This window comes from Nicotiana tabacum, chromosome 15, assembly GCF_000715075.1.
Source record: "Nicotiana tabacum cultivar K326 chromosome 15, ASM71507v2, whole genome shotgun sequence".
In the NCBI taxonomy this organism is placed as follows: domain Eukaryota; kingdom Viridiplantae; phylum Streptophyta; class Magnoliopsida; order Solanales; family Solanaceae; genus Nicotiana; species Nicotiana tabacum.
Window position 1 is genome coordinate 131,383,239 of NC_134094.1, and position 71,416 is coordinate 131,454,654.

Consider the following 71,416-nt stretch of genomic DNA (forward strand, 5'->3'; position numbering starts at 1 on the left):
ACATGGAATTTTCTTAATTATTGTGTATTAGAAATATTAATCGATATACGATATTTTATGAGATTGTTAGCTATTAGTGTCTTTTATTTGAATATGACAATTGATAAGTTGAAAAAAAAAAAGAAAAAAAAAACTGTCATTATAATCTCAAAATCTATACTATATTAAAAGCACGAAAGCCCTTAGTCAAAGATCGTTCGCCTTTTTTACCCTTTAAATAATTAATTTCACACTAGACAAAATAGTCATTTTATTATTTTTCTAAATTTTAAAACTTTAAAATCAATTAGAATTTTGCATATTAAATATTTCCTTATTTAAACTTTTACGTAATTAGTCCTAATATTTAGTAGTTATGACTCAAGTATACTATAAACATTAAGAATCAAAACAAAATATTTCCTTTTCTAAGGTAAAGACAACTTAAGGTTTAGCATAGGTTGAAAGTTGCTTCGTTAACCAAAGAACGATATCATTATTTATGTCCAAATTTTAATAAGAAAACATGCTTAACTTTAGACAAACACTATTCTAAATGAACTAGCTTTAGGATACGCGCAATGCGCGTGAATCCGGTCTCAATGAGTATAATTTTTTTTTAATAATATTAAATTATAAAATAAAAGTGTACGTTCCTAGAGATGATCATGAATATCGATGTGTATAACTATCTCAATAATTAAAGAAACTATCTTAGAAGTCCTTAACATCAATAATTCAACTTAAAATTTGTTCCAAGTTTATAATTTCAGAATTTCAGTTTCACGGGCAAGAACCTTGGAAATCTAAATAATCTTGAAGTATACAACTTACAACATATAAGCATGTGACTAATAATCTACGAACTTTAAATAACACAAAATCAAAGTGCAGTAATAAACAAAAAAATGCATTAAAAATAAATAAATAAATAAAGTAAGTAAGCTAGTAAGATATTCTACAATTGAAAGGTAGCTAATAAACCCACTCATATTTAGCTAAATGTATCATGGATTAAAAATCAAAGAATAATCTCATAAATTATCTTGTTAATTTTGCGCCCTTTATTGATTTCTGCTCAACATTTTTCATAATTATAATAGTGTATTTAAATTTTTTAAAAGTTAAAAGTATAATATTGAATAATATTATTAGTGCAATAGCCTTATATATTTTTAAAAAGTGAATTATCTATGCTATTGTCCAAGAACTCGTACCTCTTCTTTCTTAAATATTTTACTTCTTCTTTTATTTTTATTTTTTATCATTTATATATAGTTTACGTGTAAGATTTATACAAAGTTTGAAATGAAAAAATAAATAAATTTTAACTTTCTTCATGGTTCAAATAAGAAACAAATTAATAAGTAATTCTTAATTAATTTTAAGCTCTAAAATTTTAAAAATAATAATTAAATAACTATTAAATGAAGTGTTTCTTATAATAAATTGAGGGACTTCGGAATATTTATATTTGTGTGATTAAGATCAAGTTTGAAATGAAAAGAAAAGGCATTAATTTTAAATTTTAGTCTTTTATTGAAGGTAAATATTATTTCCTAAATAGTATTCTATTTGGTTTAAGAAACTCACGTTTTCTTGTTAATAAATATGTTATGATGGCCAAAGGCTAAAAATTAGGATTCTTACTTAAGGAAATATTTAATAACCAAAATTTAGGTAATTTAAATACCCTAAATATTAGGAAAGTAACTTAAATTATAATTATGTCCAATGTGAAATTTATTTTTAGAGGGTAAAAAAGGCGAACGACATTTCGCTAAGAGCCTTCGTGCTTTTTATATAGTATAGATTGCCGTTATTCCTTTTTTCAGCTATTCGAACAAATGATAATTTCTGTATATTAAAAGCACGAATGCCCTTAGCGAAATGTCGTTCGCCTTTTTTGCCCTCTAAAAATAGATTTAACATTAAATAAAATTATAATTTTAATATTTAGGACTTTAATTTAAAATCAACTAAAATATTATTTATTAAATATTTCCTTATTTTAATTATATAAACAATCTTAATATTTAAGACTTTAAAATCATATAGAATCTTTTCCTTCCTTTTAGGTAAAATAAATTTCTTCCTTCCTAGACTTTGTTTTTTAAGTTTTCTTTAACGAGATAGAAGTGACAGGATGCTAGACTATTGCAACATGATTGAATTATGAAGAATTTTTTTATGATGATAAGATTTTTAATTATGAAGTTTGCCTTACTAGAATTATTGTAAAAGACGAAAAGGTATATGCTTTTGAATTCTATTTTTCCACGCGTACTATTTATTTTCTTTTACGGATAGTATTTTTTATTATATGTTTGCACAAGAAACAAGTTCAAGTAAATATAGCTAAATAAATTATAATTCAACCATTGAATTCGTACATAACATATGCCAACTTGATATGATTACCGGAATTAATTTCTTTTTTTTAAAAAAAAAACTTATAGAAATGCCTACAAAAGGACACATAACAATTTCATGTCAAGTTCAAAATATAATTTTAGAGATGATGAACAAATTATTATAATAATTTTATCGTTAATTTCTTTATATCAAGTATATTCTGCTAATTGGTCCCACATAATAGAAGTGAATTGAATAGCTTTAGTAATTGGAGGCAAGACATGAAATCACGATAAGGCATCTGATATCTGTGTTATTAAGCTAGCTAAATTAGATTAGCATTCCTAATTTTTATGAATTTATATATTTTTTAATTATTTATAACTCAAATATATAATTTAATAATATTTACATAATTTTTTTAAGTTGTGTAAATATAAGATACACGTACTATTACCTCTTTTAATTAGAGTTCACATTGAATAAAATAGTTATTTTATTATGAGCCCTAAAAATTGAAGTACTACTACTATTTTTTTTTCTTGGACGAAATGAACTACTATTATTTATTCTTCTTTTTTATCTTTGGATCCAGTACTATTGATTATTCTAAATGTGAAGCTAGACGAGGAATAAGAGTTATAATAAGCCAATATATGATAAATATAAGAGAATTAATTTTTATTTATTAATAATCAAGAGCCTTCTAATTGGTAGAAAGACTGAATTCAGTAGTGATAAGAAATATTTATCTTAACAACAAAAATTCCAAACAAACAAATTGCTCAATATTAGAAATTACATTATTGGTAAATAATGATGGACGACTACAACTACTAATTTATTAGTATTGAAATTGCACTAATCAACAAACTCACAAAGTTTACTAGCAAAATAATCTAGTTTCAATGGTTTAAATTTGGTTGGTGAAATTTTATTTTCTAATATTTGAAGGCACTAAATTTTATTTGACATAAAAGGGAAAAGCAAAAAAAGAATTAGCTCTTTTTTTGCTTCGTGTTTTAGACCACTAAGCATGTCATTATTATAAAGGATAGTTGCCTAACTCACAAAGTTAAAACCCTAAATCAAAATTATTCAAAGTTCAAGTCGAAAAATAAATTGCTATGGATGAGATAATATTTATATAATTTTTTAAGATTTATTAATTTTAATAGAATAATATAAATCTTTTGTAGACATCCAATATGAATCCTAAATATTACAGAGTACTAATAATTTTATGTTTGGTATTTTTCTTAAATATATCAAGGATTTGAAATTTTACACTCTAATACAATGCTTAAAAATAATTAAATTTTTGAATTTATTACAATGACATGTTGGTCTATCTTTTATCCGTTAAAAATAATTTTGATATTAAAAAAAATTGTAATTTAATTATCTTTTTAATATTTAAGACTTAAAAATTAACTATTTTTTAAAGTGAAATGTCAGATCAATTTTTTGTTATCCTTTGAACATAAAAGTTTTATTTTATAGAAATATTGTTATAGTTAAACGCTAAAAACTTGGAATGAGCTAAATATTAAGAATTTTAATCTAGAAAAGTTATTTCCTCAAATTTTGAGAAAAGGTAATTAATGTTTTAATTGATTTAAGAAAATAACTCTTTGAATCAACTAATTTGTTAAAGAATAAAATTCAATTCTTTTACGAATTCATCATATAAGTAATTGCAAAACTTTTAGTGTATGTAAATTTATTTCCATAAGAAGAACATTGAATATGAAAGAGATAAAAAATTCGAGCAACATTAATTACAATATAGTATTGAGAGTTGGTTACACACACAAAACGCGTACTCTAAGACTAGGAGTATAAAATAACATAAGTAAACTAATTAACATGGAATCACAAAGAAAACCCAGTGCTTGGCAAAGTTTACAAGAATAAAAATTAATTAAACTAGAGTTCCCCACCCCCCCCCCCCCCCCCCCCCCCCCCCACACACACACACACCCCAAAAAAACTAAAAGCATTAACAAATAGTCATCTCTTAATGTATACCTACGTCAAGTAAATTATAATTTTAACCCTGTTACTAATATTGACATTAGTCTATCAATTTAAATCTTGTCATTCAGTGTTATTTATTTCCACTTGCTAATTACACTCATTGTCAACACACATTGTTTTCTTCTTTAAAGGGGAAAACTTGTCAATGAGAATATGTAAATTATCCTCAAAACAATAATTGAATGCATTAAATGCCCAGATAGTTGTTTCTAACACTTCACTACTGGCTAAAGTCACAAAGTCTGAACTCGTGACACTGTAGCTTGAAAATGACATTGATCATTGGGTTATCTTTGCAAAGCTGAAGTTTGAGCTGCATTCAAATTTAAAACTTCTAAATTTTAAATAGTTCGAAAATTCTGGATACTTTTTAAATAGGGATACTACAGCCGGCTACTTGTGTCATTTCTACTAGCCATGACCCTTGTAAAGAAATATTTTTCCGGGATCTTTACGGAATAGCCGGTCATGTTTATTATTTACCTTTTTCAGTTATGATGGGATTGCATCAGGGGTCGGCACTCGGTCCTTTTTTGTTTGCTCTGGTGATGGACGTACTGACGCGCCTCATCCAAGGGGAGGTGTCGTAGTGCATGTTATTTGCAAATGATATTGTATTGATTGACGAGACGCGAGACGGTGTGAACGCACAATTAGAGGTATGGAGTCAGACCCTGGAATCTAAAGGTTTCAAGTTGAGCATGATCGAGACAGAATACTTGGAGTGTAAGTTCAGTGGCGAGACTCAAGGAGGGGAAGGGGAGATGAGGCTGGACTCGCAGGTAATCCCTTGAAGAAGGAGTTTTAAGTACATTGGGACTATTATTCAGGGGAATGGGGAGATTGATGAAGATGTCACACATCATATTGGGGCGGGATGGATGAAATGGAGACTCGCTTCAGGTGTTTTGTGTGACAAGAAGGTGCCACCGAAACTTAAGGGTAAGTTCTACAGAGTGGTGGTCAGACCAATAATGTTGTATGGGGCTTAGTGTTGGCCAATCAAGATCGATCATGTCCAGAAGATGAAGGTAGCAGAGATGAGGATGTTGAGATGGATGTGCAGGCACACCAGGTTAGATAGAATCATAAATGAGGTTATTCGTGACAAGGTGGGTGTGACCCCTATTGAGGACAAGATGCGGGAAGCGCGTCTCAGATGGTTTGGTCATGTGAGGAGGAGGAGCACAGACGCACCGGCTAGGAGGTGTGAGAGGTTGACATTGAAGGGCATACGATGAGGTTGGGGTGGGCCAAAGAAGAGGTAGGGAGAGGTGATTAGGCAAGATATAGCACAACTTCAGCTGACCGAGGACATGACCCTTGATAAGAAGGTATGGAGATCGAGAATTAGGGTAGTAGAGTAGGTAGTCTAGAGTGTTCATAACAATAGTATTGGTACGCAGTCTCACTTTCTGTTGGTACTAGGTTTTTATGCCTGGCCGTTGTTTTCTTTCATTGTTGATCACCTTACTGTCTTGTTATTTTTATTCTGCTTTTATGTGGCTTTTTGATAGTGTTCCTTCTTGTCTATATTTTCATTAATGTGGTGCTTATACTTTCCTAAGCCGATAGTCTATTGGAAACAACCTCTATATCCTCACAAGGTATGGGTAAGATTTGTGTACACACTACCCTTCCCATACCCTACGGTGTGGGATAATACTGGGTATGTTCTTCTTGTTGTAGTCATAGACATATATTATACATTAATTGTACACGATTATACACATATTAAATATAAATTATACATATATTATACTTGCGCCGTCTATTTTTAGTTTAAGCGATTGAGTGAATGGCTAGCTGGGTTAATTCTATTTTTTTAAAAGAGATTTTTTCTTTTCTATACATTATATGAAACCTTATTACCAAAATTGTCCCAATTTTGGAAATTACCTGCCCTAAATAAGGTTTGCTTAGAAGTTATATACAATCCATTAGTGTTTTAAATTAGGGGATTAAGTTACACCTTTTTTCTTTTTTCTCTCCTCTTATCTTTCCCTATTTTAAAAATCCCTTTACTTATTAATGAGATTCTTTTCAATTGATACGGTCCAAAGATTTACTTTTTTAAGAGTATTTAGAGCTCTTTTGGACATAAGAAGTTTTTCACTATTTTCGAATTTACTTTTTTTCTAAATTAGTATTTGACCATAAAAATTTTAATTTTCACTTAAAAATAAATTTTGAAATTTTTCAAAAATTTTAAAAACTCCCAAAAGTTATTTTTCAAAATTTTTACTCGATTACTCACAAAACTTAAAAAACAACCCAAAAATATCTTCACGTCCAAACACAATTCTAATTTTCAAATACAATTTTCACTTAAAAATTTTTTTCTAACTTTTTTTGAAATTTTATAATTCTTATGTCCAAACGCCCACTTAATTGATTAGAAGACTGCACATCCAATTCGAGGGATAAACAGAGATTCTGGTGACAGGGATGACGATGATAATGCCATGAACTGGGATGATAATTGACGGGAGGACTGAAAATTTATCAATATTGATTGCTAAGTACTATATTACTTACAGCTTATTATTTTAGGAGTGTTAGAATTTATTGGAATACCATTGCATTTCGTATATTTTATATATGGGGTGTTATGTGTCACTGATAATTCTGTAATCGGTAGCGTTTTAATTCTTCACTGATTTGTTTTAGTCATTTCATCCATGTGGCATTGTGCGGGGGAATGACTTAAATTTTTGGTCAAAGACAAACTCGAAATTTAAGTAAAATGTTCAACGTCTTCATCTCTGTCGATGTAGCATCAACAGCAACAACAATATAAACTTGATGATGATAAATTTGTATGGTACATCACATACAAATTAAAAATAAATTTCGTACAAATTTAATACATTTACAATAACATATAAACTAAAAATAATTTTTATACACCTAATTATATAATATACAATTTATTTATAACTTATCTACAACTTTCATATATTATTTTTATCCAGTTAAATACAACTACAACATCATACAATTTAAATATAATTTTCATACAAATTTTATTCAATATGTCTTCTGTATGTATTTTGTAAAAGATTTATATTTATTTTGTATGTAGTGTGTTCTTCTTCCTTTCTAAAATTTTAATCAAAATTTTCTCTTTTAATATAATTTTGATATATATCAACAACTTTATCTAAAAAGATAGTATTTATAACTTAAATACAAATTTTATACAATAATTCATACATTATACAACTATTTTTCAACTTTCATACAACATTCAAATAAAAAAAATATATAACTATAATAAAATAAAACTTAAATACAGTTTACATAAAATTATAATACAATTTTGTAAGTAATTATACAATATAAAAGAAAATTGGTAAGTTAAAACTCTACAGTAAAACAATTGAATTCCATTAAATATATATACATCCCGAAAAGAAATGCTTGATAAAAAGTAGATAACATCAAAATGAAAAAAAGATGGAAAAAGAGACGGAGAGACGGAGAGAGAGAGAGTGCGCGCCAGGAAATGATTCCTTATTCAATTGTAAATCTGGCCCAATATATGTTCGTCGTCAGGCCCAAATCGAAAATCCATCTCACATCTCAATTATCTCCACCATCATCAGCGCAAACCCCTTGAGCAATAAGGGTTTTGGTTTCGATCGCTTTCAGCACAGTGATATCCTTCAATCTGTTTCATAATGGCAAACGGTATGTAAAATTCTTTCCTTTTGCATCTATAATGAGTATTTATACAGAATTAGTGTAGCAATTGACCTTTTCGTTGGTTAATGTAGCAGTACCGAGGTCATTTTTGCAAGTTGCAGCTAAAGAAGAAGCTGTTGCACCGCCAGTGAGAGCTGTTCAGATTGAAGGACTGGTAATTTCTCTGTTTCTGTCCACTTTACATTTTATACATTTGAATTTGATTGATTTTAACCGGTATAGATTCTTAAGCGGCATCGTACCGAGGATTAGGATTGTGTAATAGGTGTTTTTTAAGCTAAAAGTAGAAACTTTGATCAAACCTAAGGGCGTGATCAAAGAAGTGCAAGGAGAACCATGAGTTATTAGGTTCAAATTGCTACGGAAGCAAAAAAAACATTAGGTAATTTTTTCATATCTATTCAACCCTTGGTGGACAGAGTTGATTTCTTCATATCTATTCAACCCTTGGTGGACAGAGTTACCCGCTGGTGGGAGGTAATAGGTACCTAATAGAACAGTCGAAATGTGCACAAGTTTGCTCGAACACCACCGTCATAAAAAAAACTCATGATTTTTGTACAGTTATGTAATGATAGACTTGTAAGACTTGATGCTTGTTAATTAGTTGGTTCCTCACCATCTCTGATTTGACCGAGAAAACGAAGTATTGGTACTCGTCTTATAAGCTACTTCCCATATGCGAGATAATGTATTTGTAATGAAGGTTTCAAAACCTCAAGTATTGGTCGTGATTATTTATTTAAGTTGCTTATTACAAACAACACTTAGAATACTGGCGGACTTAGTGAAGAACATAACACATTGGAAGTAAATAATCCATATAAGTAATACCAACTAGTTGGTATAAGGCATAATCTTGTTGCTACAATTATATTACGTACCAGTGCTTGTACACTTACATTAGTTGGGATTGATTCATCTAAAAAGACAGATTATCAAGTATTGGAATGAAACATGTTGAAATGGAGCGGAATGGATTTGGAAGATTCATATAGTTGACCCCAACTGGTTTTGGATTGAGGCATAGTTGTTATTGCCGTTGCTTTTTTCACACTTTTATTGTTGTAAAACTGAGTAATTATCTGATGCGCGCCAGCTTTCCTTCTTTTCATTTTGAACTGGGGATTGCCATCTTTTCCTTTTTCCTTTGATCTAAAGCTAATATTAATCAGTTCTTTACCTTTTCATAAAGAAAAAGTTAATATTAATGAGTTCTGTTAATCTAGGATTGCAATATGGTTTCTGACTTACAACTGAGTTGAACAGTTGAACTCAATTAATTTATTCCATAACACACTCCAGTGAATGGCTTCTAGGAGGAACTATAATATGTTGGAAAGTTACAAACTTTTTAATTACGTGATACTCAAAGGACTAACGGCTACGGGTCATCTCATCTAGTTAAGAAAACGATGTAAGAAACACATTGGCTACTATATTCAACCAGGTCTCTTATATAGATGGTGACTTATATGAGTTCGTTGGAATGTATCTTTTATCTTTAATATACTCCCGCATCCTAAATTATTGTCCCGTTTCTGCTTCGAGAGGGTTTCCCATGATGCGTTGTATCGCACAGTTAGATACCAGATGGTCCTGGAAAGATTGGACGCTATAGTAGAATTATTGTATTCTAATGGTATAAGTATGTGTGCAACAGGTCATTCTGAAGATAATAAAGCATTGCAAGGAGTTTTCCCCAGCTTTGGTCACTGGACAACTTCTTGGATTGGATGTTGGAAGTGTTTTAGAAGTCACTAACTGTTTTCCATTTCCGGTATGCTGGATTCTAGCATTTCGTGCTTATCATTTATGCATAAATTTGTTGTGTCAGATTCATTAATGAGTAGATGCTTTCTTAACATATATTTTGTTCAGGTTCGTGAAGAAGATGAGGAGCTCGAGGCTGAGGGTGCTAATTATCAGCTTGAAATGATGAGATGCCTGAGGGAGGTTAATGTTGACAACAACACCGTTGGTTGGTACGACTACTTTCTTGTTTGACTACATCAGAGAAAAGTATGGAAGAATGAGTGAAATGATAGTTCAAATCTTGGAAGTGGTTGTTGTTTCATGCAAAGTTTGTACATCTTTCTAGAAGTACCACTGTCATTTCCTGAAGTTACAAAAAAAAAAATTCCTGAAGTTACAAGCAAGGATTCTTGCTGCAATTTGGCTTCAAGGGAAAATAATCTAGTTATAAAAGAAAATCTAATTCTTTTATGCGTAATAAGGAATTTTATTATCTGTAGCACCCAGGGGCTCCTTATGATCATTTACAAAAAAAGCTAAATCCAATTCATTTACTGCTTACTACAACCAGCTACTTCTGACTTACTCATCGTAATCGAATCCTTATAAAAAAAATTCATTTACAGCAAATGAAATGAACTGAGGAAATCTATCATCCCCTCAGCTTCCCTTACATTTTCGTTCTTAAACCAAAAGGCTAGAAAGGGATATGCATCTATGTTTTGAATTTCTAGCCTCCAAAGTTGCTTTGATTTGTTTCCTTCCAGACTATCCACCAAACAATTGTTAGTACAGTGTTTCAAAGCATCCTAGCAGCTACTTGAAGTCCTATCTTTTTCCAACTCAGCTGCAGTTCTTTTGGAGTTTTTGACACACACCGTTTTACTTCAAATAAATTAAAAAACATATACTGAATCTCAGCTGTAAGCGTGGTGTATATGATAAGTTCCTTGCATTTTCATAACCTTCCTCACAGAGGATACACCTGGTGCAGATTATCATTCCTATTGCCACTTCTATCCTTGTCATATGATTATTGGTAATATACCCGACTATGATTTTTTCTTTGGTATTTATATTCTAGGTATCAATCAACTTTATTTGGCTCTTTTCAAACTGTGGAATTGATAGAGACCTTCATGAATTACCAGGTACATTTCTCATTTATGATTCTGTCCATCTCCATCTCTCTTTTTGGATTCTGAAATTGCGTGTATTGGTAATGGAGTTACACTTGTTCTGGTTCATGTGCTGATAATACTGGGAGGTGTGTGTCTGTGTGTATGATTTACAAGAAAAACCAAAACTAACTTCATATTTGTTCGTGTCTCCTCTCATGCAATGTTTATAACTTTATATTTCTTCTGCTCAGTCAAGAAGTTTGTGGAAGTGCTGTAGATTGATGCATCATTCAAGAGTCTGCAAAAAAGAAAATGAATTTCAGGACATAAATGTGTGACTGTAGCGCCTACTCTAATCTCCTTCTGGTTCTCTTGCCTTTATCTCTCCTTTTTACTTATTGAGGGAGTTCAGTAGCATAGGAAAGTGCCATGCCACCAATGAAATTATTTGAGATTAAAGTTTCTTGATAGACCTTCCGCATATCATCATCTGAACCCAAGATGTGCAACACGAAATCTTTTACCTGTTTAATAGCTTGAATTAATTCACTACGGAAAGCCAACTCCTAGCAACAACTTGACCAGAACATCCATGGATTGTGTCAAACTGAATAACAGAATGTGTTTTACTTTCTTCCGAGCTTGCTTATGTTTTGTATTTGCTCTATGGAAAAAGATACTTAAATTTTCTCATCATTGATGCTTTGATGAATGGAATATTCTTTTCTGTAAAGAAATAAGTTTTCTTGTAGAATTTTCTTGTGTTCTTGCTCGATCAGTTGCTCTTTAATTGTCTCTCCCAATTGTTTATGTGAATAATCCCTTGTTCTTGGACTCGATGGCCTTTTGTATTTCAGGAGAATATTAAACGTTGTGTTTGCATTGTCTATGATCCATCAAGATCCGACCAAGGCGTCTTAGCATTGAAGGCCTTGAAGCTTTCCGATTCTTTCATGGAACTCTACAAGAGTAACAACTTTACTGGAGAGAAGTATGTTCATTCTTGCATTCTCCTTTTCTCCCAGGATAATATTTTTGGACATATCAAACTTAATCTATTGCTGATATTGGTTTATTTCTAGGTTGAGGGAAAAGAATCTTTCATGGGTCGACATCTTTGAAGAGATACCGGTATGCTTCTTATCCACTTTGCTTTTCTCATACTTATACTTTCATGTGTAACTATTATCCTTGTATGAGCAGATTTTTCAACAATGCGACATTATTTGCTTCTCGATGCCATTTTGCGCTTGTATCAGTTCGAAAGACTGTTGCTTCAGATGTATTTCTCATTATTAGCCCTTTTTTGCCCAGCAAGAGGATTCTTTACTTTTTTGATCGGTGTCCTGTTTTAAAGTTAAACTCAATATCTGACGTGTATTTCTTCTCCACACTCTTTGATGAGATAAATTTAAGATACTTTGAGTAATACCATGAAGTGGTACTGCCATCTTGGTTTTAGTCTGTAGCCATGGAAACTTCAGATGCGTTTTGTTCGTAGTTTCTAGTGAGAGAAAAGTTACAGGAAGAAGGCATGCTTCAGTTTTCTAACACATTTCAATTTTGCCATCTCTTTTGGACAGATTAAAGTTTCAAACTCAGCTCTCATAAGTGCCTTCATGACTGAACTTGAACCTGATACACCTGTAACTCAGGTAGCTTAGTCTTTATCTTGGCAGAATTCTCGAATGATCAGATGTAGCTTGACAAAATGTAACTGAATGGTTTTCTTTTTCCTTGCGTGTCAGTGTGATTATGAGCGCCTACAATTGTCAACCAATCCATATTTGGAAAGGAATTTGGAATTTTTGATTGAGTGCATGGATGACTTGTCAATGGAACAGCAAAAGGTTAGTCCTTTTCTTCCTTTCCCTTTCTTTGGAGTGTGTCATATGTTTAAATATTGCTAACACTACCACCTGTTTACAGTTCCAATTTTACTATCGGAACCTTTCCCGTCAACAAGCTCAGCAGCAAGCTTGGCTTCAAAAGAGGAGGTATCCTTTTTTTTCTTTAGGGACATTTTCAAATGCTTGATCACCTTCTTTACAAGAAACGTAATAGCAGATATGATAAGCCTGCAGCTGATACTAGACCTCGTAAAAGTGAAGCTGAAACATCTTATATATTACTTAAGAATTGGAGAGAATGCTCTATCATTGCTCTAATTTCATTTCTTACTAGGAGCATGGGTAAAGGGTTTTACATTGTAATTGGAAACTGCATCATTGAGGCCCTCTCTGGAACTGCTCAACTTTCGGTGGGGTTAAGTTACTTTATAAGATATTTAGTACGTCATGGTGGAACCCGTTATATATGTAGCATTGAGAATGGATAGGCACAATTTGTAGCTGGATATATCTGATACATATGTCACAGCCATATCCGAAGCATATTCGAAATGTTGCATAGAGAATATCTTATGCTTTAACTAATCTTTGGGATTCCATATCAACTCAAAAGACAAGTCTACAAAGACCTTTAGCCTGTACATATGTTGAGTATCTCAAAGTATCAGGGTTGCTGTATCAACTCAAAAGCCAAGTGTTAAAAAACTTTATCCGTGTACTCTTTTGTAAATTTTTCTCTTTTACAAATAGATTTTCTTAAGGTGCCCTTGAAGTACATGGTGTAGGAGATTGATGAAAGCACTTCACATGCCAGGTTATAGATAAAAAATACTACGTATACATGATGGCAGCCTTTTATCCTAACCTGAATCTTGGTTTGCCTTGGTTATCTGGAATCTCTATATAGCTTCTTACCTTGGTTTAAAAAGATAAGGAGGTGAGATACTGATATTTCTAGAATAGACAATTGTAGAAATCGAGGACATGACCCTCGATAGAAAGGTGTGGAGGTCGAAAATTAGGGTGGTGGGTTGATAGACGGTCTAGAGTTTGCCTTGTCTTACTAGTAGTAGTTGTACTAGTCGGGTTCCTTCCTATTCCTAGCCCCTTGTTTATATACGGTATGTCAGTATTAGCAGTGAGATTGACACTATTCTTGTTGTTTTATTTCCTTGGATCTCTGTCATTATCCGTTGTATTATTTGCTTACACTGTCTTATTACATTGTTGTTGCTATTGTTTCTCTATTGCTCCATTTTTTTTTTTTTTTAACGTTCTTGAGCCGAGGGTCTTTCGGAAACAACCTCTCTACCTTTATAGGTAGGGGTAAGGTCTGCGTACACACTACCCTCCCCAGACCCCACTTGTGGGATTCCACTGGGTTGTTGTAGACAGTTGTAGAAATATTATGGCGTAACTTCTGGATGATGTAAATATTATTTATTTATTTGGTGGTGGGGAGGGGGAAGCCATTACCAGTTGTGACAGCTCGATTGTCGAATTTGCTAATTAGAAGTTTCAGGGTTTGGATGTCTTGGCTGTGGTGTGATGATACTTGGTTAAGTCACTTTTATTTGTGTTTTTTTTCTTCTTCAAGAGGTCCTTTCAAATTGATATCTGTTCTGGATTTTGTTCTCTGCAGGGCTGAGAACATGTCACGTAAAGCTGCTGGAGAAGAGCCACTACCGGAGGAAGATCCTTCTAATCCCGTCTTTAAGCCAATCCCAGAACCCTCACGATTGGACAGCTTTCTCATAACTAATCAAATAGCAAACTACTGCAACCAGATTAATGGGTGAGTTACAGTCTAAAACGATAATCATTACATTCATGTTTGCAAGCATTGCAGATAGGGAAAGTTCAACTGAGGAAACAGAGACTTCACTTCTGAGCATTGCCAATTTACCAACCCCTTAGATATCCTAGTATTTAGCTTGGTCAACTTTTATTATTTCAAAAAGGATTTGAAATGCTTCTACTATCATCCTGAGTGAAGTATTCAGGAAGTTCCCCATCAAATAGAAAATCTAAATATCTCGATATCTTTTTTTGCATCAATAGAAAAAAATGGTGACAGAGATTTTATATTTGATTTTATTTGCTCTAGCATTTTCTTTGGGACATGGTTTTAACCTTAATTATTCAGTAAGGCCTCTTAAGGAACCGGACTTATTAAGTGTTCAAGTATTTATTTGGAGTTTTGAGTAGTACATCTGCAAAAAAGAGAATCATGACTAGTTTGTAGGGAAGGCGCAGCCTGGGTGTTGCTTAACGGTCAATAATGTAGGTTAAAACTGCCGAAAACAAAGTTTAAATCACAATAGACATAAGATGATTTCTTTTCATGTGCCTAAGCTTGGTGGACAGAGTTGCCCGAGTTACTCGGTGGAATAGTGAGTGCGCGCAAGCTGGCTCGGATACCATCATTAACCCCCCCCCCCCCCCCCAAACAACTCGCACACACACACAAGAAAAGGATTGGTTTGTGAACTGAACTTGTTTGTGAATTGCTTGCAGTGTTGCTGGACAGAGCTTCAGTAGACTTTATCTGATGAAGGCTCTTCACGAGAACTGAGGAAATCTATGGAGGAGTAGGCCAATTTTGTACTCATTTTTTGTCGTTATTTAAACATTTTTAGTTGATATGTGAAAAGAATGAATTCCTGTGTATGTGTGTCATTCTCCTGCTGCTTATTAAGTTATAACCTTCTCTCATTAGTTACTTAACTGTAGCCTACATGCTGGAGGAAATAAAAATAGGTATTATAAGATTATCATATTCTAGTCCTGATCATCAAACTTAGTACTTATCTAGTTTCTGAATATTTAACCATTTAAATTTGAAATGAACTGGATCTAGCCCGAAAAATCTATCAATCACTCATTAAGCGGAAAAGTGCTATAGACATTACATAACAAAAAGAATTAAAAAGAACTTGTAATGTGCAAATATTGCCGAAAATGTTGTAAATCACTCTCGGCATTCATACATTTTTAAAGGTAAATCTGAGGAATAACTGATGTTTATCATAGTTATTCACTACTATGATATTTACTACTAGTAATTTTCTTAAATAATATAAGTGACCAAATTGCATTGGCGTAACAGGTAAAGTTGTTGTCGTGATTAGGAGGTCACAAATTTGAGCCGTGAAAATAGTCTCTTGAAGAAATACAGAGTAATATTGCGTATAATAGACAATTGTGGTCCGGTCCTTCCCTGGACCTCGCGTATAGCGGGAGCTTAGTGCACCGGGATATTTTTTTACCGAATTATTTGTAAAAATAGCACGGGCTAGCTAGTTTTCGGATTGGTAATTGAAAAATAGCTAGCATTTGCAAAGTCATTGAAAAATAGCCACTATTTTGCTGCAACACGGACCGTTCCAACATAATATACTGGAGATTGATGCACTTGTGTATGAACTTCCAGCATATTATGCTGGAACTCCAACACGCTGAAAGTTCCAGCATAATATATTGGAGATTGGAGCACCTGTATATGAATTTTCAGCATATTATGCTGGACCGGTATATTATACTGGAGCTCCAGTATATTATGCTGGAGTTTCAATATATTATACTGGAGTTTCAGTATATTATATTGGAATATTTTTCGGATTTTGAACAGTATTTTCGTTCAGATTTATCTTTACATGAAAAGTGGCTAAATTTTAATTACTTTTAAAACCGTGACTATTTTTCAATTAACACTTGTAAATCTGACTATTTTTTAATTTCTGCCGAATTATTTAAACCGTTAATGCGTAAGACTTAAATTCCATGAATGCAATACTTTTACAACTGATCTACACAATGGATGAATATAATTGAACCTCCCCACCAACGCAACTATCTTTACGTTTAGTTTAAAATATTAAAAATGACATTAAACTAATCAAGAAAACCAGTGAGGTCTAAAACTCTATAAAGAGTTGTCGAATTTTTTCCATAGTTAGTTAACAATTAAAGGAATTTCTATCCCAAAAAAAAGAGGGGGATCTGACAATACCATACCATAATCAAAAGGTACAACGGCCCGAGCGACCAGACTTAACATAAATGTAGCCACTGGAGCCATTCTAAAAAGGGAGAAATTAGCACTACTTGGTCTAATGGGGGAAGAATGGCTGACACGTTGACTGCCTTCGATACTAGAAAAAAAACCCAAGCGGTCTAACCTAACCCCCAGGGCGGAACCCAACCGAAAGGCGCTAGACGGACTAAGGGCAAGCGAGATAAAGAAAGCAGCTGGCCCTATGTGTAAAACCTTGCCGCGGGAGATTTGCACTTTTAGTTCCTCAAATATTGAAGAATTGGAATTTTTGTTCCTTGTGAAATCTGAATAAGTATATTTGACCTTTAATTAAATGAATGTGCACTTTTAATCCCTCTTTTTTTGAATTTTAAAAGACTTTATAAGTTATGTATCATTACATCATTTGATCATACATATATTATGTTAAGTTTGAGAATTATATAATTCTAAAAGCAGTCTAAAAAAAGTACAACTCGAAGCATAAAACATCCCATATTCATGCTGGGTCCGAGGAAAGGTCACACCTAAGGGTCTTGAATGTGATGTTCACCGTTTACTCTAATGCAAGCTTTAGTGGTTGCTTTCACATCTTGAATATGTGACTTATAAGTTACCGAGAATAACTTTACTATTGATCCAAGACTTCTCTGAGGATAGTCTAAATATGACATATAAACGGACCAAAACACATATTTTAGTAAATTGAGCATTAAATACACTTGTCCGTTTGGACATAAGAAATTTTTTTCTTTTTTCCAAAAAAAATTTACTTTTTTTCGAAATCAGCGTTTGTTCATAAAATTTTTAATTTTCACTTGAAGATGCATTTTGAAAATTTTAGAAAATTTGAAAAACTCCAAAAAACTAATATTTTTCAAAATTTTTACTCATAAAATTTTAAAAATAACCAAAAATTATATTCAACTCCAAACACAACTCTAAAATTCAAATACCATTTTTATTTAAAATTTTTTTACCTCTATTTTGAAATTTTACAATTCTTATGTCCAAACCCCACTTAATCATATATGACAAGAACTAGAATTTACAAACGGCCAAAAGTGATGAAGTATTATCTCTTGCTATTATTCTGAAAATAAAAGAAATTAAAAAAAAAGTTGGAAGTGTGGGTCCCTTATTCTTGAAATTTGCGCGCGTGGGTCCCTTAATCTTGATATTTGCGCGCGTGGGTCTGTACCTCCTTATATTAACAATCTTTTACAATCATACCAAAGGTATGGCACGAACCTTCTTGGCCGACATACCATGATTTGTAAGAGCATACATCGCTATCATATAACTGCAGATATATATATACATTGGAAGTGAAAAAAGATCATTTTTTTCTTGCTTTATAATCATCTGGATATTTTTTTAGAGAGAGGTACTGGTTCTTTCACTGACCCAGAGAAGCAAATTCTTTAGGTACATTTATTTTGAACTCTCTTTTTGCTACTTTTTGTGTTTATAATCAGTCTTTTAAATCAACCCCAGATTTGATTTTAGCTGAATTTTGCCTAATTGGTGACTTGTTTTTATGGTTTTATTGGATTTAGCTTAATTTGCAAGAAAAATGTCGTTTTTTTTCTTTTGATTTGTTCTCTTTTGTTGGGATTTTGAAGTAATTCGCAAGTTAGCAATTTTTATAGTGTTTAAATGGGACCCTAGATTCATAGAATTCAATTTCTTTCTGTTGCGTTTTTCGCTGCGTACCTGATTTTGTGGGTTTATTGGATTATAGCTGAATTTTGCATAAACTTGTCATCTTTTTTTTCTTTGATTTGCCTTTTTTTTTTTCCTGGGGTTTGAATTTCTAGTAATTTCCAAGTTAGCAACTTTTATATGGTCTCTAAATGCAACTCCAGATTCATAGAATTCAATTTCTTCTTGTTGGGGTTTTGGGTGTGTGGCTTTTTTTTTTTTTTTGGAAATGTAGCTGAATTTTGCATAAAATGTCATCTTTTCTTTTCTCTATTTGTTTTTTTTTGGTGGGGGGGGGGGGGGGGATTTTCAAGTAATTTCCAAATTAGCAATTTTTATACTCTTTAAATGCAACTCCAGATTCATAAAATTCAATTTCTTCTTCTTGGGTTTATGGTGGAGGTTGTTGGAAGAGTCTGAATTGTGCCTGGTTTGGTGGGTTTATTGGATTTTAGCTGAATTTGCAGAAAAATGTCATCTTTTTCTTTTCCTTGGTTTTATTTGGGGGGGACTTTGGAGTGATTTCCAATTTAGCAATTTGGGTTCTTCCCACTTTCTTCGGCTAGAGATATGAGAATGCTGACATTTTTTTTTTTTTTTTTTTTGGTTTTTCCTGCTCCTTTAATGTCTTGTTTTAATTTGGGGCTTTTAATTTTCGTCTCTCTATATCTGAGAAAACAATGTGTTTGGTTTGCTGGACTTTTCTTGAACTCAGGGTTGAAGGGTTTTGCGGGAAAGCATGGCTTACCAAAGGGTTGACCGATTGGATTACATGAGTCTTGATGAAGAGATGGCAGATTCAATGGATGAATTCGAAGAGGTTTTCTACAGTGAGGATACGAATCTTGATGACTTTGAGCTGGTTAGTACATATACACTTTTACGTACTCCTATTCTCTGGTTTGTATTGAGTTTTGCTTTAATGTGGTTGAAATGAGTGACCACCTCAACCGAAAGCTTAACCTGTTAGAGAGAATTCGTTTATCTATTTATATTAGGTTTGTGACATGTCCTATGTTCTGGTCTGACTCATTCTTCTTTGGTCCAAGTGCGTGGAAGTTCCTTTTGATAATAATGCGTGTCAGTGAGAATTGAACCAAGGGCCTTTGTCTGCTATGATGCCTTGTTAAATGTTGATCACCTTATCTAAAACTTAATCCATTAGAGAGAGAACATGTTTATCCAGTTATGTTAGGTCTGTAACACGCTTTTGTCTTGGTGTGACGATGTGTTGAAAAGTATTGTCTTTTAGGTGGTCTAGCAGTTTAGCAAATAATTGTTTCCGCGTATATTGGATTCTGCACTCTTATTTTGTTTATTAGTTGTTGTTATTATGGCAGCGAAACATGTACCTCTTAAAGATGTTCTTCGTTTGAAAGTTCTATCGATACACAGCCAAGCACTTATTGAATTTGACCTAGTCATGTTACCTTTCCTTTTGGGTTTCATTGTCCTATTTGTTTGACGGATTAATCACATGGAGTACCTTTTTTCAAATGAGTCCTATTTCATCAGGTGCTAAAGTACCGAGATGAGTTTTTTGGTATTTCTTCTGTTTTTAAGTTACCTTGAATTTTTGAAATGACTACACATCAAGTGAAAGCATGAATATTTGATTACTTCGGTGTCGTATATCAACGGTGTACTCATTTACTTTTCTTAAATTTGTGAAACTGGGTAGGTAACAGAAGGGACTGATACATCTGCTGCACAAGCAAGGAAAGGGAAAGATATACAAGGTATTCCATGGGACAGATTGAATATAACCAGGCAAAGCTACAGATTGACAAGGCTCGAACAATACAGAAATTATGAAAACATACCTTTGTCGGGAGAAGCTGTAGATAAGGTCTGTATCTTCCGTTCTCTCTTTCTTTTAAGGACATAAACTTAAGACTTTAATTCTGTATTGCCAAAGTAGAATTTTAAATTTTTCTGATCTTCTATGTGATTGCTTTGCCAGGAATGTAAGCAGGTTAAAAAGGGTGGCAACTATTATGAATTCTTTTACAATACAAGATTGGTGAAGCCTACCATACTTCATTTTCAGGTATGCATTTGTTACAGATTAGGTAAATATTATAATCACATTGGGTAATTTTTGGTTTGTAGTAAATAGTTCTCTCTAGTGATCTTATCAGATGTATCGTTCTTCCTCTATGCTTCCCAATTAGATATGTTCAGACTTTTTACTTGGATGCAACAATACTTTTAACCTAAACAACATAATGCAAACTTATTGTCTTTATATTCTTTGAATGCCTTCTGAAAGCTAATATCATCCATACCCAAAAAATAAGGAATTTTTGTTTTTTTTTCCATGAAAGTGTCAATGGTATTTTTGTGGTAGAACATAGGCATATGATGGGAACAAACCCATATGTAAACAAAAAGAGAAAAGCAATAAATTGCACAAGATAAAATTTGCGTGGTTCGACAATTTGCCTACTCACTGCCATACAGAGAATAGCTTTATTATTACACAGAGAAAAAAATTGCGATGATGGTTTACAAATTAGGAGCATATGCCTTTTTATAGGCAGAGGGTTAGCTGAAAAATTTTCAGTGAAGATGTGAATACCCAGAAACTTTATTTCTGCGTGGCAGAACGGCACCACAATGGTGTGCCAATTTCTTTCTTCAGACTATGCAGCCTATCTATTCTGACCCTCTCTTTCTTTCTGTCGTTTTCTTTCTTATCTCTCTTTCTTTTTTCTCTTGTCTTTTTTCTTTCTGTCTTTTTATATTTTTTTTACATATGAGTTTGTTCCCATCAATCTCCGTCTCATATCCATATACATCAAGAAAGAAAAAAGAAGATATGTTATTCTCTAGTGTGGAACCTTGGTTTTGAAATGGAAGACTTAGCATCAGCTAAGCAAAAGCTTGGGATGAAGATTAGCAGAAACATGTTTGAAGGAACCTTAAATCTGTCTCGAAGTAAAATACATACAAAAGGTACTAAGAAGGTTTAGTCTTAATGATGCAAAAACCAGAAGCAATCCTCTAGGAAGCCATCGCAATCCGTCTAAGGAGCAATTGCCAAAGTAAGATGAAGAGTACATGTCTAATGTACCATATGCTTCAACAGTAGGAAGTTTGATGTATGCTATGGTTTGTGCTAGGCCTGACATAGCCCATTAGATACATGTTAGATCCAGGAAAGGAGCATTGGGAAGGTTAAAATGGATTCGCGATACCACTAAAAAGTACCACAGGATATGTGTTCACTTTGGGTGGTATTGTTGTTAGTTGAATGTTTAGACTTCATAAGAGTGTTGCTTGTCTACCACTGAAGCACATGGCAATCTCAGAAGCTGGAAAAAGGATGATTTGGCTCAAGAATTTCCCGAAAGAGCTGGGTAAAGAGCAAGACAATTGTAAACTCTTCAGTGATAGCCAAAGTGCGATTGATCTTGCCAAAAGTCCAGTGTTTCGTGTTAGATCAAACAAGCTCTTAAGGATTGGGAGATAGAGGAGTTTGCTCAGTTGATGCAACTCCTTAACACTGGAAGATAAAATAGGAGAGATTCACTGATTTGGGCAGCATGTAAAGATGGAAAGTTCACAGTCAGAGGATGCTACGGTTAATTACTGAAACAACAAGGATTATATGAAATAGAATGGCCATGGAAAGCTATATGGAGGACAAAGGCACCTGTTAAAGTTGCTTGTTTTGGATGGGTTGCAGTAATGGGAGCATGTCTCACTCAGGAGAATCTGCAAAAAAAAAAAAAGGAATTTCTCTAAGCAACAGATGTTATATGTGCGAAGAAGAAATAGAGACAGTCAGTCATCTCTTTATTCATTGCAGGGTGGCAAAACAGTGTTGGGAGCTCTTTTTAAACATGTTCGGCATTAAGTGGGTAATGCCTAACAGTGTTAAGAGCTTGTTGGAACAATGGTGTCATCAGAAAATGGCAAAAAGGAACCATTAGTATGGAGGACAATTCCTTTGTGTGTTTTATGGACAATGTCCATATGGCTGGAAAGAAGTAGTGTTTGTTTTGAAGGGAGAAGACAACATGTTTTCAGAATTATAAATAGCTATCTTTTGGACTTGTATTTTTGGTGTAGTAGGAGTAGTATTGAAAATATGGAGCAATACTTGGACTTTTTAGAAGAGATAGGAGATTTGTAGTTGCCATGTTAGTGGCAGATGTTGGATTGATGTAACTTGTACCATCTTGGTACCTTTTTAATAAAATTTTACCTTATAAAAAAAAAGAGCACTTAGGAGACCAGATTATAGTATATGCAGAGGAAACTACACAAGAAAGACAAAGAACATATCCTACTAATTTTATAGATTTTAGCATTACGAGCAATAAATTCAAGCAATTCAATTTGAAAATGACAGGAAAGGTTAAGTAAGCATCACTATACCTGAGTCTAGTAGGGAAGTCTCCTCCTTTCCTCTTCAATAATAGGGATTACTCAAAATTGAAGGAGATGAGATTTTCTTTAAAAATTTAGTTACACGTAGACAAGAAATGATTATGCGAGCCTTAGGTTATTGAGTGTTGACTGTTGAGATATCTGATAAAGAAGAGCACCCTGGTTCCTTATTTGTGTGCCTGTGTACTCGGTGGTACTGTGCTAGCTGTGAGTCCAATCTACGTGGTTGTGTGGACAATAAAGAGGTTCTCTTTATTCTCTTGAGATGTTAAATGCATGGAAAGTAACTTATCAATATTTGGAATTAGGGAAAATCTTTTGGTCTTTGGGTTCAAATATGAACATTTAACCATCAATTATGTATGACTGGAATATTATGCGATATCTCTTGAATGCTTACATATTAGTCAACACAGATATAAACCCCACATCAGCAGTATTAAACACCCACCTGCAAACAATTATACGAGCATTTACCATCAGTAACTCAATCACAATTCCTCTTGAATTGGAACTTAATCACAATTTTAAAGTCAACATACAAACATTTTAAACAGCAGGATTACAACCAGTTATCGAAGTTCACAGTTCGTAAGCAAATTTAATTTGAGTGAACGTATTATGTCCTAGCTTTGCGCTATCTGTTTGCTTTAGATAGCCAGCCACTATATACTTCGTTCATCTATTTTTCTGGAAAGTACTCGTCAACCAACAAAAACTCAAAATGCTAAGAAGTCTCAGTTGTTTAGAGGGCAGCGACTAGTTTTCTGAACCCAGATGAAGAAGGGAGAAAAAAGGGTTTGGAAGATCTTTCAATCGGAAAGGGTCTAAAATAATAGGGTAGTTGTAATACAGAGTAGCTACATTGAAAAGGGTCTAAAATAATTGGCACATGAAAATTATGAAAATTTGGGGGATATAGTGCATAAGAACCAAATATATTATATGAATAGGAAACCTTAAAATCTCTCTCTAAAAAAAAGAACATACTCTATTAGTTTCATCAATTTTAGCACTACAATCAATAAATTCAAGCAGTTGAATATGACAAGAAAACTTGAGTAAGCGTGCTGAAAACTATGCCTAAATCTAGCTGGGAAGTCTCCTCTTCCTCTTCAATTAGGGACTGGTCAAAAATAAAGGAATTGGGATGTGTTTTTGAATCTTGACCGCGCTAAGACAAAAAATTATTGCTGGAGGATCTTATCTCATGTCCAATGCTCTTGCGATAACTTCTTAACTGCAGTTACTTATCAAAACAGAATTTGTTAACTACGTATTTCTTCGAAAAATTTCGGTTTATTCTATGGTCTTTGCCTCCTAAATAATGTTTCTTTTTTGCTGAGAGGATGATTTTAATGATCTCTTTATGCCACTTCTTTTGCAGCTAAGGAACTTGGTGTGGGCTACTTCAAAACATGACGTGTATCTTATTTCGAACTACTCACTTATGCACTGGTCATCCATTTCCCAAAACCTATCAGAAGTCCTCGATTTCTCTGGACACATAGCGCCATCAGAGGTAATAGTACGCTTAGCAGTGTTGCTTCCTTTTCCATTTTAGTTTCTAGGATGCCTGTAGTTCTTCTCCTTTATGTTGGTGTCATGTTTCCAAGAAGAGGATTTTTATGTCTTTGTGTCTGATCAATTCGTTCTTTTGTTTGCGTTTTGGCGGGGTTTGAAGGAGTACCCATTCCCCCATCCCCCGGTCGTCTAGAAAACAGATACTTTTAGAAGTCCCTCTTGAGTTTTGTTTTCAAGATTTTTTCTTTGGTTCCAATTGGATGTCAATATTAGTTGCTGTTTCTTCTCTTATTGCTTCCATCTTACCTACTCTTTGTTACTTTGGCCTCTAGAAACATGCAGGAAGTTTGTTAGAAGGTCTAACACAAACCCAGATCAGCACAATGGCAGTGAAGAATCGGTTTATGGTTGCTGGGGGCTTCCAAGGAGAACTCATTTGTAAGGTCAGTTGGATTTTATTCTATTTGTTCTTAGTTCCTCAACCTTCTTCTGAATGTCAGGTAAATATGGGACAATAAGGTTTCCCAGAAGATTCATGAAATGAAAGAGGGGAAGTGGAAATTAACTTTCTTACAAATGTTTATTTGGCTTATTTTAAGTTTTTAACCACGTAATGATATACGGATATGAAATCAATATGGATTATGATTGTTATAGTTGTATTAATAATGTTATGATGTAGAGTTGTTTAGTTTATCTTATTAAGAATAGTAGATCATTTTTGAAATGAAATTGTCAGAACTTTCTGATTGTTGTTGTTGTTACGTCAGAAGTGCTCTATAATCTAGAGAACAAAGAGGAAGTGGCAAAAGTGAAATGAAGATATATTGGCAATTTGAGCTTTTGCTAACTTTTTGGACTGAGTTTCCCGGAATGGTTTGTGGAAAAAAATATCTGGAACGAAATAATGCAAGAAAGCATGGGATCACTTTTCTTGTCACTTTTCATGTTAATCAAATGCAAACAGATTTTACTAGAAAGTTATTTTCTTGTACTTTCTTGCTGCTTCCACAATAATCAGACACATGGATACGTGGATTAAGTTAGAGATCGAAGGATAGGGTCATGTGACTTATCGGCAAGCTCTTTCAAGTTTTTCTCTACGTCATTCAGCAGCATTTCTTTTTAATAATCTTGCTTCTCTATTAACTATTGATAGCGGAAGACTAGCTGGTTTTGAAATATAAATAGGAGGGGTCAAAGGTGGCGGACAACTGGTATTTGGTTGCTCTGTTTCTGTAGGAGAAAAGAGTATCCATTTCTAAATCAGCACGAACTGAGATAATTAAATTTGAATGAAATAAAGACAGAAGCTTTATCCTATATGCGGCTTTGTTATCCTTGCTTAATTTAGCTTCAAATAATGCAGTGTTTGGATAAGCCAGGTATAAGCTTCTGCGCAAGGACCACTTATGAGGAGAATGCTATCACAAATGCTGTTGAGATATACGAAAGCACGAGGTAAGAATGAATATAATATCAGTTGTTGGGCTAGTTTGAAATTCAACTGATTGAAAGTATGTCGAAATTGTTTTGCAGTGGCGGGCTTCAGTTTATGGCAGCCAATAATGATTCTGGTGTGAGAGAGTATGACATGGAAAAATTTCAGCTTATGAACCACTTTCGGTTCCCTTGGCCAGTGAATGTCAGTTTCTTATCTACCTTTTACTGCTTTTTTTATTCTTCCATTTACCTTTTATTTTCTGTGGCATGGAAGGTAAAGCGTTGTTATTGACATCCTATCATAGGCTTTGTGAACACTTCTTTCTTTAAAAAATTAAGTATATATTTGTTATTGTTCATGAAAAAAAGGACGGAATGCTTGTTATCTCTCCAAATAAGGATATCTTCCTTCATCTGATTTTCTGCTGGACTAAATAATTTTACTCTACATGCGTGATATCATATGATTTTGTTTGGGATGCATGTGTCTTCGGCACTTTCACTCTCATGCATTCGTAATTTCATTGGTTATTTATGCAGCATACTTCAATGAGCCCAGATAGCAAGATTCTTACTGTTGTCGGGGATGATCTCAATGGTTTACTCGTTGATTCGTGCAACGGAAAGGTAATGAATATTTTCCTTCAAATCAGATGTAATGAAAAGTTCTTCATCATGTGCTTACCTTATATTAGTTCTTAGTTCAGAAAGTAGATTCTGAAGTATGTTGGTCATTTCTCTACTGCAGTTATAATGAAATGGTTATTTGGCAAGAATCTATTAATTGCAAATAGTTCCACTTCTATTGTTTTTTGCATTTTTCCATAGATAGGAATTTGTTGAAGCTTATTCTGTTTACAGAATGACTTCTAGGTTCTTATTTTGTTTAAAGATGTCCCATAGTCCCTTTATTTTTGGATTTTCATGGTGACTCCTCCATTTTCCGATCATATAAAATCCGTTCTAATAGAAGTTCTTACTGTATCAGACGGTTGGCTCAATTGTTGGTCATCTAGACTACTCTTTTGCTTCTGCATGGCACCCCGATGGCCGTACCTTTGCCACCGGGAATCAAGATAAAACCTGCCGAATTTGGGACTTGAGAAACCTGTCCTCGCCTACAGCAGTGCTGAAGGGAAACATGGGTGCTGTCCGATCTCTTCGTTACTCATCAGATGGGAGGTTCTTGGTGGTAGCTGAACCCGCAGATTTTGTCCACATTTATAATACTGATGCGGATTACCAGAAACGTCAAGAAATTGACATGTTTGGTGAGATATCTGGAGTATCTCTGAGTCCAGATGATGAGTCTCTATATATTGGAATCTGGGATCGAACATATGCAAGCTTGCTACAATACAACAGAAGGCATTCTTCTGAATATGTTGATTTGTTCACATAAATACCCTGATGGTTTGTTTCTTCACAGCGGGCCGATATACTGGAGAAATCAAGGGCTCCTCAGAGGTGATGAAATGATTAATTCTGGTTTTATTCAATGTTGAACTCTAGGAACTTGGCTCAGTTTTTAATCTTGTGGTTATACCATTACCATGTACAGTTTCCTTAAGAAAAGCCTTATACAGAGAGCCTTATTTCTGGTAATATACAGCCTTTCTGATGTGGTTTCTTTTGAAAATAACATGGTGCTCTTTTCTTCATAAAAGATTATTGCTGGCGATGAGCAAAAAAATCCTGTTGAAGGATACAAGATAATTCAGTTCTTGATCTTTCAAACAGGAAACATCATTTCTCTCTTGACTTTAATAGCCTTGGGATTGAAATATAACCATTATTTAAGTCCTTTTTAAAAGTGTTTATCTTTTGGAAACAAGTTTTGTTTTAGAGCTGTCAACTCTGTTGCCACCATACATCAATATTTTCTTTAATGAAGAAAATAGTGGTAACACAATATATCAATATTTTGTTTACTGAATATTTCTTTTCACTAGAGGAGCTTGGGACATCTTTAGCGAGAGTCTATCGGAAATAATTTCTCTACTTTCACAAGATAGGGATAAGATTTGCGTACACATTACCATCTCCACGATGATACGTTGAGTATATTGTTGTAATAGTAGTAGTAGAGGAGCTTGGGACAAGGAGGATCAACAAAAAAAGTTCCTAAACTCAGTGTTTACATCAAATTTTAAACAATTTAATCTTAAGTGGTCATTTGGTTGACAAACAAATTATAAAGAGATTGTAAAGTAGGGATTATTTCGGTCGACATTTGGTTCATTGTATTAAAAGTTAGATATATATTGCATATATAACTTAAAATAAAATATGGGTTCTAAAATAATAGAAGGGTGCTTTTGTTCTTTTAAATGTTTAATCATGTACTGTAAATGCACATATTTTTATTTCACATCTTATTCTATGTAATATAATACGTAGATTTATGTATAGCTTATGGGAGTATTTCTTCATTGGAAAAAGAACATTGTATAGCCGTTTTCAAAATAATAGTCGAAAAAATTCTGTATGTTATATACAAAAATAATATAAATTTTATATACTTTTTCGGTTATCGAATGTAAATAGTTTTTGATGTGAGCTAAAAGTGATAATACCCCTATTTCATTTGCGCGAGCAATGAAAGAGGCAATCAATTAGCATATTACTATTGTCTAACTTTATCCATGTATTATACAATACTTAATGGGTCAAACTAAACCAGTTTAAACGAACGATAAGAGTGACAAATCAGAATTAGAATATATGTCGTTGAGAAAAGTAAATTTGTATTTGTGTACACAAGATATTTATTTTTTAAGTTTATTAATTTGACGTAAATGTCAAACGTCTAATTAATAAAATAATGGCCAAATACATAGTCAACCCTTTAAACTTAGCACTGATTTCACTTAGACACTTCGACAAACAGTGTTTCCCATCAAACACTTGAAATGTACTTACAATTGTGCCAATTACCCATATTGGGGTCCGGCCTAATATGAATTTACACACTCATTAAAAGAAAAGCACTTCCTATCAATTTTTTATTTTTTATTTTCAGGGTTTAAACTTGAAACGTGTGGTTAAGGGGTTAAGGGTGTAAGAATTATATTCATCCCACCATAATCCTTGGTGAGAGCTGAATATACAGAGACTACAAGTGCGATTGTTTTACAAAAAAGATGTTTATGATAAATAAGTTAGTTTTTGGTATTTAATTTTTATTTTTCACCAAATGAGGAAAAATAATATGCTCTAACCTATCCTTTAGACATCATTATCAAACTCTAATACTCAAAATTTCATTAAATTACTAAACCATTTGTTAACATTAATGCCAATCTTTAGAAAATATTTTTCACTCTTCAGGAAAAGCACCTAAACTTCTTCAGGAAAATAATTTCATAATTAAGAAAAAAGAGCGCTCTCTTTCTTATTTTTCTGTTCAATAAGATAAAATAAATGAATTGTTTTGGGAAATAATACCTCCTAAATCATTCCACTATATTCAATTCGACTCCACGTCGGAAGAAATAAAAAATCATAAAACTCGACTCAACTATAAAGCATAAATTCAGTACGAGAAAAGCTAGGGTTTGGGAACTTCTCTTCTTCCCTGCGAGCTTTGGCATATATATAACTTCTCGAATCGAAGATAATTAGGGATTTCCCCGGAAATAATTGGTGATTTGCCGGAGATAATTAGGGATTTTACCGGAGATAATCGAAGCTACTGTATCGCCGTTGCCTCCGGTGTGGCGTGTATTGCTTTTGCCTTCCGATTTCCGACTATCTTCTAATGGAAGAGAAGCACAAGTCGAAGAGAGAGGAAGAATCGAAGAAGCGTCACCGTGATAGTAAGGAGGATCGAGGAGATCGTGACAAGCATAGGGACAGAGACCACCATCGTTCCTCATCAGATAAGAAGGATCGAGAGAAAATCAGCCGCTATGATAGAGAAAAAAGTGCCGATGAAAAGTACGGTGAGAGGGATAGGGATAGAGATAGAGATAGGGCAAAGCACAAGGATAGACACAGGGATAAGGAGCGGGAAAAAAGCAGGGGCCGTGATGATAATGATGATGAAAGACCTAGTAGAGATAGAGTTAAAGAACGAGAAAAAAAGGATAAGGAAGATCGTGAAAACAGAGAGAGGGAGAGGGAGAGGGAGAGGGATAGAGAGAAAGAGAGGGAGAAGAAGAGAGATCGAGAAAGGAGGGAGAAAGAGAAAGAGAAAGAGAGAGAAAAGGAGAGGAGAGAAAGAGAGAGAGAAAAGGAGCGGAACAGGGAAAAGGATAGACACCGTGAAGTAGAAAATGGTAGCGATGATGAAGTTGATGCCAAGGATCGAGATAGAAAGAGGCGAAAGAGAAATGATGATGATCATAAGGAGAGGGAGAGGGATCGTGAAAGGAGTAGCAAATCCAACAACAAGCTCAGGGAAGATAGCACTGATGAAGTATTAGCAGAAGAAAAGAATGAGAAGAGTCGAGAAGAGGATTTTGCTGAGGAGCAAAGGAAATTAGAGGATGAGATGGAGAAGCGAAGGAGGAGAGTTCAAGAATGGCAAGAGCTAAAGAGAAAAAAAGAGGAGTCCGAAAGGGAGAAGTTTGGTGTTGCTGGAGGTGCTGAAGAAGAACCTAAATTGGGCAAAACTTGGACTTTGGAAGGAGAATCTGACGATGAAGATGCTGAGGGGAAACATGGCATGGATATTGATGTGGATGATAATGGCAAGGCTATGGATGATGATGACGGTGCGGACAAGGCGGCTAGTTCCCCTGTAATTCAGAATGGCAATGATGAGTTAATGGGGGACGACGATGATATTGACCCGTTGGATGCTTTTATGAACTCTATGGTTTTGCCTGAAGTTGAGAAGCTTAACAATGCCGTAGTCAATAATCTTGATGGTGAAAATTCTAAAAATGGTACTCATAAAGGCAAAGAAGAACAACAGCCTAAGAAGATGAGTGTGAAGAAGACTATGGGAAGAATTATTCCTGGTGAAGATTCAGATTCGGATTATGGGAACGTTGAGAATGAAGGTGATGATCCTTTGGAGGAAGAGGATGATGAAGAGTTTATGAAACGGGTGAAGAAAACCAAGGCCGAGAAACTATCAATAGTAGATCATTCGAAAATTGACTATCCTCCTTTCAGAAAGAATTTTTACATAGAAGTTAAGGAGATTTCAAGAATGAGTGCTGAAGAGGTTTCTGCTTACAGGAAACAACTGGAATTGAAGATCCATGGAAAGGATGTTCCTAAACCGATCAGAACGTGGCACCAGACGGGACTGTCCTCCAAGATGTTAGACACTATAAAGAAACTGAATTATGAGAAGCCCATGTCTATTCAGGCTCAGGCTCTGCCAGTAATTATGAGTGGCCGAGATTGCATTGGGATTGCTAAGACGGGTTCTGGTAAAACTCTGGCATTTGTATTACCAATGCTGAGACATATTAAGGACCAGCCTCCTCTGATGTCTGGAGATGGTCCTATTGGGCTGATAATGGCCCCTACGAGAGAGCTTGTGCAGCAAATTCATAGTGATATTAAGAAGTTCACTAAGGCGATGGGTCTCGTTTGTGTACCTGTGTATGGAGGTTCTGGGGTTGCTCAGCAAATTAGTGAATTGAAGCGAGGAGCTGAAATTGTTGTGTGCACTCCGGGCAGGATGATTGATATACTTTGTACAAGTGGTGGAAAGATTACGAATCTGCGAAGAGTCACTTACTTGGTCATGGATGAAGCTGATCGAATGTTTGACATGGGATTTGAACCTCAGATCACAAGAATTGTCCAAAACACACGGCCTGACCGTCAGACAGTCCTGTTCTCTGCAACTTTTCCTCGCCAGGTTGAAATATTAGCTCGTAAAGTATTGAACAAACCTGTTGAAATACAGGTAGGTGGTAGGAGTGTTGTGAACAAGGATATAACACAACTGGTTGAGGTGAGGCCAGAAGGTGAAAGATTCCTTCGGCTCCTTGAATTACTTGGTGAATGGTATGAAAAAGGAAAAATTTTGATATTTGTTCACACACAGGAGAAATGTGATGCTTTATTTAGGGATTTGCTCAAGCATGGTTATCCCTGCCTCTCCCTTCATGGGGCAAAGGATCAGACTGATCGCGAGTCCACCATATCCGACTTTAAAAGTAATGTGTGTAATTTGTTGATTGCTACTAGTATAGCAGCCAGGGGCTTAGATGTCAAGGAGCTTGAACTGGTAATCAATTATGATGTTCCGAACCATTATGAGGACTATGTTCATCGCGTTGGTCGGACTGGTCGGGCTGGTAGGAAAGGTTGTGCCATCACATTCTTATCTGAAGATGATGCAAGATATGCACCTGATCTTTTGAAAGCTTTACAACTGTCGGAGCAAGTTGTTCCAGATGACCTGAAAGCTCTCGCTGATAGTTTCATGGCGAAGGTGAATCAGGGACTTGAGCAAGCACATGGGACTGGTTATGGTGGTAGTGGTTTTAAATTTAATGAAGAAGAGGATGAAGTGAGAAGAGCCGCCAAGAAAGCACAGGCAAAAGAATATGGATTTGAGGAAGATAAATCAGATTCAGAGGATGAAGATGATGGAATTAGAAAAGCAGGTGGCGACCTCTCTCAGCAGGCTGCCCTTGCTCAGGCTGCTGCTCTTGTTGCTGCTTCCAAAGCGAGTATGGCTTCAGCGGCAACTCCAGTTTCAGCTGGTCAGCTTCTCCCCAATGGTGGCTTGCCTGTTGCATTGCCTGGTGTACTTGGTATTAATATACCAGGTGCAACAGCAGCTGTTGCTGGAAATGGACTGCCAATTGGCTCTAATGATGTGACAGCCAGAGCAGCAGCATTGGCAGCTGCCTTGAACTTGCAGCACAACTTAGCAAAGATTCAGGCCGATGCAATGCCTGAACATTATGAAGCAGAATTAGAAATAAATGATTTCCCTCAAAATGCTCGCTGGAAGGTGACGCACAAGGAGACTTTGGGTCCTATTTCTGAATGGACGGGAGCTGCCATCACCACTCGAGGACAGTATGTTCCACCTGGCAAGGCACCAGGGCTTCTGGATAGGAAGCTGTACTTGTTCATTGAGGGCCCCACGGAACAATCTGTCAAGAGAGCAAAAGCAGAACTAAAACGTGTTTTGGAGGACATTACCATGCAAGCATCATCTCTTCCTGGTTCGGCTCAGCCAGGCAGATACTCAGTTGTATAAGAATGAATGTCCTTGCCATTTTTGTAATGTTTCATTTCTGATTGTTACATATTCCAGGCAAATTATTTCTTAAGTTTTGTTGCTTAATTTCGAGATGACGTTGCTTGTAAATCTATACAGGTTTAACAGGATACATGATTATTCCCCCTGATATTCTAAGTATTAGCTTCTGAAAGAAAAAGCTCGGCTCGACTCAAGGGCACTGATAGCACTGACCTCCTGACTTGATTAGTCCGGCTTTGGCTAAACCCTTGTTTGATACAAAACTTGGGTTTTTCTTCTTCGCGCCACATTCTTTCTGTTTCTTACTTCACTCTTCTTTTCTTTCGTGGTTAGCCATGGTTTGCTATATGATTATATAAACCGTTATTATGAACTTGAATTGAAACAGCCGCAGGGAGATTACATAGAGTTGCACAAGAAGAGACATGGGTATCACTGATAACTTTGAGCATAAATGCAACAAGGAGGATCATAAGTGCTCCCAGACTACCCAAAAGGTTTTACCCTAGTTCAGTCCCCTTGCAGTTTATCTTCGTATTTTTCTCATACCTTTCATGTATTGAATCTGAAATTTGTGGTTTTCTTTTTGACGACTCCAATGAGCTCTGAGTATCAAAGTAATATGTTTGGTAAGAGATGCTATGCTGAAAAGGCCCAAATGAAGGAACACGCAAGGAACTATTTAAAATCAAGTTATTGTTTTAGTTCATGTTTTGTAAGGATTATTTTAGCTCATTCATGGGTTTAGTTCACTTTTGAAACACCCTTCCAGCAGTTTTGGGTTACTTTTTTATGAGATATCATCTAATTGTTCCCTCTGCCATTTTATAATCACTGTGTTTACCTGGACAAGGTTAAAGTAACAACTAAAAGTTAGTTTCATATGAAAAAAATTTAAATTAAAGTCTAAATTTTAAATAGTTAAATGAATTTGAATTCTTAAGAATTGTAAATATAGAGAATACTATTATTATTGGAATTGCATCATGCATGTTGGGAGGACCTCCCCATGTGGAAAGGGTTGTCAATATTAATTGGGATGGAGGGAGTATTACCTATATTTCACATAATATTGTTGGTTATTTTTGAACGTCATTGCTATATGTTACAGAAATGATTGAGATTAGGAGTGTTAATTAGTTAGGCCTATTTGGTTGCTAAGTCCCTATTATCTTAGATTGAGGCAGTCTTTAAAGCATTAGATATAATCCATAATGGTAATGCCTCCATATATCTGAATAATGCAATTGCATTTCCATGTGTGGCATAATCCAGTTGTCTCGGGGTTTTACTTTAGGTTTTCTCTTTTCTCTCAACTCAAATCAGTTGTAGGATCTCTGATGCTTATTTGGTGACTATGTCTACTTTTTGTTGTATTTGAGGTTGAACAGATCGTGTCTTTTAAATTTCCTTTTCATATTTGCATGCTGATAGTGGAAGAGAATAGTCAAAAGCAACTTTTGTTGGGCCAGGTTTTACCATGAAACCTTCCAATTATGATCGGTTTATCGGACCGACAGGTTTACGCCTTCTTGAAAGCATGTGACACTTCCTGAACTTAAATGCACGTTCAATCTTGAGAGCATTGGGGTGAAAAAAATCCTAATGGTCCAAAGTTTACATCTCTAGGCTAGGTGTTGTAACCAAAGGAACCAATAACCGTCATTGAGATAATCTTCCTTTTGCAATGGTGTATCCGAGTTTATGTAGTTGATGTTTCATATCTTTAATTTTCTCTGTGAATCTAGGTAATTGTCAGTGAGCTTGGTCTTGTCTCCCCTGCTGGAAAATTCGTATGGGGTAAGGTGTGCTTTCGGTGCTTGTTACTCTATGTTCTCTCTAGATTTTTCTTTTAGTTGCTGCTATGTTGTTTGGATCCTCGAAAATGCTGCTGAATTTGACATGGATCAAACAAGGACATTTTTGTAGGATCCGAGCAAACATAGGTTGCTGATGAGTCATTCCTCAGATGGTGAATGCAGGGAAACACACAATTGACGAATAATCCTGAAAATGATGGTTCTATCAATGCAGTTCACTTGCATAGTAGTTGAGAATAGTAGAGAAAGGGGTCAATTTGGTGTTTCAGATTTGCATAACTGATCTATTAGTCTCATCAGAATTTTCTGATGCTGGTTTTGTAGTGATGTAGAACACCTAATGGAGAGGGAAAAAGGAAGTATGGAGCAACGCTTGAAATCTATCATTCACCTTGTGGTGTGATAGTGCTCTTGGGTTAATTTATACATTATGTTTTTTTCCACATCATAATATTGCTGGAGGTGAAGCACCCTGGGCTTTGTCTAGTGGTTAGAGCTTAAATCATAATGTGTGGGTAAGGCACACGTTACGGGTTCGAATCTTGCTGCTGACAAAAGCTTGGTATTTAAGGTGAGAAAGGTGGAGGGTGGGACTCATTATCCACCGAGTTTTGAACAGTGTGCTACTAGCCTTAGATTTTTCGGTTATAAAAAGTAGTTCCTGGAGGCGGATTGTGTACATCATATAGTAAAGAAGCTTGAAAGAGAGAACCAGGAATGAAATAGCGAGACCAAACGAGCGGAGGTTGACGATAAGAGCGTAAGACTTTATGTGAGTGGTAGAGCCCTTGATCCTTTAAAGAATGTAATTATCCTTAATATTCAGGAGCAAAAGAAAGAACATACTCATGAAAGTTAAAGAACATACTCATATGAAAGTTCCCCTGTTACGATACAACTAACTGTCTGCATGTTAATCGGCTGATAGTAACATCAAATTCCATGAGCTTTAACTATCAATGTAGTCAACAAGCTTTAGATTTTTGCAAGCTTCACAAGGGTCTATCTTTTCAGACAGCGCTCCTGCAAAATCTGGAAAAACAACAAAATGTTGCTTGATCCATTTATGGTGTTGCTTGAATCCGTAGACAATAAGGGAACAGGATGAGAAAAATGTTATTGTGTTTTAAAGTGGGATTAGTTTAGCTTAGAATGGTGGATTCCTTGTTTATTGGGTATATGAATGTATTCCAGAAAATATTACTATTTCCTTCTATCATAAGAGTGCTTCAAGTGAAAATTTTCTTGTAAAAATGGCGTGTGGTAGCCACTAAATAAGGTGGTCTTTATTTTTTATCCACCAATTTTAGTGTTGAGCAAAAATAGCCACTATTCTATTAAAATTAATATGAAAAGACATTTTTACCCTTTCTTCTATTTCTTTTATTCCCAAACCCTTCCTTTATACGCTTCTTTAATTTAAGTTCAGAGCCAAAATTTTATAGGTAAAATTTCGCTCCCTCAATATCGCTCCTGCCCAGCCCACAAAAGTTTTCTGCGTATACTTTGTCCAACTTAATCTCTTCTCATTTGTCATCTTCTCTGCAGCGAACCATCGTACTGGTATGTTTTCGATTCTGCTTTTATGCATTTTTCTTTTTGTATATCTCTAATCGTGATCAATGCTGTATTTGTCATCAAGTATGTGTGAAATGTCCAAAATAATGATTATAACTTGATTCGTTGAGGAATAAGGTGCAGATTTTTGTGAGAAAGTTATTGAGAAGCTTTTGGTATTGAAATGTGTTTGTAGTTCAATCAATATATTGATTATGTAAGGACATTTCAGAAAAATAGTCCTAAGAATTTGTAAGCTAGCTGTGTTTAGGAATTTTAGTTAACTGTGCTTCTATTAAAGATGCATCTAATTAGGTCCTGAATTTTAGTTTTTTAGTTTAAATATTAAGGACATTTCAGAAAAATAGTCCTACGAATTTGTAAGCTAATTTTAGTTAATTGTGCTTCTATTAAAGATGCATCTAATTAGGTCCTGAATTTTAGTTTTTTAGTTTAAATATTAAGGACATTTTAGAAAAATAGTCCTAAGAATTTGTAAGCTAATTTTAGTTAATTGTGCTTTTATTAAAGATGCATCTAATTAGGTCCTGGATTTTAGTTTTTTAGTTTAAATATTAAGGATATTTCAGAAAAATAGTCCTAAGAATTTGTAAGCTAAGTTTAGTTAATTGTGCTTCTATTAAAGATGCATCTAATTAGGTTCTGGATTTTAGTTTTTTAGTTTAAATATTAAGGACATTTCAGAAAAATAGTCCTAAGAATTTGTAAGCTAATTTTAGTTTATTGTTCTTCTATTAAAGATGCATCTAATTAGGTCCTGGATTTTAGTTTTTTAGTTTAAATATTAAGGACATTTCAGAAAAATAGTCTACCTGGATTTTAGTTTTTTAGTTTAAATATTAAGGAGATTTCAGAAAAATAGTCCTAAGAATTTGTAAGCTAAGTTTAGTTTACTGTTCTTCTATTAAAGATGCATCTACTTAGGTCCTGGATTTTAGTTTTTTAGTTTAAATATTAAGGACATTTCAGAATAATAGTCCTAATGTTTATGTTCTATTTCCTTCTTTGTAGTGTGCTAATGGAAGGAGATCGTATTTTCGAGTTTGATAATTGGCGTAATTTGATGAGCTATTGGAAAGGAGATTTTCAGTATAAGGAAACAATAAAAAGTTTCTTGTCGAACACGCAATGGAAGAAGTTGAGGGATGGTGTTTTCGAAAACTTTTTTCGATTACAAGGTGTGAAGTTCTGTGGTAGACTTATTCATTGTGTGTTGCTTTCAGAAATTATAAGCAATGACTCGCATTCAATGACATTCAAGGTTTTTGATCATGAAGTGAAGTTTACACGTGAAGCGTTCCAGATAATTAATGGGTTGAAATGTTCTTCTTCAGTGGACTTCAAAGTTTTAGGTGAAAGAGAGAATAGACTTTCGAAAGTCTACTTCCCTGGAAAGGATAGAATCGAGTTAGGCGATTTGTGGCATTTTATTACTAGTCACTCATATGGTACAACTACATCATTTGTAGGCAGCCATGACGATACGGTGAAGTTGGCAACAATTTATTTTGTTGAATCTGTGTTGATGGGGAAGCGCAAGAATCGGAATGTGTCTGAGCGGGTAATGAAAATCATAGATGACGATGAACTCTGCTCTTCTTTCAATTGGGGCTCTCTTTGTTATGAAAAGTTACTAAAATCATTGAAGAGCTGCTTGAAGCCCAAACAAAATACTTCAGAGAATGAGAATGAGAAAGATAAAGAGAAGGACAGTTATACTATACTTGGCTTCCCTTTCGCCTTCTGTGTTTGGATTATGGAAGTATTCCCAATTTTTCAGGAAAAACAATTTGTGTACTTCAGAGAATGTGGGTTCCCCCGGATGCTATGTTATTCAGATATGAAATCTCCATATTATGATACCCTATGTAAAAAGTATTTCCATAATGAAAAAGTAAGTTAACAAGATTACTAGCTATTTTTTTATTTATGTGTTTTAGTTCTGAATACTTACGTTTTTTTCCTTATATAATAGTTGTATCAGTTGCTCGAGATGGTACCATTTCTTTCTTCTGAAGTAGATGCGGAGCCCACTAGTGTGCATGTGCCATTGTCTCAAGATCAAAGTTCAATGCCTTCAACACAATTTGATGAAGTCTTGCTTAAGGAAATTGTTAACGTAGGTTTTCTGTCTTTGAATACCATTAGTTTTTTATTTGCTTATTTTTGCTTAAGAGACTTTTTTGTTTTTATGGTTTTTGATTCAGAGATTATCAGAGAAGTTCAAAAAGAATATGGAGGTAGAATGTACTAGAATACATCAAAAAATAGCTTTATTAGAAAAAAAAAGGATTCAAAATGACATCAAGGTAATATCCTTAATTTCTGTGCTTGTAACTCTAAGTTAAGGACACCATGTCCTTAATTTTTGAGCTTGCAACTCTCAGTTTAGGACTTCATATTCTTAACTTTTGAACTTGTAACTCTAAGTTCAGGACTACACGTCCTTAACTTTTTAACTTGTAACTCTAAGTTCAGGACTACCTGTCCTTAACTTTTTAACTTGTAACTCTAAGTTCAGGACTACCTGTCCTTAACTTTTTAACTTGTAGCTCTAAGTTCAGGACTACATGTCCTTAACTTTTTAACTTGTAGCTCTAAGTTCAGAACTACATGTCCTTAACTTTTTAACTTGTAACTCTAAGTTCAGGACTACCTGTCCTTAACTTTTTAACTTGTAACTCTAAGTTCAGGACTACCTGTCCTTAACTTTTTAACTTGTAACTCTAAGTTCAGGACTACCTGTCCTTAACTTTTTAACTTGTAGCTCTAAGTTCAAGACTACATGTCCTTAACTTTTTAACTTGTAGCTCTAAGTTCAGGACTACATGTCCTTAACTTTTTAACTTGTAGCTCTAAGTTCAGGACTACATGTCCTTAACTTTTTAACTTGTAACTCTAAGTTCAGGACTACCTGTCCTTAACTTTTTAACTTGTAGCTCTAAGTTAAGGACTACATGTCCTTAACTTTTTAACTTATAGCTCTAAGTTCGGGACTACATGTCCTTAACTTTTTAACTTGTAGCTCTAAGTTCAGGACTACCTGTCCTTAACTTTTTAACTTGTAACTCTAAGTTCATGACTACATGTCCTTAACTTATAAGCAGCTAACATTCTGATTTTTATTTTAAATACTATCTCACAGGCTTTAAAGAAAAACCTAGGATCAAAGATTGATACTTTATTGAAGCTTCTTGACAAACCTCATGAAAGGACCATAGAGAGAGAACCTAGTGTTCCAATTAGCAAAGATGCAGTTGATGATCAATGTGATGATATAGATGTGCATGTAGAAGATCATTATGAAAGCGATTATAGAGATGCGCATCTAGAAGATGAAACTGATATTGGCATCGAAATTGGGAAAGGTTAGATACAGTTTTTGAATTTGTTATCATTGAAATTTATATTCAATAGCATAATACATATAAACTTTTTTGTGATTACAAATGTATGTAGAATCTTTTGATGGAGTGTAAGTTCAAGATGGAATGGAATGTCAAGACCAGGACAATCTAAAAGAGACAAGTGTAATAGACATAATTTGTAAATCTGGAGTGCAATCTCAGGATTTAGAAAATCCATTGGGAACAAGTATAAGTGAGATTGTATGCAAATATGTTGAAAAAATATATGATCTATCTACACCTCTCTCACTTAAAGAGAAATTTGGAAATCAAAATGATGCCAATCAAGGTTAGATGGAATTTTCATGACATATTGAATGTTAGTTTTAGTAAACTATTAGTAACAAGTATTAATTGTAAATGTTACAGAATCTTTTGAAACTGCAAGGAAAGAAGATGGAGTGGACTATCATGATGATGAAATTTCAAAAGAGAGAAGTGGAGGACAATCTCAAGACATAGAAAATACCCAAGGAACAAGCATAAGTAAGATTGTTTGCAAATGTATAGAAGGAACGTATGATATCTCTACACCTCTCTCTCTTACAGACAATATTGGAAGCCAAAAAAATGCTAGTCAAGATAATGATTTAACTGGCATGATCTTGACAGTTGCAAAAGGTTAGACGGGGTTTTTTTCATCTTATACATGTTTGTTTTAATAAAAGATTAGTAACAAGTACTAATTGTGTTAGCTCCTGTAAATATTTTGCAAAATCATATGAACTTGCAATCGAAGAACATGGAGAACAGTTGCAAGATAAAGAAAATACAAACAATATGTCAACACTATTGTCTGTTAAAGAAATACAAGAAGGCAGCGTGGCCAACACAAGTATTGATTGTGTCCTTAATATTGTATTCATAATTGAAATTGTCAGGACATTTCAAAAATTATGTCCTTAGTTTTTGTCTCTTCATTTGACAATTCATAGAATTGACGACTTGCAGCAAACTAATGTATATGTAGTATTGCTTGCAGAGCAAAACAAAAATGAAGCCGTTAACCAATATACTAGGAAAAGGAAGAGAGATGGTATTGGTTTTGATGGTCCATCATTTGCTATTCTTACTCCTACTCCTCCGACTACACAAATGAGCATTGATGAGGGTTTGTCTATGGAGGTTGAAGGAAATGTTGAAGAAGAGCTTGGTCGAGGGAAAAGGAATAAGAAGCTTAGTTGGCAATTGAAATCTCCTTTTGAACAGAAAAGAAAAAGAGGAACATCGATGGCACACAATGAAAATACTCCTAAGTATACAGGCTGGATAAAATCAAAATATACTCGTACATGTATTTTTTATTATGCCAAAGATGATAAAAACTTATTGAAGAAATTTATTGGGTGGTTGGGCAAGGAGAAATGGAAAGGTTGCAAAAAAGTGTAAGTCCCTAAATGTATTCATTATTTCTTAATTGCTTACATTTGTCCTTAACTTTTGAACTTGTAACTGTAAGTTAAGGACTACATGTCCTTAACTTTTGAATTTGCAACTCTAACTTCAGGACCAAGTGTCCTTAATTTTTGAACTTTCACTCTAAGTTCAGGACCAATTGTCCTTAACTTATGCGCTTGTTACTCTAAGTTCATGACTAATTGTCCTTTAATTTATGAGCTAGTAAGTCTAAGTTCAGGACCAAGTATCCTTAACTTTTGAACTTGTAATTGTAAGTTAAGGACATCCTGTCCTTAACTTTTGAATTTGCAACTCTAACTTCAGGACCAAGTGTCCTTAATTTTTGAACTTCCACTCTAAGTCCAGGACCAATTGTCCTTAACTTATGCGCTTGTTACTCTAAGTTCATGACTAATTGTCCTTTAATTTATGAGCTAGTAAGTCTAAGTTCAGGACCAAGTGTCCTTAACTTTTGAACTTGTAACTGTAAGTTAAGGACTACATATCCTTGACTTTTGAATTTGCAACTCTAACTTCAGGACCAAGTGTCCTTAATTTTTGAACTTCCACTCTAAGTTCAGGACCAATTGTCCTTAACTTATGCGCTTGTTACTCTAAGTTCATGACTAATTGTCCTTTAATTTATGAGCTAGTAAGTCTAAGTTCAGGACCAAGTGTCCTTAACTTTTGAACTTGTAACTGTAAGTTAAGGACATCCTGTCCTTAACTTTTGAATTTGCAAATCTAACTTCAGGACCAAGAATCCTTAATTAGGAATTGAGAACTAACTTATAAACTTTCTAACTTTGATATTTTCAAAATTTTCAGGGGACACACTGATATATATGCTGAGGATAATGGTGTGAGAAAGAATCCATATAAATTGTACCATCAAAAAATCAGTAGAAAAATGTTCTTCCTTGAGCTTGCAGATAGTAGCTTTGTACTTGATGATAAGGTTTGATAATTCACAAGGCATTTGTTTTCTTTCTTCTTAATTTATTATTTTTTATTTATTTATGACTGATGGATTTTTTTTCTTTTTTTGCCTTTTTATGAAGCATATTGACATTGCCCTGTATTATTTGAGAAAGAAGGAATGCTACCACCCTTGCGCCCATCCTTTTCGTTGCACAACTACAGATATACTTTTTGATAACTATATGCTAATTGTGTATAAGGATTTCAATGAAGATGCTTCAGATTTATTTTGGTGTGATGATAATCAGTTGGTTCTCACACCATATGTGTGGGGTGACAATCGTAGATGTGGAATTGCTTGGACAGAGGTTGACAAAATCTTTTTTCCATGTCGGCTTCCTTCAGAAGATAATGATGTTGTGACACATTTTCTTTTGGGGGTATTGGACTTGAATGAGAGAAAGATTGATGTGTACGATTCCATATATAGTGAGCCATATGAGCAAGGAATGAAACACATTGAAATGTATGCACGCATGATCCCCCACTTGCTAAAGTTCTCACAGTTTGAGAAAAATCACAAGTCTTTTGGAAATGCATTCAACAAATTTGATATTCAGTGGCAAAGATCACCACACCAAACTGGATCGTACGTGTTGTCATTTGCTATATAATTTATATGTACTTTAGATTTAATTTTATTAAAGATATTATTTAATTGACTCCATATTTTTCTTAGGACTGATTGTGGTGCATTCCTAATCAAGTATGTGGAGTTGTTGATGATGGGAAAGGATGTGGAGAAATTCCAACCTGAGGACATATCAAACTTCAGAAAAGAACTTGCAGCAAATCTTTGGGCACATGGAGAGTGGAAAAAAAATTCTGGTTATGATACACCACCAGAAAATGTCGGCGACGACTATGATAGTGAAAATGAAACTTCCTGCCTAAAGGAGCTGTAGTGTAACTACATCCTTATTTGTTGAAGGATGAAAATAATATTGAAGACATATTTTTTTAAATGTGCTAAACTTCTGGAATATAGACAATAAATTGAGATTTCCAGAAGTTAAGGACATTTTAGAAATTTATGTCCTATATATTAGATTCATACTTCAAATATTCAGGACGTTTCAAAAAATTATGTCCTGAAGTCTACTTGTACCAATCTCATTTTAAAAATAAGATGTAGCAAGTTGTGTTTAGCAAGCTGCAGATGTCAAGTTTTATAACTACTGATTTGTCCATTTTAAATTGCCAGTTTTTTTATTAAATCTGTAGAGATATAGCAAAAGATACATTGATTGTTGTAGAACTTCAGGACATTATGTTCATAAACGTCCTGATTTGTTGAAGGATGAAAATAATATTCAGGACATATTTTTCTGAAATGTCCTGAACTTCTGGAAATCTAGATAATAATCCAGAAGTTAAGGACATTTTAGAAATTTATGTCCTTAATATTAGATTCATACTTGAAATTTTCAGGACTTGTAAAAGATTATGTCCTTAAGTTTTACTTGTACCAATCTCATTTTAAAAATAAAGATGTAGCAAGTTGCAGGCGTCAAATTATATAAAGAAAAGGACTTTCTTGTTTACTTACGGCAAGAATAAAATCCCATAAACAATAATTGGTCCGACAAAGGTAAATTGAACTCCCAGAAAAAGAAAAAGAAACAAAGAGCAAGTAAGTGCAAAGAAACTTTGAAAATTCAGGACATCTTTTATATAATCATCTGCTAATGTTTACTTGCTCAAATAAAAATAATCTAAATGAATCCAATTTATAGCAAAAACTTAAAAGAGTAGATAAACATAAGTAGATATATCTATTATTCTCTATGCTTCCTTGAAAATGGATGGATTGCCGGAGAATATATACAAGATGTTCTATTATAACCAATTCTTCTGCAACGACCACATTTGAATGTTATTTTTGATGATTCGGTAGCTGGAATATGCCTTTTCTTCTGCCTTCTACCTGGCGGAACTTTAAAATCTGGAGGTTTAATAATTTGTGACTTAACACTCTCTGGTATAATCTAAGAATCCGTATTTCCTACAGGATGTATTTGTCTTTCATATGTTTTCAGCCAAGATTCCTTTAAGTACTAGTCCGAGCAGAAATTGAACTTCTTGATGTTTCTCTTCTCGATAACTGCAATTGCATGTATACATGGCAATTCATCAAATTGAAACTGAAAACAATCACATGTTCTTTTGTTTAAATCTACCAAGAAAGTAATTCCTTCTTCCTCAACTCTAGAACGCCATGAATCAACAGGGAAGACCTTCAAAGTTGAAAAACTATAAGTTAGTACATTATGTTAAATTATCATTAAAATAATAAGCTAAAGTAAGAACATAATACTTACATTTAAAGTAAAAGCTAAATCTATCTTTTTCTTCAATTCCTCTTCTACCCAACAAGAAACGTCATAAAAAGTTCCTTCTGCTTCATTTCTTCTTTCATAAAACTAACGTTGTAGCTTCACTTGGATGAAATCCATCATTCTTAATATAGGCAACTCCCTTGCTTCTAATAGCACAGAATTCATTGACTCAACTATGTTTGTTGTGAGCATGTCATATCTTCGTCGTGGACTACAAGAACGTGCCCACCTTTCCGGTGGTTCTTCCATCAAGTAGTCAAAAGTCTTCTTATCAACTTTTACTATATCTGACATGTATAGATCAAATTCTTTGCGCCTGTATACTCTTGCAGCACTTTGAAAAAGTTTTATGACCTCACTTTTCACTTTCCTTCGCTTTAGGTTCTGCTCCAAATGATAGATACAAATCCCATGGTGGCTTTCAGGATATACCTTTGCAATGCCATGTGCAATAGATTGATGCCTGTCCGATAAAAAGATTAAATTATCACGGCTCCCAATTGCATTGCGAAGCTCACTAAAGTACCACTCATAGGAATTGTTATTTTCAGATTCTGCAATTCCAAAGGCTAGTGGGAATATTTGATTATTTGCATCCTTTGAAACTGAAATCATTAAAACACCACAATATTTTGACTTCAAAAAAGTTGCATCAACAACAATCACTAGTCTATAATGATTCCAACCAGCTATTGATGATGCATATGCATAAAACATATAAAGAAACCTGAAAATACAGTTTAACAGAAGGTTAAAAATACAGGACACCAAATCCTTAATATTTTCACTGCACATATCAAAGTTAAGGACACAATGTCCTTAACATTTTCAGTGCACGCATCAAAGTTAAGGAGAACTTGTCCTTAACTTTTAGAATGCACATATCATAGTTAAGGACACCATGTCCTTAACTTTTACAATGCACACATCAAAGTTAAGGATACCACGTCCTTAACATTTTCACTGCACACATCAAAGTTAAGGACACCATCTCGTTAACTTTTTCACTATACACATCAAAGTTAAGGACACTATGTCCTTAACTTTTTCACTGCACACATCAAAGTTAAGGACACCATCTCATTAACTTTTTCACTGCACACATCCAAGTTAAGGACACCATGTCCTTAATATTTTCACTGCACACAGCAAAGTTAAGGACATTGTGTCCTTAACTTTTACAATGCACACATCAAAGTTAAGGAGACCATGTTCTTAAGTTTTTCACTACACACATCAAAGTTAAGGACACCATGTCCTTAACATTTTTACTGCACACATCAAAGTTAAGGACATCATATCCTTAACTTTTTTATTGCACACATCCAAGTTAAGGATACCATGTCCTAAAGTTTATAAAATAGACTAATAAACTCTTTTTGATTGTTTACCTGTTGTTGTCGTCTATCTTTATGTTAGTGTATGTTCCCGGATTTTTACTTTTCATCATATACAAGTATGAAGACAATAATTCATAATTCTCTTCAGGAGTTCCTCTTATTAAAGCTGAAGCACGTTGAATAGCACGCCACGCCTTGTGATAACTAATGTCTAGTCCATGCGATTTTTGCATTTCTACCATGACAAAGGCTGGTGTAACTTCAAACCTTGGGTCTCGAAGATTGTCGATAATGTAACCACTAATCAACTTTGAAGTTGCATGCCTTTGATCAGCTTTCATAGTGTTAACTGAGCAGTCATGATTTTTCTCAATCTTTACTATCTTGAATAGTGTTGAATCTTTAATTCTGAAAGCACGCACACACCACCCACACCTATCATCATTGCATTTCAATGAATATCTTGTTGAGCTTGATCTAACAACCTTGAATTCAAAATGTCCTTTAATTGCTATATTGGAAAAACAGTTAATTATACTCTTCTTTTTTGTCAAATATTGATCCCACTTTTATTTCATCCAACGAAGCATTTTCTCTTAATATCATAGTTGGGGATTCTTTTTGTTTCGAATTTGAGCTTTGTCTAGTTAGTTGAGTAAAGGTTTTTTTCAGCAACTTCTTCTATTACCGGTGCACTCTCTAAGACTTGAATACCCAAAGCTTGTTCGTTGTCAATCTCTATAATGCTTTGTCCTTCTACTTGAATAGAATCAAATATTTGAAGCACCTCTTCAGTTATTGGTTGAGCTTCAACCACATCTATTTCCATTATCTGTTGGCATTTGTCTTGATTGTCTTGTTGAGTTTCTGTATTGACATGTTCAAAGGTGCTTGTAGAATCAAAAACTCTTTCCGAAATATCAACAATGAAACGACAGCCCTTGAAGAGTGAATGACTTTTTAGTAACTCTATATATGTGTGAAGATTTAAATCTTTGGATACAAGCATTCCCTTGCTTGTTCCCAGATTGATATCAAACTATATCATTGCTTCAAACTTGTCTCTATCCAATTCAATAACTTCAAATACCTGGTTAATGAAATCTTCAAATCGAATTGCCTCAGGTACTAGAACAAGCTTTGTTTGATGATCAAGATACTTATAGTCTGCAGTCCATCTACCATTAAAAGTAACTATAATACATATTGTATCCATCCTGCAAGTCAAGAAAATGAGAAATTCAGGATATATTTATACAACAATCGTAAAGTTAAGGACAAGATGTCCTAAACTTTATCAATACAAGTTGCAAAACACAAGACACTATGTCCTTAATATTTAGAACAACAGTCATGAAGTTAAGGATATCATGTCCTAAACTTTATCAATACAAGTTGCAAATACAGGACACTATGTCCTTAATTTTTACACAGTAGTCATGAAGTTAAGGACATCATGTCCTAAACTTTATTAGTATAGGTTGCAAAAACAGGACACTATGTCCTTGATGCTGAGAAGTGCTTTTCAAATTTGTTAGTTAAACACAAACTGTTTTTCACTAAAAGTACTTTTAAAAAAAATACTTTCCAAAATAAGTTATTTTAGAAGTTTGGCCAAATATGCTAAGTCTTTTGTGTGTATGTTACGAACGTTAACTCGAGGCAAGTTCAAATTAGTTACGTGCATTCACACGGCCTAGTGGTTAATAAAGTAGAGAAAGGCTTTAGAATACTATGATTCAAATTTTAGGAAGGATAAAAAAAAAATACATCAAAGTAATTTGTTTCTATTTGTCTAAATTTTAATGAAAATAATTACAACAAGTTGAATCGAACAACGTTATAAATAAAATCACTTAAATACACGGATTTTACTAAGGAAGGTATCTTTTTATAGGTAGACATAGGTTTTTGCCGACCCAAACCAAACAATCAAAAATTAACATAAAAAGCTACAACTAATGTCTCATCACCCACTTCCCTCCACTAACTGTCCAAAATACACCAAAGAGCACATCTCCTTTAAGATACCTCTCTCCCCTTTGCATAAATCCCAAACTCAACACACACACACACACACACACACACACTGAAACTCAATTAATCTTTGCAAAAATGGCCACTTCAATTTTCCTCTCACATCCTCTTTTTCCTTTCCCTCCTTTATCATCAAAACACCATAAAATCCCAACTCCCAAACAAACCTCAGCCATATTAGCATATCACCCCACCATCAAATACATCAAGAAACCATTTTTCAACTCCCATTTTCCATTTCCTTACAAACCCAGAAAGGAAATTTGGTCTATTTCAGTGGGAAGAACACAAATTGATGATAAAGATGAAATTTTGGTGGGGGAAGATTCAGCTGAATTCCAGTTATCCAAACAAAAGATTTCATCTTGGGTTTATTTTACTGGGATTCTTGGTGTTGTTCTTTATGTTCTTAATGTTATTTGGATTGATAATTCAACTGGCTTTGGAAAATCATTCATTGATGCTGTTTCCACCATTTCAGATAGCCATGAGGTGGATATTTATTGCTTGTTTCTTTGTCTGATTCTGTTTGTATCTTCTTCTTTTTTTCTTTCTTTTTTCTGAATTGGGTCGTGAGATATTGCTTTTGGTGTTATTCGTTACTTGGTTTTAGGTGTTTAACATGTTACTCCCTTCATTTCATATATGTTCCAATTTATATCACATTTGTGTGGCTATAGATGTATTTCGTTAAGGGTAAAATATAAAGTTTAAAGTTAAATGTGTTTTCAGGTATTAAAATGTGTGGTTCTTTTGAAACGGTATAATAAGGAAATATTGTTACATAAAGTGAAAGAGAACTGGAAAAGGAAAATTGTCTTAAAAAAGAAACTTTAAATGGAAAGAGAATTACTTAAAGGGGGTTACATTATTCTATTTTCTTTTACTTTAACTTTACTTGATAGTGATCCTAAATTTTGTAGTTTTCTGACAGAGGACGGAGTTCCCACTTCTTCCTCATTTGCAGTCCTTGTTGCACTTCACTCAAATTTGGTATTTTGACAATCTCAATAAACGTGCTTCTGTCATGCTTGGTTATATTCTATACGCACAATTTTTTAATGGTGATGTCGAGCCAGCTTTCGCGCACCTTTACTACTTTACCTGGTAATTATATCCTCCTACCAGTATAGGTATCGAGGAACTCTACCCACCAAGGCGTTAGGCATTACCTAACTCCTTTTTTTTCCTCTGCAAAATTTAAACCCTGGTCTAACAAGGTCTTTGTTCGAGTTTCATTGACTACTAGCCCATGCGCTTGGGTGCAATATCATCTGCTAACTATTATCTGTTAAGTTTGGTTTGAAAATGAAGTAGAGGTCAAGATTTTTAATTTCTGCTAACTTGACTTTAGCATATAAATAAAAGGACCTTTCTGTTCAGGTGGGTGTTAAGGTTCTTGTTTGAGTTAATAAGTGCTAATTGTAGCAAATTTATTGCTCATTTGAGCTTGACTAATGCTTGGGACAGTTCAGTTGGAATTGGCATATGCACTAACATATTGCGGCCACAACTTTGGTAGTTAGGTGAATAACTACTGTTTTGTCTGACGTTCTTTTTCTTTTTCCATTGCTGCTCTTTTGTCTGCATTAACTAAAATATCATGTCATAAAATGTGACTAGCAATTCATTGTTTTAGTCTCTATTACATAAGTTATAGTACAAGATTATCTCACTTATCTAGAGACCTAAATAAGATGTTTTACAATCATGATTTGTGGAAAAGAAGACGGTAAAAAGAAATATCAGGAACCAGTGGAATAAATGTCATTCTTACAGTTCGAAGAATTTTTATTTTAAAAATTTAATTACTAGCGAGTCTAGGACTAAATTTCAAGACAATAATATTTTTGCATAGGATGTTAGACAGTTTTTTGACTGTCTTGAGAGAAGTGTTCTTTCTTCTTTTTCTTCCTTTTATTTTTTTTCTTTTGGTTGGTAGTGATACAGTTGGAGGTGTATCTACTGATACTTCACAGGTATTAAGTAACACATTGGAATTAAGTTACTTATGATATGAAGAATGGGACTTAGGCGTAGTTGTTGTTGTTTGTTGTGTACGAGGGAAGCGATGCATATGAGTTCTTGACGAATCATGTGGCAAACATACAGTTGTCTGAAGCTTCTACGCTATTGTTTCTTTCTTCATAAACTTTCTTGCTTTCCACTTTGGCTCTCTTGGTCACCAGCATAAATATTATTCTTTCGTTTTGCATAATTAAATTTCTGTTTGCTGAGTGTTTATCCAAATGTTTCCGCAGATTGTAATGCTTTCCCTCACCTTGATTTTCTCAATAGTCCACAGCGGTCTTGCTAGTCTTAGAGACAAAGGTGAGGAACTCATTGGAGAACGTGCCTTTCGTGTAGTGTTTGCCGGGATATCTTTGCCATTGGCAGTCAGCACAATTGTAAGTTTCTACACCGCTGGCAGAAACTGAGAATTTAGAATCTTTTGGTAACTTCTATAATTTTCCTGTGCAATGCTTGATAAATGGAAATTTAACATAACCAAAGGTTCTTATAATGGTGTACAGGTGTATTTCATTAACCACCGATACGATGGAGTGCAATTATGGCAATTACAGAGCATAGCCGGACTTCATGAACTAGTTTGGTTCTCTAACTTTATTTCCTTCTTCTTCCTATACCCATCGACATTCAATTTGCTAGAGGTAGCAGCTGTTGACAAGCCCAAGATGCATCTTTGGGAAACTGGAATTATGAGGATTACCAGGCATCCACAGGTATTAGTCAACATTCACTTAATTGTGACTTGCTGTTGTGTAAGATACCGAGTGAATCTGATACCATAAAGTGCCTTGTCCTGAAACACCATTTTGTACCTTTTAGTCTCAAAAGTCTTTCTGAACCAACTTCAACTACGGATTCATATCACTTCACTTTGTACCTTGTATTATTTTTAATTTTCCAGGATATAAAAGACGTAATAAACAAAGGAAGGAGGTTTAGATATGATGATTTGTGTTTATAATTTCAGAAGGGGTCAGGACTAGTTTCTTTAGGTTTATACAAGTGTATAAAACTCATCTTACCGTGCGAAACTTTATTTTACTTTTGATTCTGTGAATCAAAGTATTGACTCTACGGGTCAAAGGGTTTGTTAAAGGAGTCAAATAAGGCATGTCACAAAGAATAGTATTACACGAAAAGGACGGATTTGCCGCATGATGAGCTTTAACAGGAAAAGAGGTCAAGATTATTGTAATCCAGTTCTGATAATGCAGAAAAGGGAAGAGGCCGTCCTATTGATGAAGCTGTTCCATAATTGAGGATTTTTAGTAAATAGGAACCATTCTCAAGTCTCGAAATTTGAGAAAACAAGTCTCCTTTACATGATTGTTATAATTGTTTTTGTGCATATATGTTAAGCATTTTTGTCTTTATTTGCTGCTTCATTGCCAGGTAATGTTATTCTTTCTTTTATAGCTAATTGAAGCCTATGTTCTCCTTATCAGATGGTTGGGCAGGTGATATGGTGCTTAGCTCACACGTTGTGGATCGGGAACTCAGTTGCAGTGGCTGCCTCAGTAGGTTTGATTGGACATCATCTGTTTGGTGCCTGGAATGGAGACCGAAGGTTAGCCATACGACATGGTGAGGCTTTTGAAGTCGTGAAGAACAGAACGAGTGTCATACCATTTGCAGCTATTCTTGATGGCCGCCAAAAGTTGCCTGAAGATTATTACAAGGAATTTTTCAGGTTGCCTTATGTATCAATAACAGCATTGACATTAGGTGCTTACTTTCTCCATCCCATTATGCAAGCTGCCAGTTATCGGCTGCACTGGTAGTAACTCTGATGTCAGACAACTCTTTTCCATACAAGAAATATCGAGTCCAAGTTGTACATTTCAAGATATATATTGGTTGCCTAAAGTGAGCCTTGAAGGAGTAGGAAAGCAAAGAAAGAAGAGGAATATGAAGGATTCAGTTTAGTGCTCTTAGAAATATACAAGTTTCAACTTTGGTTTCCTTCAAATTCTGTATTGTGTATTATTGTATATGTCCTTCTGATGACTTTAATTTAAGCAACTATAAGAGAAAATATAATACAGGGATTAGGATGGGGATATTACAATACATATATTACTACTTATGTATAAAAGATTTCCATATTGTATGGTTGATCTTTTTATAGATCGGACAGGGGAAGAATCTAATACTGCGTTTGGTTTGAGGGTCATACACGGTTATAAAAGGGCAGCTCGGTGCATTAAGCTCTCGCTATGCGCGGGGTCCGGGAAGGGCTGAACCACAAGTGTCTATTGTATGCAATCTTACCCTGCATTTCTGCAAGGGGATGTTTTCACGGTTCGAACCCGTGATCTCCTGGTCACATGACAATAATTTTACCAGTTACGTCAAAACTCTCATTCATCTTCAAAGACTATGAAAGATATTAAAAAGTTGAAAACTTTTATTGTGTGAAAGTTTGGAAAAGGTAAGTACACTAAAATATCACGAAGACACTGACTATAATGGTGTTGAGATTAGTTTGCACACATCTCGATTATTTTACGAGTATTTGTTACTTCTCATCAGCACAGACACCAGCACAGACACCGAGAGAAAAAAGAAAGTACGTGCTAAAGTTAACACGAAAAAATAATAAAACAAAGAAGATAAAACAGGGAGAATTATTGGGGACTTTGGCTATAATGTGAAAGGTAAGAAGACAAGCAAGAGAATGAAAATGGACAATGAAACAAACAAGAAGGCAAGTTCTCTTTTTCGATTAAAACAACTTTCAAACGGATTACTCAACGTTGGAAAAGGCTTCTTTCAACTTTGTAATTGCCTCCTCTCACTAGCCTACACAGCTATAATATTGGAACCCTTTTCTCACCCTTATATTTTCCTTCAAATATGCAAAAACATTCTATATTAAGCAGAAAAAATGAACAAAATAATGTTATAGCAAAAAAGAACACAAGATTTTATAATTGTCCAAAGTTATGAGGCATGTCAATGGTCATCATCGAGTCGATACAAAGATCGATATAGGGATGAAACCAGTAAATTTCACAGGTGGGTTAGAATTCTCAAACCTTACATACACTTTGACAAAGAAGATAAAAGATACTGATGGAAAATGGCTAAATCAAGAAGTTGACTTATTACACCAAATAACTGGCTATGCACCAAAAGGTTGTGTAACTGCAGTTATGGGTCCAAGTGGTACTGGAAAATCAACATTCTTAGATGGTTTAGCTGGTAGAATTTTAAGTCTAAGGGGTAGAGTTTCTGTTGATGGAATAGATATGACACCAAGTTTTATTAAGAGAACTTCTGCTTATATTATGCAAGATGATAGACTCTTTCCTATGCTTACTGTCTATGAGACATTGTTGTTTGCTGCTGATTTTAGGCTTGGGCCAATTTCAATGACTGATAAAAGACAGCGCGTTGAGAAGCTAATTGAGCAACTTGGTTTACCTGTAAGTCACTCAATAACTGTCATATAGTTTTTATACACTAGATTACTATATATAGTAACTATTTAGAGAGGCGGAGCCAGGATTTCAGCTTTATGAGTTCTTGATTTTAGAATAACGACTTCAAGTGCTAATAACTAGGTTCTAAATTTAATATTTGTACATATTTAAAGAACTTCTTAAATGTACACAAATGTACTGTTTGAGCAGTAGTTACTGGGTTCAGCCGAACCTGTATTTGGGCTTCAAGCTCCGGCCCCTGACCATTTGTTGTTTATTTTATGGTAGTCGGCTAGGAATACTTATATAGGTGATGAAGGGACACGAGGGGTATCTGGTGGTGAACGTCGTAGGGTGTCAATAGGGGTGGACATAATACATGGACCTTCATTGTTATTTTTGGATGAGCCAACTTCAGGTCTTGATTCAACTAGTGCTCATAGTGTGATTGACAAAGTTCATGCCATTGCGCGAGCTGGTAGCACGGTGATCCTAACCATTCATCAACCATCATCTCGAATCCAGTTGATTCTTGACCATCTCATTATTCTGGCTCGCGGACAGCTCATGTATCAAGGATCACCAAAAGACGCTGCTATACATCTTGGTAGAATGGGGAGAAAAGTACCAAAGGGTGAAAGTTCAATAGAGTATTTGATTGATGTGATTCAAGAATATGATCAGTCTGAACTTGGAGTTGAGGCATTAGCTGCATTTGCTCTTACTGGAATGAAACCTCCACCATTAGGCGAACATGAGATGTCAATTGTCCCTTCATTACCAGCATCGTCACACAGGTCTAACAAACGCCTTAATCATTTGCAAACAAATGCAAAAAAGGATCAAGATTTTGATCATAGTCTAAGAAGTCCCTGGAATTCATCTAAGTCTTGGAGTGCTAGCCACAGTGGAGTTCTTCAAACACTAGGATTTTCACCTGCTAGACACCGCACTGATCATAGAAATCCAAATCCGATAAGGTAAAATATTCTTTTATGTCAACGCATGAGTTGTTCTAATTCCTAGATCAGTATGTTAGAGTGTCCTATATTGGCTGAGAAAACTGATTGTTGTCTCCGTATATGGTCTCGGACAATCTTCATTTTATGAGCAAACTTTTGAGGTTGAGCTAGATTCAAGGTTCATTTTCTTAATATGGTATCAAAGTCGAACCCATCCTTGTTCTTGGTTTACCCGATGTTAGACCCCATCCCCCTATTTTATGTGTTCCCCTCTCCAAATGTCCAGCGTTGTGCGTGCAAAGGGTGTTAGAATGTCTCATATTAGTTGGGGGAATGAGATGTTGTCTCTTTATATTGTATTGGACAATTTTCACCTTATGAGCTACCTTTAGAGGTTGAGTTAGGCGCGAAGTCTATTTTCTTAACACAGGATTTGAACACTAGTGATCATTTTAGTCGTGTAATAAACATGCCTCTTTAATGCCTATTTTCACTCATCTAGATGTTTAACTTGCACCTAGGGAGACCGATCTTCCTAATTGCTTTAAAGCTATATCTGATCCAGCCTTGGGCGTGTTGGGGGTGTTAAAGTGTCTCACATTAGTTGAGAGAATGAGTTGTTGTCTCTTTATATGATATTACGCAATTTTCACATCATGAGCTAAGTTTTGATGTTGAGTTAGGCGAGAGGTCTATTTTCGTAACACAAGATTTGGAAGCTAGCGATCATTTTAGTCGTCTAATAAAACATGCTTTGTAGTATTATCTGACTAACTGCCATATAATATTTGTGTTTTTTTGTGCAGTTCATCTCCAGGTGACTATGCCTATACTAGTGAAAATTATCTAAGTACTACAACCCCTCACACTCAAAGTAGTGAATGCACTCTCAATGTAAATGATTTTTTGACTCCATATGCTGCAGCCAACACCAATTCATACCAATATCTAGGCCCCAAATTTGCAAATTCATTCTTATCAGAGACATGGATTCTCATGAGAAGAAACTTTATAAACATCTGACGTACCTCTGAACTAGTCATGAGAATTATGATGGCAACTATGTTTATGCATCCAAAAGAAAACCTACAGGGGATAACGAATCGCCTTAGTTTCTTCATCTTCACAGTTTGTCTGTTTTTCTTTTCGTCTAATGATGCTGTCCCGGCTTTCATTCAAGAACGTTTCATCTTCGTCCGCGAGACATCTCACAACAAGTATAGAGCCTCTTCTTACACTATTGCAGGTCTAGTTACTTACCTTCCTTTCTTGGCTGTTCAGGCTGTAGTTTATGCACTCATTGTTTGGTTTGCACTATCGCTTCGCGGACCATTTATATGCTTCTTGATTGTTCTTTACATGTCCCTTCTGTCCACAAACTCTTTTGTTGTGTTTGTGAGTTCAGTGGTACCAAATTACATATTAGGATATGCTGCTGTCATTGCTTTTACTGCTTTGTTCTTCTTGTTTTGTGGCTATTTTTTAAATAGCCATGACATGCCATCATATTGGAAATGGATGAATTATATTTCAACTATGAGTTATTCATATGAAGGGCTACTTATGAATCAGTTTCAGACATCACTAACTTTTGGAATTGACCCTTTTGGAAGGAATGTAACTGGCAATGGAATCTTGAAATCACTCAGGGAATTTGAATTCCTTCGAAAGGGTCTCTCCAAATTTTATCGACTCATTCGCCATGTTAGCAGATTCTTTTATAAAGGCACACGCAGGGGCCATAAAGGTCGCAACGAGAAAATCGGACCTTTTTAAGGTAAGACAAAGGGATAATGAAATGCTGAGGGAGTTCTTGTCCCGATTTCAAATAGAACGCATGGAATTGCCACCGGTCACAAATGATTGGGCCGTTCAAGCTTTCACCCAAGGGTTGAACGAGCGGAGTTCGATCGCATCACGTCAGTTGAAACAAAGTTTGATCGAGTATCCGGCCGTGATCTGGGCAGATGTGTACAATCGATATCAGTCGAAGATCAGGGTCGAGGACGATCAACTAAGAGCCCCCTCCGGTTCAGTACATCCAAACAGGTCGATAGTTAAGAACCAGAAGGACATCGATAGGGAGCGAAGGTCGAACAGAGATCGATATCAACCATATACCGCAGATCGAAGGAACAATGGTTCAAGATGCAATTCCGCCCAGAACAATCGAAGAAGTGATCAAGGACAGAGTTCTCGGGGACTTATGAGCAAAAGTAGTTTTGACAAGTATGTCGATCCCACAGAGGCACCTCGGTTATCGGAATATAACTTTAGCATCGATGCATCGGGCATTGTATCGGCAACCAGAAGGATCAAAGATACTAGGTGGCCCAGACCCATACAGACCGATCCTTCCCAAAGAAACCCAAATTTGATATGCAGGTTTCATGGCACGCATGGTCACAAGACCGAGGATTGCAGACAATTAAGGGAAGAGGTAGCTCGTCTATTCAACGAGGGCCACCTTCGAGAGTTCCTCAGCGATCGAGCCAAGAATCATTTCAGAGAAAGTTCTCCCAAAAGGAAAAATGAACATGAGGAACCCCAACATGTCATTCATATGATCGTCGGTGGGATCGACATTCCACAGGGACCCATGTTCAAACATACTAAGGTATCAACCACTAGGGAAAAACGAACTCGAGACTATGTGCCCGAAGGCACTTTGTCATTCAAAAATGAAGAAGCAGAAGGCATTTCTCAGCCCCACAACGACGCTCTGGTAATTTCTATCTTATTAAGTAAAGTTCAAGTTAAGCGTGTTTTAATGGATCCAGGTAGTTCGGCGAATAATATCCGATTGAGGGCCGTGGAACATCTCGGCCTACAGAATCAAATCATACCCGCAACTCGAATTTTAAACGGCTTCAATATGACCAGTGAAATAACTAAAGGGGAGATTATTCTACCGGTGAACGTGGCTGGAACGATTCAAGATACCAAATTCCACGTAATCGAGGGTGACATGAGATACAATGCCCGCTCGGAAGACCTTGGATCCACAATATGAGGGCAGTCAATTCGACCCTCCACCAAGTGATAAACTTTCCGACATCAGACGGTGTAAAAATAGTATACAGGGAGCAGCAAGCTGCAAAGGAAATATTTGCGGTCGATGAGGTAACACTTATATCGACACTATCAACCTCAGAAAGGTCGAGCATCAAAGGAAAAGAGGAAGTCAAATAGCAATCACAGCCATCAGCCTCGACCGAATCGGGAAAGCAAGAGATAGAAGAAGAAGAGGAGGACTTTCTGACCCCTCGAACTTTTATTGTTCCCGAAGATTCCGATGCCACCAAATCAACGGTCAAAGAGCTGGAACATGTTATATTGATCGAGTACCGGCCCGAGCGAAAGGTATTCCTGGGAACAAGATTAACCCCCGAACTCAGGAAGAGGCTTATTCAATTCCTTATTGATAACATAGATTGTTTTGCTTGGTTCCATTTAGACATGACAAGGATCCCACCGGAGATAACGACGCATCGGCTGAGTCTGGACTCCGGGTTCAAACCGGTGAAGCAAAAGAGGAGACCCTAGTCCGAGATAAAGCACACATTCATAAAGGATGAGGTAACTAAACTTCTCCAAATAGGCTCCATTCGGGAGGTGAAATATCCCGAATGGTTAGCCAATGTAGTCGTAGTTCCTAAAAAAGGGAACAAACTTAAAATGTGTGTAGATTATAAGGATTTAAACAAGGCGTGCCCCAAAGATTCTTTTCCACTACCTAACCTTGATCGCATGATCGATGCCACAGCCGACCACGAGATCCTTACTTTTCTCGATGCCTATTCCGGTTACAATCAAATCCAAATGAACCCGGAGGGCCGATAAAAGACTTCATTTATCACCAAGTATGGAACCTATTGTTATAATGTAATGCCCTTCGGGCTAAAAAATGTAGGAGCTACTTATCAACGTCTAGTAAATAAAATGTTCGAAGAATAAATAGGTAAATCAATGAAAGTTTATATTGACGACATGCTAGTTAAGTCCCTGCGAGTAGAGGACCATTTGATTCATTTGTAGGAAACGTTCGAGATTTTAAGGAAATACAACATGAAACTCAACCCCGAGAAATGTGCTTTCGGGGTCGGTTCGGGCAAATTTCTTGGCTTTATGGTATCGAGTCGGGGGATCGAGATCAACCCCAATAAAATCAAGGCCATCGAAGACATCACCGTCGTGGACAGTATAAAAGCCGTACAGAAGCTAACCGGATGGATAACTGCATTAGGCCGATTTATCTCGAGGTCGTCGGATCGAAGCCACTAATTTTTCTCTCTACTCAAAAAGAAGAACAATTTTGCATGGACCCCGGAATGCCAACAGGCATTGGAAAAATTGAAGTGATACCTATTGAGCCCACCACTGCTTCACACTCCGAAGGCAGATGATAAACTTTACTTGTACTTGACAGTATCGGAAATAGCGGTAAGTGGTGTCCTAGTTCGAGAAGAGCAAGGTACGTAATTTTCCGTTTATTAAATAAGTCGAACCTTAGGGGAAGCAGAAACTAGGTATTCGCACTTAGAGAAATTGGCACTTGCACTGATAAGCTCCTCTAGAAAGTTAAGACTATGCTTTCAATGTCACTCCATATGTGTGTTAACCACTTACCCACTTCAGAATATTTTTCACAAGCCCGAACTATTGGGCCGATTGGCCAAATGGGCCATCGAACTCAGTGGGTACAATATCGAATATCAATCCCGGACGGCCGTCAAGTCTTAAATTTTAGCGAACTTCGTAGCCAATTTCGCACCAACCCTCGTACCCGAAGTGGAAAAGGAACTCTTGTTAAAATCGGGTACATCATCGGGGGTATGGACCTCTTCACAGATGGTGCTTCGAATGTGAAAGGGTCTGGGCTAGGCATCATTTTAAAGCAGCCCATGGGTAGTACTATTAGGCAATCTATCAAAACTTCTAGGTTGACTAACAATGAGGCCGAGTACGAGGCCATGATTACAGGTCTCAAACTAGCCAAAAGCTTGGGAGCAGAAGTCATTGAAGCCAAGTGTGACTTTTTATTAGTAGTAAACCAAGTAAACAAAACCTTCGAAGTTCGAGAGGATAGAATGCAAAGGTATTTGGATAAACTGCACGTAACTTTGCACAGTTTCAAAGAATGGACTTTACAGCATGTACCTCGAGAACAAACAATGAGGCCGATGCACTTGCAAATTTGGGGTCGTCGGTCGAGGAAGACAAGATAAGCTCGGGGACTGTCATTCAACTCTCGAAATCCGTGATCGAGGAAGGTCATGCCGAGATAAATTTTACGAGCTTAACCTGGGATTAGAGGAATAAATATATTGAATACTTGAAGAACGGAAAGCTCCCATCGGACCCTAAAAATTCGAGAACCCTACAAACCAAAGCTGCTCGATTCATATTGACCGCAAATGGAACATTATACCGAAAGACATTCGATGGACCATTGGCAGTATATTTAGGACCAGGAGACACTGACTACATCCTACGTGAGATTCACGAAGGCACTTGTGAAAATCATTCTGGTGTTGATTCATTTGTCCGAAAAATAATCAGAGCAGGATATTATTGGATCGATATAGACAAAGATGCAAAAGAGTTTGTTCAAAAATGTGATAAATATCAAAGGTTTGCACCAACGATCCATCAGCCCGGAGAGCAACTTCACTCAGTCCTATCCCCATGGCCGTTCATGAAATGGGGAATGGATATCGTCGGCCCTATGCCATCGGCCCCAGGTAAAGCTAAGTTCATTTTATTTATGACTGACTATTTCTCTAAATGGGTTGAAACACAGGCATTCGAGAAAGTAAGAGAGAAAGAGGTTATAGACTACATCTGGGATCATATCGTGTGTCGATTTGGGATACCCGCCGAAATAGTGTGCGACAATGGGAAACAATTTATCGGCAGCAAAGTGACGAAATTCCTCGAAGACCACAAAATAAAAAGGATATTATCAACACCATATCACCCTAGTGGGAACGGACAAGCCGAATCGACGAACAATACCATCATTCAAAACCTAAAGAAAAGGTTGAACGACGCTAAGAGAAAATGGAGAGAAATTCTACCCGAAGTTCTTTGGGCATATCGAACAACATCAAAACCCAGTATGGGGGCAACCCCGTTCTCCTTAGTATATGGCTCTGAAGCCTTGATTCCAGTTGAAGTCGGGGAACCCAGTGCCAGGTTTCGATATACAACAGAAGAGTCAAATCACGAGGCTATGAATACTAGCCTCGAATTATTAGACGAAAAACGAGAAGCCGCTCTCGTCCAATTGGCCGCCCAAAAGCAGCGGATCGAAAGATACTATAATTGAAGAACCAATCTTTGCCATTTTAAAATCGGGGACTTAGTGCTAAGGAAAGTCACCCTCAGCACCCGAAATCCGAATGAAGGAAAACTGGGTCTAAACTGGGAGGGGCCGTATCGGGTACTCAAAACGTTGGTAAAGGATCCTACAAGCTCGGTATTATAAACGGCAAACAACTACCAAGCAATTGGAACGTGTCGCACCTAAAACGATACTACTGCTAAGGTACGACCCTCCCATGTTCATTTATATTTCGAAACTAACCCTCGTAGGGGTTCGATCAGGAACAAGGATGGATTATTCAACACGAAGCCTTAGGTCTGAAAGCACGCGTTGCACTCTTTTTCCCTTAGACCGGTTTTATCCCAAATAGGTAATTCGGTAAGGTTTTTAATGAGGCAACCATTGATCGCGCTAGCTTAGAACAATTCAACAGTATCTGAGGCCTCTTTACAATCGACCTCGAATACTGGGGAGCGTTACCCTCAAATATATCAAGTTCATATCTCAAGTTCAATACAAGGAAGTTACTTCACAATAATGGGGTTTCGATAGGAAAAAATGTAAGAGCCAAATGGTCAAATCGAACCATGCTCGTGTAGTTTGCTCAATCCCTCGTACAAAACATGAACACATGTATAACGAAAGAAAAGAAACTTCTTTGCCGATATCCCATGTCTCAAAACCCATCCTCTATTTCATGATCTATTATACAAACAGGCTCGAGGATCGACCATTAAGTCTACGGGCTACATTACTTCGAGTTCGAGCAATCAACTCACTCGACCATTAAGCCTAAGGGCTACATTACATCGAGTTCGAGCTAGCACTCACTCAGTTATTAAACCTGCGGGCTACCTTACTTCGAGTTCGAGCAATCAACTCACTCGACTATTAAGCCTACGGGCTACCTTACTTCGAGTTCGAGCAATCACTCACTCGACTATTAAAACCTACGGGCTATACATTACTTCGAATTCGAGCAAGCACTTACTCGGTTATAAAGACTACAAAGTCCGAATTCGATCAAATAGCCCATAGCCTCGAACTTATGAAAACTTTCATAGGGCATTAATGAAACAAGACCTTCACAAGGCAGAAAATAAGACAAACACAAATTAGGAAAGGAAAAGACCTTTATATATACAAAAATGTTTACAACGTCCGAACAGGACCCTACACAAAAAAATAGAAAAAACTCTAAGGCTCCTGGTTATCTCCGAGGGCGGTATCTTCTCTATCGGGCTCCTCCCCGCTTTCAGACCCACTCTTGCTCCCATCATCATCACCGTCATCATCGGAAGCCAATGCTTATTGGCTTCAAGCTCTTTGGCCCTTTTTATCTCTTCGGTGAGATCGAAGCCTCAAGAATGGATCTCCTCGAGGGTCTCCCTCCGAGATCGGCATTTGGCAAGTTCAGCAACCCAATTGTGAGCACCTAATTTTTTATCATATTTAGATTTTTTTTTTATCAATTTTAGTATTTAAATAGTTTTTAAGTTTAGTCTTAGTATTTTAGCTTGTATTTCACCTTTTTATAGGTTTTATCTGGTAAAATTGAAAATCACACAAAAAAAAAAAGAAGATTTAATTTGGACTAGTTCTCCTAAAGTCTTGCTTTGTTCAAATGTCCAAGTCATGGCCCAAATTGGGCCAAACCTAAGCCCAAATAGCTTGACCCATCTCTAAACCCAAAAAAAACCTAGCAGCTAAAAATCTTCTTCTCCTCCATATAATCTCAACCAAACTCCAAAAAAAAAAAGAAGGAGAAAATAACTTAGATCCACCGTGAAAAAGAGTGCAAAAATGACAGCAAAACAATTCCGAAAATCAGTCCAAAAGGTCCTCTACAACACTATGTAGAGATTCACTATTAGTGATCTCTCTCACGCGAAAATCCATTTTTTTAGCCATAAAATCCCCATCAAAATAACCACAAAAATCAGCAAAGCGCAGCTGAAATGCCCCCAAAATGCAGCAGTAAAATGACCTTCAAATCTCCCTGAAACCGGCCATTTTCGTCCCTAAAAACAACCTTAAAATCCACCTCCCCAACACTCATGAAGACCACCCAAAATAGCCCTTGAGATGGTATTCTTAATTAATCTTTCTGATAGTGTATTTGTCTACTTTTTCATGTAGATATCTTCTTGTTTTAGCTTCTTTTGTTTCATCTATAATTAGTTTCAACAAATCCCTGAAATAGAATAGTAAGAACTTGTTAAGTTGTAAATAATTCATAGTAGTTTGTTAATAATTTATAGGGCTAATGATTCTCCACAACTTGATATCCATAACTCTCGAGGCTTACAATAATCCCAAACTTTTAGGAAGAATAATTCATGAACATCGTAGCTTGCTTTAGGCACGATTAATAACAATTCATCGTGATTATGTATACGTTCGCGTGACATGATTACGATTTCCAAAATAAATTAAAGTACGCATTCGCACGATTTTGAGCAAACAATCTTGATAATAATAAAGTATTATTAATTGTGTAAACGTACGCATGACATGGTTTTTGACACACCAAACAAAATGAGTACACATACGCGTGACTTATTTCAATAAATTTTTATAAATTCAATCAAGCAATAAAAGCGGACATAGTTAAAGCATGAGAACCAATAAAAAATATGTTATCCAAAATTAATTCAAGCCAAGTTGTAGTTAATAAAGCGACCGTGCTAGAACCACGGGACTCGGGGAATGACTTACACCTTCTCCCCGGTCAACAGAATTCCTTACCCGCACTTTATTTTCGCAGACCAATAATAATAGAGTCAAACCTTCCTTTGACTAGGGATTCAAATAAAATGTGACTTGGAACACCCTAAAAACTCAATTTCAAGTGGCGACTCTGTAAATAAAATAATCCCTACTCAAGTTTGTCACTTTAATTAGAAAAACTCTTTAACCCAATCCATATAACACATATCTTTTTTTTGGGGGGGGGGGGGGTGGGGTGGGGGGAGGGTAAAAAGGGGTGTGACAGCTCTGGCGATTCAGCTGGGGAAACTCTCAAGAATTCGAGCTTGTACATTGACTTTGTTTGGCTTTATTAATTTTTATATATATTGTGATTTATTTGGGCCTAATGTGTTACTTGTCCACTTTTTTCCGTTTTGATATTGTTGAATTGTACATATAAATTGTATCCTCTCGCACCCCTATGAGTCTTCTTATAGTTAGTTATGTTGTGTTTGCCTACCAGCATCACAAAATTTCTGTCTTGAGATAAAACCAGTTAGCCTACCAGCTTCTGGTGAAGGATTTAGTCACACATGCTTAGGCGGGAGAGCCGTTAGCTAGCCAGTGCTGTTCTACTACTGGTGACGCTTGACGCTCCTCGGCTCGAGTTGTTTGCCCGGGTAAGCTAGGTCTAGATACCATCTCCTTTAGGATTTGGAAACTTAGAAGAACAAGCCACAAGCAATAAATATTCCTAGTAGGCTACGCTTTATTTGCATCATGTGCATTTGACTTAGCAGCGTTTGACACTAGGATCGAGTTCTGTTTTAGGACAGGTACCTTGTTGAGACCATTATGTCATGTTATGTGCTACTTGTTACATTATTTGGGAGGCTTGCATGTCGACCGACTTCAGCATAATCAGTTAAACGAATAGAGAAAAAATGATGTGGTCTAGCGCATATGGTTTTTAAAGATTAATTTTCATAAAAATCAAAAAAAAAAGAACATAGTTAGTTTTAACTGAACTACGCGGGTCTGATTCTCACCGGATATGAGATACGTAGGCAAACCTCATCGGTTCCGGTCCCCAATTTTCAAAAATCCAAAAAGATATTTTTCTTTAATTGCTTCTTTAGAAGTTTCTTTTTTTGAGACCAAAAATCCAAAAATATTTTCTTCCTTTTTTTAAAAAGTCTTTCTCCCAAAAGGAAAAATGAACATGAGGAACCCCAACATGTCATTCATATGATTGTCGGTGGGATCGACATTCCACAGGGACCCATGTTCAAACATACTAAGGTATCAACCACTAGGGTAAAACGAACCCGAGACTATCTGCCCGAAGGCACTTTGTCATTCAAAAACGAAGAATAAGAAGGCATTTCTCAGCCCCACAACGACGCTCTGGTAATTTCTATCTTATTAAGTAAAGTTCAAGTTAAGCATGTTTTAATGGATCCAGGTAGTTCGGCGAATAATATTCGATTGAGGGCCGTGGAACATCTCGGCCTACAGAATCAAATCATACCCGCAGCTCGAATTTTAAACGGCTTCAATATAACCAGTGAAACAACTAAAGGGGAGATTATTCTATCGGTGAACGTGGCTGGAACGATTCAAGACACAAAATTCCACGTAATCGAGGGTGACATGAGATACAATGACCGCTCGAAAGACCTTGGATCCACAATACGAGGGCAGTCCATTCGACCCTCCACCTAGTGATAAAATTTCCGACGTCGGATGGTGTAAAAACAATATACGGGGAGCAACAAGATGCAAAGGAAATGTTTGTGGTCGACGAGGTAACACCAATATCGAAACTATCAACCTCGGAAAGGTCGAGGATCAAAGGAAAAGAGGAAGTCAAATAGCAATCACAGCCATCAGCCTCGACCAAATCGGGAAAGCAGGAGATAGAAGAAGAAGAGGAGGACTTTCTGACCCCTCAAACTTTTATTGTTCCCGAAGATTCTGACGCCACCAAATCAACGGTCGAAGAGCTGGAACAGGTTATATTGATCGAGTACCGGCCCGAGCGAAAGGTATTCCTGGGAACAGGATTAACCTCCGAACTTAGGAAAAGGCTTATTCAATTCCTTATTAATAACATAGATTGTTTTGCTTGGTTCCATTTAGACATGACAGGGATCCCACCGGAGATAACGACGCATCGGCTGAGCCTGGACCCCAGGTTCAAACCGGTGAAGCAAAAGAGGAGACCCTAGTCCGAGATAAAGCACACATCCATAAAGGATGAGGTAACTAAACTTCTCAAAATAGGCTCCATTCGGGAGGTGAAATATCCCGAATGGTTAGCCAATATAGTCGTAGTTCCTAAAAAAGGGAACAAACTTAAAATGTGTGTAGCATATAAGGATTTAAACAAGGCGTGCCCCAAAGATTCTTTTCCACTACCTAACATTGATCGCATGATCGATGCCACGGCCGACCACGAGATCCTTACTTTTCTCGATGCCTATTCCGGGTACAATCAAATCCAAATGAACCCAGAGGGCCGATAAAAGACTTCATTTATCACCAAGTATGGAACCTATTGTTATAATGTAATGCCCTTCGGGCCAAAAAATACAGGAGCTACTTATCAACGTCTAGTAAATAAAATGTTCGTAGAATAAATAGGTAAATCAATGGAAGTTTATATTAACGACATGCTAGTTAAGTCCCTATGCGTAGAGGACCATTTGATTCATTTGTAGGAAACGTTCGAGATTTTAAGGAAATACAACATGAAACTCAACCTCGAGAAATGTGCTTTCGGGGTCGGTTCGGGCAAGTTTCTTGGCTTCATGGTATCGAGTCGGGGGATCGAGATCAACCCCAATAAAATCAAGGCCAACGAAGACATCACCGTCGTGGACAGTGTAAAAGCCGTACAAAAGCTAACTAGACGGATAACTGCATTAGGCCGATTCATCTCGAGGTCGTCGGATCGAAGCCACCAATTTTTCTATCTACTCAAAAAGAAGAATGATTTTGCATGGACTCCGGAATGAGAACAGGCATTGGAAAAATTGAAGCGATACCTATCGAGCCCACCACTGCTTCACACTCCGAAGGCAGATGATAAACTTTACTTGTACTTGGCAGTATCGAAAATAGCGGTAAGTGGTGTCCTAGTTCGAGAAGAGCAAGGTACGTAATTTTTCGTTTATTAAATAAGTGGCATCCAGAAGCAGAAACTAGGTATCCGCACTTAGAGAAATTGGCACTTGCACTGATAAGCTCCTCTAGAAAGTTAAGACCATGCTTTCAATGTCACCCCATATGTGTATTAACCACTTACCCACTTCAGAATATTTTTCACAAGCCCGAACTATTGGGCCGATTGGCCAAATGGGCCATCAAACTCAGTGGGTACAATATCGAATATCAATCCCGGACGGCCGTCAAGTCTTAAATTTTAGCGGACTTCGTAGCCAATTTCGCACCAACCCTCGTACCTGAAGTGGAAAAGGAACTCTTGTTAAAATCGGGTACATCATCGGGGGTATGGACCTCTTCACAGATGGTGCTTCGAATGTGAAAGGGTCTGGGCTAGGCATCATTTTAAAGCAGCCCATGGGTAGTACTATTAGGCAATCTATCAAAACTTCTAGGTTGACTAACAATGAGGCCGAGTACGAGGCCATGATTACAGGTCTCAAACTAGCCAAAAGCTTGGGAGCAGAAGTCATTGAAGCCAAGTGTGACTTTTTATTAGTAGTAAACCAAGTAAACAAAACCTTCGAAGTTCGAGAGGATAGAATGCAAAGGTATTTGGATAAACTGCACGTAACTTTGCACAGTTTCAAAGAATGGACTTTACAGCATGTACCTCGAGAACAAACAATGAGGCCGATGCACTTGCAAATTTGGGGTCGTCGGTCGAGGAAGACAAGATAAGCTCGGGGACTGTCATTCAACTCTCGAAATCCGTGATCGAGGAAGGTCATGCCGAGATAAATTTTACGAGCTTAACCTGGGATTAGAGGAATAAATATATTGAATACTTGAAGAACAGAAAGCTCCCATCGGACCCTAAAAATTCGAGGACCTTACGAACCAAAGCTGCTCGATTCACATTGACTGCAAGTGGAACATTATACCGAAAGACATTCGATGGACCATTGGCAGTATGTTTAGGACCAGGAGACACCGACTACATCCTACGTGAGATTCACGAAGGCACTTGTGAAAATCATTTCGGTGCTGATTCATTGGTCCGAAAAATAATTAGAGAAGGATATTATTGGATCGATATGGACAAAGATGCTTTGTTCTAAAATGTGATAAATGTCAAAGGTTTGCACCAACGATCCATCAGCCTGGAGAGCAACTTCACTCAGTCCTATCTCCATGGCCGTTCATGAAATGGGGCATGGATATCGTCGGCCCTATGCCATCGGCCCCAGGTAAAGCTAAGTTCATTTTATTTATGACTGACTATTTCTCTAAATGGGTTGAAGCACAGGCATTCGAGAAAGTAAGAGAGAAAGAGGTTATAGACTACATCTGGGATCATATCGTGTGTCAATTTGGGATACCCGCCGAAATAGTGTGCGACAATGGAAAATAATTTATTGGCAGCAAAGTGATTAAATTCCTCGAAGACCACAAAATAAAAAGGATATTATCAACACCATATCACCCTAGTGGGAACGGACAAGCCGAATCGACGAACAATACCATCATTCAAAACCTAAAGAAAAGGTTGAACGACGCTAAGGGAAAATGGAGAGAAATTCTACCCGAAGTTCTTTGGGCATATCGAACAACATCAAAACCCAGTATGAGGTCAACCCCGTTCTCCTTAGTATATGGCTCTGAAGCCTTGATTCCAGTTGAAGTCGGGGAACTCAGTGCCAGGTTTCGATATACAACAGAAGAGTCAAATCACGAGGCTATGAATACTAGCCTCGAATTATTGGATGAAAAACGAGAAGCCGCTCTCGTCCAATTGGCCGCCCAAAAGCAGCGGATCGAAAGATACTATAATCGAAGAACCAATCTTTGCCATTTTAAAATCGGGGACTTAGTGCTAAGGAAAGTCACCCTCAGCACCCGAAATCTGAATGAAGGAAAACTGGGTCCAAATTGGGAGGGACCGTATCAGGTACTCGAAACGTCGGTAAAGGATCCTACAAGCTCGGTATTATTAACGGCAAACAACTACCAAGCAATTGGAACGTGTCTCACCTAAAAAGATACTACTGCTAAGGTACGACCCTCCCATGTTCATTTATATTTTGAAACTAACCCTCGTAGGGGTTCGATCAGGAACAAGGATGGATTATTCAACATGAAGCCTTAGGTCTGAAAGCACGCGTTGCACTCTTTTTTCCTTAGACCGGTTTTATCCCAAATGGGTAATTCGGTAAGGTTTTTAATGAGACAACCATTGATCGTGCTAGCTTAGAACAATTCAACAGTATCTGAGGCCTCTTTACAATCGACCTCGAATACTGGGGAGCGTTACCCTCAAATATATCAAGTTCATATCTCAAGTTCAATACAAGGAAGTTACTTCATAACAATGGGGTTTCGATAGGAAAAAATGTAAGAGCCAAATGGTCAAATCGAACCATGCTCGTGTAGTTTGCTCAATCCCTCGTACAAAACATGAACACATATATAACGAAAGAAAAGAAACTTCTTTGCCGATATCCCATGTCTCAAAACCCATCCTCTATTTCATGATCTATTATGCAAATAGGCTCGAGGATCGACCATTAAGTCTACGGGCTACATTACTTCGAGTTCGAGCAATCAACTCACTCGACCATTAAGCCTAAGGGCTACATTACATCGAGTTCGAGCTAGCACTCACTCGGTTATTAAACCTGCGGGCTACCTTACTTCGAGTTCGAGCAATCAACTCACTCGACTATTAAGCCTACGGGCTACCTTACTTCGAGTTCGAGCAATCACTCACTCGACTATTAAAACCTACGGGCTATACATTACTTCGAATTCGAGCAAGCACTTACTCGGTTATAAAGACTACAAAGTCCGAATTCGATCAAATTGCCTATAGCCTCGAACTTATGAAAACTTTCATAGGGCATTAATGAAACAAGACCTTCACAAGGCAGAAAATAAGACAAACACAAATTAGGAAAGGAAAAGATCTTTATATATACAAAAATGTTTACAGCGTCCGAACAGGACCCTACACAAAAAATAGAAAAAACTCTAAGGCTCTTGGTTATCTCCGAGGGCGGTCTCTTCTTTATCGGGCTCCTCCCTGCTCTCAGACCCACTCTTGCTCCCATCATCATCACCGTCATCATCGGAAGCCAATTCTTATTGGCTTCGAGCTCTTTGGCCCTTTTTATCTCTTCGGTGAGATCGAAGCCTCAAGAATGGATCTCCTCGAGGGTCTCCCTCCGAGATCGGCATTTGGCAAGTTCAGCAACCCAATTGTGAGCACCTAATTTTTTATCATATTTAGATTTTTTTTTTATCAATTTTAGTATTTAAATAGTTTTTAAGTTTAATCTTAGTATTTTAGCTTGTATTTCACCTTTTTATAGGTTTTATCTGATAAAATTGAAAATCACAAAAAAAAGAAGAAGATTTAATTTGGACTAGTTCTCCTAAAGTCTTGCTTTGTTCAAATGTCCAAGTCATGGCCCAAATTGGGCCAAACCTGAGCCCAAATAGCTTGACCCATCTCTAAACCCAAAAAAGGCCTAGCAGCCAAAAATCTTCTTCTCCTCCATATAATCTCAACCAAACTCCAAAAAAAAAAGAAGAAGGAGAAAACAACTTAGATCCACCGTGAAAAAGAGTGCAAAAATGGCAGCAAAACAATTTCGAAAATCAGTCCAAAAGATCCTCTACAACACTATGTAGAGATTCACTATTAGTGATCTCTCTCACGCGAAAACCCATTTTTTAGGCCATAAAACCCCCATCAAAATAACCATAAAAATCAGCAAAGCGCAGCTGAAATGCCCCCAAAATGCAGCAGTAAAATGACCTTCAAATCTCCATGAAATCGGCCATTTTCGTCCCTAAAAACAACCTTAAAATCCACCCCCCCCCCCCCCAACACTCATGAAGACCACCCAAAACAGCCCTTGAATCTCTATTAAAATAGCCTCAAAATCACCTTAAAACAGTCAATGTTTGGTCGATGTTTTGAGCGAAGCTCTGGTTCCTGTTTGAAATCCTGTTCGCGTTTTGGTTCCGGATTTTGTTTTTTGCCGTTTTTGGTCTTTGCTAGTTGAACAGTCATAATTTCTGTACTGCTTGGAGTTTCTCGTTAAATAAAGTTTGGTTTGAGGCACGTACAAGGTCTGTTTCTCTATCTACTGTTTAATGGTATTAAGTTTGCTTTAATTGGCATCTCTTTAATTAAATGCTTGATTTGTTTCTCTGTTTACTTTTTTTCCTCTTGCTTTGTGTATTTCATCTACATTTACATTAATTATTTTTGAGTTTCTTATGTTTAATTCATCATTTTACTTGGTATCGTTAAAACGTCTTGGATGAGTATTGAGTGTTTGTTTGAATCGTTGGATCTTGAAAACAAAAGGAAATCTTACAGCGTGAAACCATGAAATATGATGCTCTCATTGGTGTTAGTGTGCCATTATTGTCAGCTTACTGGGGTTTTGGGGCTTGGAATAAATTTAAGGGATATGTAAAGTTATGGGAGGTCCATTTTTAATACATATTATTTTAATATGCATATTTTTGAGATGGTATTCTTAATTAATCTTTCTGATAGTGTATTTGTCTACTTTTTCATGTAGATATTTTCTTGTTTTAACTTCTTTTGTTTCATCTATAATTAGTTTTAACAAATCCCTGAAATAGAATAGTAAGAACTTGTTAAGTTGTAAATAATTCATAGTAGTTTGTTAATAATTTATAGGGCTAATGATTCTCCACAACTTGATATCCATAACTCTCGAGGCTTACAATAATCCCAAACTTTTAGGAAGAATAATTCATGAACATCGTAGC

General features: G+C 36.0%; 6 protein-coding genes and 1 pseudogene across 7 annotated transcripts; all 7 read left to right on the top strand.

Annotated features, from left to right (window-relative positions):
* Positions 1–7,926: 7,926 nt before the first annotated feature.
* On the top strand, positions 7,927–15,585 carry LOC107805315 (eukaryotic translation initiation factor 3 subunit H). 2 transcript variants are annotated; one of them, XM_016629325.2, is made up of 12 exons: positions 7,927–8,067; positions 8,154–8,236; positions 9,746–9,862; positions 9,964–10,067; positions 10,922–10,988; positions 11,816–11,949; positions 12,041–12,089; positions 12,542–12,613; positions 12,707–12,808; positions 12,888–12,955; positions 14,451–14,603; positions 15,326–15,585. In XM_016629325.2, exons 1-12 carry the CDS (start codon positions 8,058–8,060, stop codon positions 15,381–15,383), a joined length of 1,017 nt encoding a protein of 338 aa, XP_016484811.1. In that variant the 5' UTR covers positions 7,927–8,057; the 3' UTR covers positions 15,384–15,585. The 2 variants fall into 2 exon arrangements, with proteins under 2 accessions (XP_016484811.1, XP_016484812.1); XM_016629326.2 differs by having other exon boundaries at positions 8,157–8,236.
* Positions 15,586–18,074: 2,489 nt separating this feature from the next.
* Positions 18,075–27,518, top strand: LOC107805314 (putative WD repeat-containing protein C2A9.03). Its single transcript, XM_016629324.2, has 10 exons — positions 18,075–18,272; positions 19,264–19,410; positions 20,230–20,397; positions 20,512–20,598; positions 24,334–24,468; positions 24,803–24,913; positions 25,840–25,931; positions 26,010–26,115; positions 26,454–26,540; positions 26,902–27,518. The coding sequence occupies exons 2-10, from the start codon at positions 19,288–19,290 to the stop codon at positions 27,313–27,315; spliced, it is 1,323 nt and encodes a 440-aa protein (XP_016484810.1). The 5' UTR covers positions 18,075–18,272; positions 19,264–19,287; the 3' UTR covers positions 27,316–27,518.
* A 1,903-nt stretch (positions 27,519–29,421) lies between these two features.
* Positions 29,422–33,277, top strand: LOC142161616 (DEAD-box ATP-dependent RNA helicase 45-like). Its single transcript, XM_075231302.1, has one exon. The coding sequence runs from the start codon at positions 29,674–29,676 to the stop codon at positions 33,094–33,096; it is 3,423 nt and encodes a 1,140-aa protein (XP_075087403.1). The 5' UTR covers positions 29,422–29,673; the 3' UTR covers positions 33,097–33,277.
* Positions 33,278–33,416: 139 nt separating this feature from the next.
* On the top strand, positions 33,417–41,293 carry LOC107805313 (uncharacterized). The gene is made up of 7 exons (XM_075231303.1): positions 33,417–33,596; positions 34,848–34,899; positions 37,509–38,391; positions 38,473–38,616; positions 39,643–39,865; positions 40,274–40,525; positions 40,887–41,293. The coding sequence occupies exons 2-7, from the start codon at positions 34,895–34,897 to the stop codon at positions 41,291–41,293; spliced, it is 1,914 nt and encodes a 637-aa protein (XP_075087404.1). The 5' UTR covers positions 33,417–33,596; positions 34,848–34,894.
* An 815-nt stretch (positions 41,294–42,108) lies between these two features.
* On the top strand, positions 42,109–43,386 carry LOC142169933 (uncharacterized). Its single transcript, XM_075231880.1, has 3 exons — positions 42,109–42,260; positions 42,364–42,872; positions 42,963–43,386. The coding sequence occupies exons 1-3, from the start codon at positions 42,213–42,215 to the stop codon at positions 43,186–43,188; spliced, it is 783 nt and encodes a 260-aa protein (XP_075087981.1). The 5' UTR covers positions 42,109–42,212; the 3' UTR covers positions 43,189–43,386.
* A 4,537-nt stretch (positions 43,387–47,923) lies between these two features.
* Positions 47,924–52,159, top strand: LOC107798230 (15-cis-zeta-carotene isomerase, chloroplastic). The gene is made up of 4 exons (XM_016621202.2): positions 47,924–48,491; positions 50,261–50,407; positions 50,534–50,743; positions 51,476–52,159. The coding sequence occupies exons 1-4, from the start codon at positions 48,078–48,080 to the stop codon at positions 51,809–51,811; spliced, it is 1,107 nt and encodes a 368-aa protein (XP_016476688.2). The 5' UTR covers positions 47,924–48,077; the 3' UTR covers positions 51,812–52,159.
* Positions 52,160–52,665: 506 nt separating this feature from the next.
* LOC142161794 (ABC transporter G family member STR2-like) lies at positions 52,666–57,224 on the top strand (annotated as a pseudogene).
* The last annotated feature ends 14,192 nt before the right edge of the window (positions 57,225–71,416 follow it).

Coding starts and splice junctions, on each gene's coding strand:
- LOC107805315 (XM_016629325.2), top strand. Junction 10,068..10,921: donor GACAACAACACCGTTGGTTG/GTACGACTACTT, acceptor TTTATATTCTAG/GTATCAATCAACTTTATTTG. Junction 12,614..12,706: donor CTGATACACCTGTAACTCAG/GTAGCTTAGTCT, acceptor CTTGCGTGTCAG/TGTGATTATGAGCGCCTACA.
- LOC107805314 (XM_016629324.2), top strand. CDS start 19,288: ATGGCTTACCAAAGGGTTGACCGATTGGATTACATGAGTCTTGATGAA. Junction 20,398..20,511: donor CGGGAGAAGCTGTAGATAAG/GTCTGTATCTTC, acceptor TTGCTTTGCCAG/GAATGTAAGCAGGTTAAAAA. Junction 20,599..24,333: donor CTACCATACTTCATTTTCAG/GTATGCATTTGT, acceptor CTTCTTTTGCAG/CTAAGGAACTTGGTGTGGGC.
- LOC142161616 (XM_075231302.1), top strand. CDS start 29,674: ATGGAAGAGAAGCACAAGTCGAAGAGAGAGGAAGAATCGAAGAAGCGT.
- LOC107805313 (XM_075231303.1), top strand. Junction 38,392..38,472: donor AGTATTTCCATAATGAAAAA/GTAAGTTAACAA, acceptor CTTATATAATAG/TTGTATCAGTTGCTCGAGAT. Junction 40,526..40,886: donor GATCTTGACAGTTGCAAAAG/GTTAGACGGGGT, acceptor TATTGCTTGCAG/AGCAAAACAAAAATGAAGCC.
- LOC142169933 (XM_075231880.1), top strand. CDS start 42,213: ATGTTCTTCCTTGAGCTTGCAGATAGTAGCTTTGTACTTGATGATAAG. Junction 42,261..42,363: donor GCTTTGTACTTGATGATAAG/GTTTGATAATTC, acceptor CTTTTTATGAAG/CATATTGACATTGCCCTGTA. Junction 42,873..42,962: donor TCACCACACCAAACTGGATC/GTACGTGTTGTC, acceptor TATTTTTCTTAG/GACTGATTGTGGTGCATTCC.
- LOC107798230 (XM_016621202.2), top strand. CDS start 48,078: ATGGCCACTTCAATTTTCCTCTCACATCCTCTTTTTCCTTTCCCTCCT. Junction 48,492..50,260: donor CCATTTCAGATAGCCATGAG/GTGGATATTTAT, acceptor ATGTTTCCGCAG/ATTGTAATGCTTTCCCTCAC. Junction 50,744..51,475: donor GGATTACCAGGCATCCACAG/GTATTAGTCAAC, acceptor TCTCCTTATCAG/ATGGTTGGGCAGGTGATATG.